The 70,803-nt window shown below is 33.0% G+C and overlaps 7 protein-coding genes and 1 long non-coding RNA gene across 8 annotated transcripts in view; 7 read left to right on the top strand and 1 right to left on the bottom strand.

Annotated features, from left to right (window-relative positions):
• LOC107940979 (uncharacterized) overlaps positions 1-1,418 on the top strand; it is a 2,510-nt gene extending 1,092 nt beyond the window's left edge. The window contains exons 2-6 of the mRNA XM_016874457.2: positions 1-70; positions 166-241; positions 366-712; positions 859-897; positions 1,008-1,418. The exon at positions 1-70 is cut by the window's left edge and continues 19 nt beyond it. Of these exons, the coding sequence (XP_016729946.1) occupies positions 1-70; positions 166-241; positions 366-712; positions 859-897; positions 1,008-1,190 (715 nt within the window). The 3' untranslated portion in view covers positions 1,191-1,418. The remainder of the gene's footprint in view (positions 71-165; positions 242-365; positions 713-858; positions 898-1,007) is intronic.
• A 7,822-nt stretch (positions 1,419-9,240) lies between these two features.
• On the top strand, positions 9,241-11,999 carry LOC107940974 (50S ribosomal protein L19-1, chloroplastic). Its single transcript, XM_016874451.2, has 5 exons — positions 9,241-9,392; positions 9,497-9,874; positions 11,148-11,234; positions 11,318-11,451; positions 11,685-11,999. The coding sequence occupies exons 1-5, from the start codon at positions 9,369-9,371 to the stop codon at positions 11,791-11,793; spliced, it is 732 nt and encodes a 243-aa protein (XP_016729940.1). The 5' UTR covers positions 9,241-9,368; the 3' UTR covers positions 11,794-11,999.
• A 2,132-nt stretch (positions 12,000-14,131) lies between these two features.
• LOC107940977 (vesicle-associated protein 2-1) lies at positions 14,132-17,012 on the top strand. The gene is made up of 7 exons (XM_016874455.2): positions 14,132-14,586; positions 15,688-15,758; positions 15,847-15,928; positions 16,014-16,129; positions 16,214-16,330; positions 16,437-16,505; positions 16,638-17,012. The coding sequence occupies exons 1-7, from the start codon at positions 14,523-14,525 to the stop codon at positions 16,770-16,772; spliced, it is 654 nt and encodes a 217-aa protein (XP_016729944.1). The 5' UTR covers positions 14,132-14,522; the 3' UTR covers positions 16,773-17,012.
• A 437-nt stretch (positions 17,013-17,449) lies between these two features.
• LOC107940982 (bax inhibitor 1) lies at positions 17,450-19,677 on the top strand. The gene is made up of 6 exons (XM_016874460.2): positions 17,450-17,639; positions 17,801-17,944; positions 18,052-18,143; positions 18,855-19,041; positions 19,146-19,301; positions 19,403-19,677. The coding sequence occupies exons 1-6, from the start codon at positions 17,529-17,531 to the stop codon at positions 19,454-19,456; spliced, it is 744 nt and encodes a 247-aa protein (XP_016729949.1). The 5' UTR covers positions 17,450-17,528; the 3' UTR covers positions 19,457-19,677.
• A 14,756-nt stretch (positions 19,678-34,433) lies between these two features.
• LOC107940981 (GATA transcription factor 26) lies at positions 34,434-39,032 on the top strand. Its single transcript, XM_016874459.2, has 8 exons — positions 34,434-35,011; positions 36,312-36,656; positions 36,758-37,190; positions 37,391-37,463; positions 37,564-37,667; positions 37,860-38,046; positions 38,136-38,238; positions 38,329-39,032. The coding sequence occupies exons 1-8, from the start codon at positions 34,972-34,974 to the stop codon at positions 38,628-38,630; spliced, it is 1,587 nt and encodes a 528-aa protein (XP_016729948.1). The 5' UTR covers positions 34,434-34,971; the 3' UTR covers positions 38,631-39,032.
• A 1,782-nt stretch (positions 39,033-40,814) lies between these two features.
• Positions 40,815-43,175, top strand: LOC107940975 (COP9 signalosome complex subunit 8). Its single transcript, XM_016874452.2, has 5 exons — positions 40,815-41,019; positions 41,106-41,185; positions 41,687-41,868; positions 42,101-42,208; positions 42,950-43,175. Exons 1-5 carry the CDS (start codon positions 40,936-40,938, stop codon positions 43,087-43,089), a joined length of 594 nt encoding a protein of 197 aa, XP_016729941.1. The 5' UTR covers positions 40,815-40,935; the 3' UTR covers positions 43,090-43,175.
• Positions 43,176-54,694: 11,519 nt separating this feature from the next.
• LOC121223421 (uncharacterized) lies at positions 54,695-55,779 on the top strand. Its single transcript, XR_005920775.1, has 2 exons — positions 54,695-54,750; positions 55,572-55,779. It is a non-coding gene; the product is annotated as an uncharacterized lncRNA (long non-coding RNA).
• A 6,521-nt stretch (positions 55,780-62,300) lies between these two features.
• Positions 62,301-64,803, bottom strand: LOC107940978 (probable serine/threonine-protein kinase PBL15). Its single transcript, XM_016874456.2, has 5 exons — positions 64,261-64,803; positions 64,038-64,173; positions 63,302-63,444; positions 63,069-63,192; positions 62,301-62,963 (listed from the first exon to the last, which is right to left on the bottom strand). The coding sequence occupies exons 1-5, from the start codon at positions 64,681-64,683 to the stop codon at positions 62,488-62,490; spliced, it is 1,302 nt and encodes a 433-aa protein (XP_016729945.1). The 5' UTR covers positions 64,684-64,803; the 3' UTR covers positions 62,301-62,487.
• Between the last annotated feature and the right edge of the window lie 6,000 nt (positions 64,804-70,803).

Here is a 70,803-nt window from a genome sequence, read left to right as displayed (position 1 = left end):
ACAAGTTATGAGTGCAACTAGAGGCGCAACCAATGCGTTTTCTGGTGTTAGCAAACACGTCAATGATGCTGTAAGTTAAATGCGCGGTTTTATGATCGTCTTTCGTCTTTGATTTTTGTTTGTTTGATCCAATCTGCATTCCTCGTCTTTCTTGTTTTGTTTTAGTTAACGAAATTCGGAGCTAAGAGCATTGAAGCCGGGATTGGATGTGGTGTCGGTTTTGGCCACGGTTTCGGTGTCGGTATGCAATGTCCTCATTGAACCAGCTTTGCTTTCTATCATCTTTTTTCCCGTGCTGCAATACAAATAATGTGCTATGAACTAAAGACATTCGTTTTTTACGGAGAATGTTGTTCCCGGTACAGGACTCTCTGCGAAGCCTGGGATGTTGCATCAAATTCAATGTTGTGTTATAGAAACAATGGCGAAATTGATGATGAAGTTCGGAAAGGCTCCCGGATTACCCTTCATTGGAGGTGCTTTTCCTGCATCGTTTCGAAGTGGTTGGACCACAACGAATGAACCATCCCGAAATCCACTCGGAAACATGAACCAGATAGTGTCAAAGCTAGCAGATTCTACATCCCAAGGGTTGCCTGGACCCGGGATTACGAGCAGAGGTTCAACTTTTGGAACTCGAACAGAAAAAGTTCTCAGTAGTTTTTTGCAAAATCCAGTTTTCAACGATGACGAAACTAGCCAAAATGAACTGGTATGCAAAGCTAGTTTTATGCTTGTGCGTGTAGAATATCGTGTTTACACGACCCGGGAACGAGCGGTTGTGTTTTGTTCCGATTTTGGTTATCAGTGATTGCGGTAGGCAGTTGCGATAATTAACCTGGTTTGGTTGATTTGTAGGCGGCACGGTTGCCAACTGAAAACAACATGCTTCAATTGGTAATGCCCCTTATTTGCTTTGCAACCCGGTTTTGGTTGTTTTATGTTAGTGTTCGTGTTCATGTTCGTTGTCTCGTTCAGAATGTGTTAGAATTCTGCTTTCCATTCAGGTAATGAAACATCAACAAATTATCGAACAACTTATGGAGGAAAATCGGAAGCTTCATCAGATACTTACGGAAGACCTAAACATACCTACTAGCAAGCTCCAAACCGGTTACTTGAGTAAAACGGAATCTCCATGTTCGGATTGCTTCTTTTGCCGAAGGAAACAAAGGAGAAACAGACGATGATTAGTCGTCTCGTGCTTCATTCGAACGTGCACACTCGCCCCCCCACAACCGGCCCGGTTATGACTAATCGGAATTTGATTTTTTTATGTGCCGTTTTCAGTTGCATACCAACAAAACTCAACCATTTTCACCCTAGAAAACACAAGACATGACAAATGTTTGTACAAAAGTATGTTTGTTTTTACTCAAAACAGGTTTTTTTTAAATAAAGGTCATTTTAACAAGAGACATGAATGTCTTTTTTTTTTCTTTGTGTCAAAGACATGAGTGTCTTTTGGCTATTCCCTTACTATCTGAGTTTTTACTGGTCCTTTTCGAGATTTTTAGGTTGTTGGTAAAAGTATCATGGAAATCTTTGCAGTATGATTCAAATTATATTTTGTCACTTTTACTTAAAAATAGGTAAATTAGTTGTTATATGTTAAATCAAAAAGCAAATTAGTTGTTTCTATTAAAATTTTCATCCATTTGTATCATTAAAAACTTGTCGAAATTATCAAATACATGTCACGTGAACCTCATGTTAATGTATAAAGACCAATTTTTAATAGCAAAAATGGATGAAATTTTCAATAGAATGACAAGTTTGTTTTTTTATCTAAAGTACATTGACTAATTTATCTATTTTTTGAGTAGAAGGACAAAATGCAATCTAACTCCTAGTACAGAGACTTTCGTGGTATTTTTGTCTACAAAGATTTGATGAGATATAACTACGTAGGGGTGATATCAGTTTGATTCGGTCAAATTTTTCGAATCATCCATCATAATTCAGTTCAATTCGGCTCGATTTGGTTCTTGATTTTTTTCATATTAATTTTTGTTTTGAATTTTTATACTTATTTTGACAGAAGATACTTTAATTTATGATTTTTAAATATTATATCACAAAATTTCCATGTATTTTTTTTCATAATTAGTTATATTTTTAATTATTTTCACTACTTTAAATATAAAATATTTATTTTTATATTATAAAAATAGAAATTTAGTCCAATCTACCGTTTGAGTCCAAAACAGTTTACCATTTTTTTTTAAACCCTATAATTATGTAATTTGTTGGTGGGGGAAAGCATTCCACGTGACCCATCACTTTCATGCCCAAAAATTGGTTATAATTTGAGTTTTTAGGCCCACACTATACAACAAATCATACATTTCATTTCATTTTTCGTATAAAATTTTCGTGTATTCATATCTTGCTTATATGTTCTTCCATAATATGCTTTTGCAGCCACTAAGATAAAGGACCTTTACCTTTAGTACTCTTTTTTTAACCAATTACCTCCCACAATTCAAAAGAGGGACCCCAAAAGGCAACTTTAGCCCCTTTCTTTCACAAAAAGTTGAACTAATATTCATCTATCATAGTCATTCACACAAGGTCACCTAACCATTTTTTCCCACCCAATATTCATTGGCATCACACATTCACCAACACCACTAATTGCACCCATTGTTCAATTTTTTTTTTCTATCTACCCCCATGCTCCTCTTACATTTAGCAATCAATTGAACTCATTTTTCGTCTCTTCTATCTATCTCATTTTATTCTCATTTTTAGCAAAGATAGAAAGACTTACAATTATGATTTTTTCTAAGATACAATAGTTTTAATTGAATTGATCGTTACAAGCGCTAAATAAAATAACTAACAACTAACTAGTTTAACTAAAGAAAAATATAGAGAGAGTGTATGTATATACTCGAACTTGAGACCTTAAAGATTCTATTGCTTCGACATTATCATTAACATTACACATTTTTCATTTTTTTTATCTATCTCTATGCTCCTCTTACTTTTAACAAAAACCCGAAAGATAATAAGAGTTTTTTTAAAAGTTACAACAGTTTCAATAGAATTGACAATTATAAGTATTGGATTGAATAATTAATAACTAACTGACTAGCTAAAATAAATCTAAGACGAGCCCATCCATTACTTGAACTTGGGACCTCATTACCTCAACTTTAACATTGGCATATAGCACCCATTTTCCGTCTTTTCTATCTACCCTGTGTTCTTGTTACTTTTGGCAAAAAGTAGAACGTAACTCGAATTTTTTTAAGTTACAACAGTTTTAATAGAATTGTTTATTACAACAATTAATTAATTAAAATTACTCGAACTCGAAATCTTAAAAGATTCTGTAATCTCAACCTTCGTTAACCAAATATGTTCTAAATGCATAAACGTGAATATACATTTATTTTTATATATTATTTGGTATACTATTGATACCATTGATGAATTTTCAATGAAATTAAAAGAGTAATATATGACAATTCAACTTTTAACTCAATTTAAGACATAAATTTAAGACTACTTGAACATATTTCTCATTTGATAAAATATATCTTAAAGTGTAGTAAAAGGAATGAATATTAAAAAAATTTAAGAAATAATTAACACTAATTATTAGAGTACGAACAAAAACAAGAATCATAAACTCTCTCTTTATTCAATCATGCAAGTCAAAATGCTACCAAAGAGCTGAAAATCCAATTAAATCTCCCAAATTAAAAAAAAAACTAATAATGAACCACTAGAGAGAGAAAATTGGACACTAAAAAAAATTAATATACAAAATAAATAGCTTAATCTAAAGATTTAAAATTTATAGAGAACATTGATGTGACCTAAACAAAGAGTGCCACAGCTCCAAGCAAACCAAACAAAGACATGCTATATCCACGTGTAGAAACAGCAAAGCTTGGTGTGGACTTAACCGGAGGCATAATCGGCGAGTTGTCGGCGGAGGGACCAGACGGAGAAGGACCCATTGGTGGCGGTGGTGAACTCATTGATGGGGTTGGTGCCATTGAAGAAGGGGTTGGTGTAGGAGCCATTGGTGAAGGAGGTGATGAGCTCATTGATGGGGTCGGTGCCATTGATGGGCTTGGGGTAGTTGGAACCATGGTGGGTGAAGGTGAAGAAGTTGGAGTCATAGCTGGTGTCATAGTGGTGGTGGGTGATGGAGCTCCACCGCTAGACGGTGGCATTGTGGGTGATGCCGATGGGGTCTGAGATGCTGAATTTGATATTAAAGCAATCATTAAAGTTAAAGCAAATGTAAAGTGAAATTGAGCCATTGGATGAGAGAGCTATGATAATGAAAATTTGGAGTGAGGAATAATATATTGCAAGAGATAGTGAAGAGGTTTGATATATAGAGGCCATTGAAGAATCGTTTTGAAAGAGATAAAGTATACGGACATTTCATGCTACTGGATACATTAGCTGACACGTGTCCTAAAGGAATTTTTGTTTTTTGGGTGGTGTTGGTGGAGGTGCACTTGCGGTGAGCCCAGGCATCTAATTTGTTGCATATTTTATTTATTTTTTTATCCAATTTTAACTTAAATTATTTTCGAAAAATATGAATTGATTAAATTATAAAATTTTCACTAAATATTAAAAAATTTAAAAATATATACCTTGATTATAAAAAAAATTGCAAAAATTTTAAATATAAATTTAAAAGAAAGTCAATGATGAAAATAAATTAAAACATAATCGAAAAGTCGAAAATCAATTCAAATCAAGATATATGGATAATTTATCAAATGTAAGTAAAAAAATTATGATTACCCTAAATATCGACCATATCAATTAGAATCAATAATCATAAAAAGTGAAATGATAATTTAATGCAAAAGCTAATTCAACTCAAATTAATTAATTAATTAACTCTACGTATTTTTTCATATAGTGAGAATCGAAATCTCAAAATTCTAAAACTTCAACTTTATAAATATAGTTGAGATCAATGATGTTTGAATCAGATCGGATCAACCAATCAGACTGGTTAAATTGAGAAACAATCAAGATATCGATTTGAAAAATAAGATTGAACAAGTATTAACTGATTGAATAAAAAAATTATCCTTTTAACAATTTTTATTTAAACTTATCAAATTAATTAGACCGAAAAATCGATAACCGAACCTATTCAATCACCTATTCTATTCTAAAAACATGGAGAGCTGATTGTGAAATTGTTTATTCCAAGATGTGGAAGCCATCAAGTGGGTTTTAGTTTTATAGAGTATAATTTATAATGAAATTGTGAACTTAAAGTTGGAATTTAATTTGACATGAGAATATTTGCTTGGTTTTTATTTTTAGTTTTTAAAAAAGAAAAGCCTTGTAAGATACAAGTGTCTTCCATTTAAAGCTTGGATGCTTCAAACCAATCATGGAAAGCATCTACACTTTCTAAAACTATTGTGCAATAGGGGACTACTTCATCACAAACACCTCCACAATGACTGGTTGAGTAATGGTGGTTTTCACCGAACCAGATCGGTTAGCCGAATCAATTAAATTAAGTATCATTCAAAGTAATAATTTTTAAAAAATATTAAATTAATTGAGTCATATTTTTTATAATTATAATTATGATTTTATAAAGATATATGACCACATCCTAAGTTCACTTGGAGAATTTTTTTTTTATTCCGTGAATAATGTTTAGAATAATTAGCTTATTTATATCATCTATTGTAAAAAGTTATGTATCATGAATAAATTATAAATATATTTTTTTCATGTATTGAATAAAAATTCATTAATAAAAAACAAGTGAAATAATGCGGAACAAATCAAACGATTATAGATATAACTAACATATATAAAAATAGATGATTTTTTTAACGATTCGTACAAATATAGGACGAAAATGAATAAAGAAATCTCGACCCATCTCACTCTATTGTCATTTTTATTTATTGTTAAGTGGGGGATGATAATGGCATATAGTTAAATGGTGGGGCATTATAGCAAATTAGGTTAGCACACCAAGCCAACCAGAAAATGAATGGGCAGGGAGGGACCAATTATGTCCACAGTGTGTGTGCGTATTCATGATTTTGTCCCACACAACCAAAAGTTTTGACTGCAGAGTTATTTCACAAGAATCTAAATGAGAAAGAAAGCATCAAGAAATTAAAGAAACGTCTATTGAGAAAAACCACGAGTGTACTACATGAAATGTTAGCATTTATTATTATATTTAAAATGTATATTTTATGTATAATATTATTAAATTATTTAAATTATTTTATTTTTTTATTTTTAACATTATTTTAAAATGAATATTTTAACTTTTTATCGCAATTTTTGACCATAATGTCAAACTAACCCTTATTGCATTAAAATGTTTTGTGGTCAATATTAATAATTGTTGGGTGCACTCTTAAGAAGAGAATTTGGATTGGGATCTTGAAGATGAATGACATTGTTAGGAGGGGCAGTTAAAACTCTCCAAATGAATTAGTGTTCATAAACTATAAAACAAACATGAAAGATATATTTTCTAAATCGAAACCAAGATATCCACCGTCAATAACAATTTAAATAATTTACAAACTAAATAAAAAAACTTAATGTTTCCAACAACAACCTAACTTTCTACAACATATGATCAAGTTTTAATAGTGAAAAGACAGGACTTTTCTTTTAATTTAGGAGTATTTAAATAGGAAATAACTTAAACATCATCCTAAAAGTTTTATAGCATGTTTGGCTCATATGCATGGCAATGTTGCCATTGACGTCATATTCCACGTGACCTCTTCATTTAGAGGTTTGGTTATTGGTAATGCTATTTAGTATAACAACTTATTACAATTTGTTGATAATGTGATACAATAAAGAAAAGGTATATAAAAGAGAGTGGTGGTTGTCATGGAGACCAATTCATTCAGTCATGGTGGAGAACCAAAGGTTATAAGAGACAAGGAGAGTACTAAGGCTGAGAGTTAGAGGTAAGTTGACAAAGTATAAGCTTGATTTTTTTTAAAAAGTCAATCCTCTCTTTATCGTTCTTAGAGGTATTTATTGATGGGCCCCATGTAAGGTGATACTAATGTGTTGGACTTGCTAGCTAGTCATCATTATGGAATGCGTGAGGCATATGTCTTTGAAGAGACGGGGATGTTTGTAATGGAACAGATCTTGTCATTCATTCTCACTTGATGGTACAGAATGGTTACACTTACGTGGTATTTTGTGACCAATGACATCACATTCCTTATGGAAGCCTGAAGGTATAGGTACCAAATGGCTTGTGCTTGTCCAGATGGTTGTGTCAGAAGATAAGACTTATGGATGACTTCCCAATTCGCTGTTAGTTGACTTGCTACTCAAATGTCCTTCCAGCTTGTCACGTGTCCTTATACGAATAAGCATAACACAACTGAATTAAATAATAATAAAAAAGAAGATGAATAGTTATTCAAGGCATCACCCACTGGTTAACAATTCTACACTTCCAAGAATACAACAAAAATTCATGTTTTACTCAATAAAGGCGTCCGCATTTCCTTTTTCTTATTTTCTATCTCCTCAAATCTTATGGTCTCAAAATTTTTATTTTAAAATATTTTTTTATTTTTATTTTTTATGAAATATTATTTATTTAATTTTTATAATATGTATTGAATAATATAATTAAAATACTATTAATAAAATTGAACGGTAAATTTGTCATCTTAAACATATTTCTCAAGTATTCTGTATCAATATTTTTACCAACCAAACACTGAAATATTGTTTCTTATTTATTACATTCCAAGTCTAACTAGCTGAACTAAATAATACCTATACATCTCTATTTCATTCTCATCGAATATATATTTCATTTCAGTTAACCAAATATGTTTCTGTTTATAAGATCAAATTTGATTGACTTTTAAATATCAAGGAGATTTCAAACTTAGCCATTATGAAAATTATTGAAGAGTGATTTATATGGCTATTTATGGGAAATGCGGTTCTAATTGATTGTAACTTATCAAGCTAAATGATTTGTATTAGATTAGTAGATAGAGTAACAAAACACTTATTGTTCAAATAGGAACTATTATTTTGGGTGCACAAATTGTAAGTAAACACAAGTGAGTCATTTGGTTTACACCTAAACTTTCAAGGGGAATGTCTTAGAGGAGAGTGATCTAGTTTAGAGTATGGGTGTGAGGTTGTTACTTCGTCAGTGAGTAAGACACGAATCATATCTTGTACTTGTAGAAGTATAATAGATTCTCTCTAGGCAAGGTTTTGCATACATTGTTGAATTGAATAAACAAGTTTTGGTGCCCATCTCTATTTCTATCTGCAGTAATCACTTAATCCATTTGCAATATGCAATATATATGGATGTATATCTACCTAGAAAAAGTCAACTAACCTTCGAATACTATCATGAGATGCATCACCACCGTCTCCTATGTTGTTTGAAGAAATGTGATCATTATTATCTTTTCCTTGCTTGAGAGTGAGCTTCGACAAAGAGACCTTTTATCACTATATATTCTTGATTTGTACGGTAAAACTCTCAACTATACTCCATAGTGCCTAAATAGATGGCTCAATCCGAGGGGTTAGAGCTAGTCGAAATAGGCCTAGAGTTAATCATCTATTCTTTTCTTTTTTTAAAAAGTAGAAAAGGTGATTTTGGTCAAAGGGTGAACTTAGACAAGTCTTTGATCTTTTCTAGTTCAAATACATTTAGTAGACAGAATGAGCATCTCTTATCCAATTCAAGGGTTAAAGGGAAGACAAATTTAAATAAATATTTAGGTTTCTCGTTGATCATAAATAAATGCGAATTGATGAACTTTCAATGTATGCTAGAAGAGTATCCATAATTAATTGTATGATGAGTAGAATTTTTTTTCTAAAATCCATTATGCAATCTTACCAACGTATGCTATGAGTTGCTTATAACTAAGACTAATGCTATTGTGTTTACTATTAGACAATTATAATTAAAAAAATTAATATTATAATTAATTTGAATTTAACAAAATAAATTTAATAGTTAAAATTAAATTTTAAAATATAAAAAGTAAGTAAATTAAATTTCTAAAAATAAAAGTATTAAGACTAAATTTTAAAATTACAAAAAGTAGAACCACGTATAATATATTCTAATCAAATAATTTTTTTCCTTATCAAATTAAAGAAAGGGAAAAAAAACACTAATTTTTCTTTCATTATTCATTAAAAAAAAGTTGGATATAGCAACTTAGAAAATCAACCCGGGTCAACCCGACCCGACCGGATCAGAACTCTATCTAAAGTGTAGCGTTCCAACCCAGTCACTCGAAAAAAAACAGATAAGGCATACGGTGTGTCTGTCTATCGCAGCCGAGAAGACTCCGTAGTTATACACTATGGCCTCCCAAGTTCTTCCTCAGGTAAAACCCCTTAGCCCTCCCCCCTCCCCCAATCTTCTTTTTTTTTCCCCATTACTAACTTATTTTTACATAATTACAATCAATTTCGATTTATACTTATATAGGCACTGCATATGATTCCAAGAAACCAAGTACAGCCATTTAACCCAGTGAAGAATCGTGGGTTCTCTGCATTTCTGTCTCGTGGCCCTTCTCCATTAACTACTTCCAAGGTTTCGGTTTCTGGGTTTCATTCAAAATTCCCTGTGGGGTCGAGTTTCAGTTGTTTTGCTCGAAGGGGTTTCGTTGTGAGGGCAGAATCTAACCCTGAAGGTGAAGGTGAAGCTGAAGCTGAAGGAAATGAAAATGGTGTTGAAGAACCCGAAATGAAAGCTAAAGCCGAAGCTGAAGTTGAAGGTGAAGGTGAAGGAGAAGATGAGGCTGAAGAAGAGAAACCCAAGGAGCCTAGAAAACCAAGGATTAAGCTTGGTGATATTATGGGGGTAATTTCGTTAAATCTTTTACTTCTTTATGTTGGTAATGTTATTTATTTACTCACTTATATAGGAATTGAGAACTGTCTATATGAACTCGGGGAGGTTAGCTCAAGTTGTAACATGCTCCCATCAATGACTAGTAAGCCATAGGTCATGTATGAATCGTGTTACACCTTGCGCAAACTCTTCAATTTGCGTATGTTTTTGCTTGTGTATGTACTTTGAATCGTCCTTACTTTGCAAACCTGCTAAGGCTTTCAGTAGATAGAGAGACAAAACCCCGACATGTGATAATATCAGACTTGTTGAGTTTTGGAATTGAGGAAGTTGGATAATTTACTAAAGAGAGGACCTTTTCACCCAATTTTTATTAGATGGTTGAGTCATTTGATGACAGAGCTTGACTCTATTAAAGAGAGGACCTTTCACCCAATTGTTGTTAGATGGTTGAGTCATTTGATGAAAGAGCTTAACTTTACTATAGATAGGATCTTTCACCTGATGTACCCCTTGGCTTGTGAACTCGGGCTTTTGGTAGAGTCGAGGTTAGCTCAAGTTGTAACATGCTCACGTGAACTCTTCAATTTGCACATGTTTCTGTCTGCTCAGGCACTCCGAGTCATTCTCACTCTATGAACCTGGTAAGGCTTTCGGTAGAGTAGAGAGACAAAACCCCGGCAAGGGATAATACCAAACTTGTTGAGTGTCTAACCGATGGGAATCGAGGAAGTTGAATAATTTACTAAAGAGAGGACCTTTTCACCCAATTGCTATTAGATGGTTGAGCCATTTGTTGAAAGAGCTTAATTTTACTAAGAGAGGACCTTTTATCCAATTGGTTGATGTAACTTTCGGCCTATGAACTCGGTCTGTTGGTGGAGTCGAGGTTAGCTCAATTTGTATCATGCTCCTAGGAACTCTTTAATTTGTGTATGTTTTTGTCTGTTCAGGCACTCCGAGTGTCTGTCACTTTGTGAACCTCTTAATGTTCTCGCCAGAGTAGAGAGACAAAACCCAAACAAGGGATAATATCGGACTTGTTGAGCCTTGACAAAAAGAAAATTAAAATTTTGGCATTGCGTTTTGTTTTTTTCTTTTTGAGGAATTGAGAAAGTAGAATAATTTGCTAAAGAGAGGACCTTTTCACCCATTTGTTATTAAACGGTTGAGTCATTTGATGAAAGAGCTAAATTTGTTAAACTGGTTTTTTAGTATCTCTTTTGAGCATTTTAATTGTCTGTTTAATTTGATAAACATAATTGCTTGTTTTTGTGAGTAGATATTGAATAAAAGAGCAATTGAAGCATCAGATAAGGAAAGACCAACTCCGGACCTTAGGACCGGTGATATCGTAGAGATCAAATTGGTAAATTCAAGTTTCTCGTTATTCATACTGAATTCTTTTTTATTGTTAGTCTTATGGTTTTCCTTTGTTTGGTCTATTTATAGGAAGTTCCAGAAAATAGACGTAGGCTTTCCGTGTACAAAGGTATAGTCATATCAAAACAAAATGCCGGTATCCACACCACCATTCGAATTCGGAGAATCATTGCAGGCATTGGAGTTGAGATTGTATTCCCTGTGTAAGTATTTCTTTCATATCACTATGCATAATCGCAACAATAACTGTAAGACCATTTCCTTTGTTTAGTTCGAGCATACTACTGGTTCATTTCTTACACCTAATTAACTAACTGATTAACTAACATGTCATCTCAATGATTTATCTTGGTTGATTGACCTTTTATGTTTTAGAACATGTGGAATCTTTGTTTTCGAACTATGTTCTATCGATTTTGTTAATTTGTTATCGTAGTTATTCGCCGAACATAAAGGAAATTAAAGTAGTCAAACACCGGAAAGTCCGGAGGGCGAGGCTGTATTATCTAAGAGATAAGCTTCCAAGGTTGTCGACTTTCAAATGAAAGACACTGCGGATGCCATCATCACTCGGGTTCTTCTTCCCCAAATATTCCAAGGCCAGTTTCTTAGGTGCATACATGTTGTAAGAGCTTTAATTTCTATGATCCACCCCCCCTTTTTTTCCCCTTTTGTTGTAAAATTTGTTGTTTTGATTTGGGGAAAAAACAACTAAATTCAAATATTCAATGCTTTGCTTAATTCATTTCAATCTGCTACTTTGACAATTCAATTTTTTAGCCTTCAAATATTGCTATTGATCCCATGGCAAAACTTCATGTGGGTTAAAATAAAAATTTTATGCAGTTCCTACGTCTATTGATTTCAGAATCAGATCAGATGGACAGGGCAGATTGGTTGGAGCAAGAATCAATTAGGGTATCGATCCAAAATAAAGTTGGATCAAATTGGTTGAATCCACGGTTGGACCAGTTAAATAAAGTTTTTTTTTTACTTTTAATAATTTAATCAATTATTATTTAAAAAATAATTTAATCAATTAAATTGGACAAAAACAGTTAGACCATTGATTGGTTTTGAAAGCCTTACCTATCTCCACAAAACGAGGATCCAATTTACATGATTTAAATCGATCCAATCTTCAATTATTTGTTATTTTAATAGACCGATTTTTATAAATGAGTCAACACACGTTCACTTAATCAACTAAATCATATCTTTTTGATCAACACTAAATATAATAAGTTATAGATCCCGAACAATTACAGGTACAATTGTAACTATTACCATAACACCTCCAACAAAACAAAATTAAATATAAGGAGGTAGCCATAATATGACCTTTCCTTTGAAGCTTTCCCATTTCTTGTTCTTTAAGTACCTTAGGCTGGCCAAAGTTAAAAAATAATCCATCTGAGGAACTTGAACCAAGTACAAAGAAACAAGGTCTTCTTAAAGACATGTTTCTGTCCCTTAAAAGTTTATGTCCATTTTATGTGAAAGTTCAAAAACATAATTTTTAAATTCGAATTCTATGAATAGAAAATACAGTATTAAAAAAATTTTGTTTTCGTTTAAAAATTCAATTTGATTTAACTTCAAATTTAATCGAATTTTATTGTAATTATCGGATATAAGATAGTGATTAATTAAAAAAACTTTAAAAGGTTTTTTTTTTCTTAAGCTAAGATGGGGGATCTTTCAATTGTTAAAGCTTAAAAAGATCCCCTAAAGATTTCTTCAACAAGAAAGTGGAAAAATGCTGCTTTAAGCCCCCATATGATTGTTAGCACAAGCAACCAATGGTGGCAATTGAATTCTTAAAAGCTAATATTCAATTATTATTGTTATTATTATATTAAAATCCCAAGCTTTAGCCTTCTAATATGTTTGGTAAAATTATTATGGACACCCTTTATTAAGAATTAGATTATATTTTACTTCCTTCATTTAAAAAATGAGTAATCTAACTAGATGAAAGAATAAACTAGTCCTTTCTATTAAGAATTACATCCATTTCTATTGTTTAAAACAAGCATAACTAGTAGAATAATCAAACAATTATACATGGGGTACCACGTGTACCTCGTGCTAACGTATAGGGACCAGTTTTTAACAGTGAAAATGATAGAAGAATTAGTTTAATTTTTTATCTAAATTATTAGGTGGGTGGTAGGAGTGTTATAATGATGTTACGCCATGTCCCCATTTTTATCATGCCTCATGGAGTCATAATTGAGGGATAATTAATTTTTTTAATACAAAATAAGTTTTATTTTACTTTATTTTATTTAAAAAAAAAGTCATTTGTACTTTTGCTATTTCATGAATTCATGTTGATATTACCAATCTATCATAGTTTTCATCGATTGTAATGAGCTAATGATTTGTTTATATTAAAACAATATATTAATGAACAATTATGTTTAAAAAAATTGTTTTATTTTTAATTTTAAAAAATGATAAATGTCAATTTATGATTTTCATCCTTGTTAGTCCAAATAATTAACACCATCTATTATTTTAGTTAAATATTGACATGGATATTTTAGAAAAAAATCCATTCCAATAGGGGTGAATCTAGAATTTTGGATTAGAAAGGGTGGAATAAAATAAAAAGAATATTGGGAAAAAGTTAATTATAATTTTTTTGAAGGACTAAAATGAAAATTAACCTTTTGAATAATAAGGATGGCAGAGCCCACGGCTGCCCCCGTTGGATTTTCCTATGCCTTCCAATAGTGTTTTCTTTTTTCTACATTAAAGTGGAAGGTAAGAGGTTTCTTTTTAATTAGTGCCACGTCAATGGGTCCCACTCACAGGCTGTTACACAAGAACCAGGCTCCACACCACATTAAATAAACACGTGTCGACATTTTATTTACTCATATCATCCCCCGGGCAACAACAGACGGTGCACAGTCTCTCCAAACTACCTTCCACCATTTTCATTTTTATTCTCTTCATTAACTCTTGTTCGGAGAAACCTCCGACTTTGGCGGCGATTCAGGCCGACCCAGTTTCCGTTTCCTCCACTTGGTGGTTCCTCATTCGTCCTACTTTGGGTGATTGATATTAACCAAATTGGCAAATTATTTCTCTCTCAAATTTTTTTTTTAAAAGTAGAAACTGTGTTGAAGAGTTGGTTTTTTAAAGGGTTTTCAGGGTTCTGTTTGTTGAATTTTTTTTGTTTTGGGTTTTTGTTTGTGGGTTGTTTTGATTGAAAATTTTCCTAAAAGGGTAAAAGATCTAGTGTTGGTGGTGGGATCCAGTCATGACTGCTGGTGGTGATGTTAATCAGTTGATCTCTATTCAACCCAATGATCTCAAGTTCATTAGTAAGTCCCACTTTATCTATGTTTAAACTTGCATACATGCGTACATGATGTATGTATCTATGTGTCTATGTAAACATGCATGGGAAAGTTCAAAGTTCCATGATTCAGTTCTATTGTTATATGATGAACTAGGGGAAGGGAAAAAAATATAGGTGTAAAGGATTGGTTGTGGTGTTGAATTTCAGGTTCTGATTGGAGGAAGCAATGGAAATGTATGTATGCATGTATGTATGTATGTATGTATGTATGTATGTATGTGAAAGTTCATGATTCAATGCTATGGTTATGTGATGAATTAGGGGAAGGAAAAAAAATATGGGTGCAAAAGATTGGTTTGTGTTGAATTTCAGGTTTTGATTGGGAAGGAAACAATGGAGATGTATGTATGTATATATGTATGTATGTATGTATGGTTCATTGATTAAATGCTATGATTATGTGATGAACTCCGGGAGGGAAAAAGGTAAAAGTACCATAAGGCTATTTTACTAGGAGTTGAATTGCATTTTGCTTCTTAAACAATGGGCAAATTAATCTATGAATATTAAATCAAAAAATAAACTCGTCGTTCTGTTAAAAAATTCATCAATTTTACTCTTAAAAGTTAGTGTCACACCAAGTGTCACTATCTAGTTATTTTGTTAGCCACATCAGTTTTTAACAATACAAATGGATGAAATTTTAACAGAAAGAACCAAATTACTCCCTAATTTAACATATAGGATCTAATTGCCCATTTGTTAAGTAGAATAGGTAAAATGTAATTTGATTCTTAGTACGGGTCCATGATGGTTTTATGAGAAAAAATGGTTTCAAAGGTTGAATTTGACTTTGTTTATTGCTTTTGCTTATGATTTGGATTATTTACTTCATTAGGGTCCCTTGATCTGTTATTGGCAATCATTGGTAATGTTTTATGTATGCTAACTTGAATAATAAGTAAACTGTTGAGAGCTGGACCCTCAAAAAGGTCCAGTATTGTTCCCGAATCCCGATCAAGAGCCTTAATGGATTCATAGAGTAAAAATGCCTCGACTGCCTAAACAGGCAAATGTAAGGTTAACATGTCGTGACTTTTGTTCATGTGATTCATGTTTTCAGTTGAGCTCGACAAACAGAATTTTTGTGATCTTCAAGTTACCAACAACACAGAACATCACGTGGCGTTTAAGGTACATACCCGATTCCGTCGTTGTTGCATGTGTATGTTTATTCTCTCTCTTTTATTTTAATGAGTTCCCAACTTGTTATCAATGTTAGGTTAAAACGACTTCGCCTAAGAAGTACTTTGTTCGACCGAACACCGGTATCGTATTGCCTCATGACTCGTGTGTTATTAGAGGTATTTTTCTTTTGATCCCAAAAACCGTCTTGTTCTTTTTTCGACTCTGTTGGTGTAGGATACTGATTTCATTGACATATATCAGTCACTCTCCAACCAAGACGGGAGTATCCTCACGATATGCAATGCAAGGACAAATTTTTGCTACAAAGTACTATCGTGCCTAGAAACACCAACATGGATGATCTACCGGCAGATACTGTAAGAACTCGTGTGTTTTCATTTACGAAGTTGTTTTAAAACGAATCTGGTTTTTTGGAATGTGATCTATTTCTTTACGTCCAGTTCAATAAGGACGGTACTAAGGAGATACAAGAGTGCAAGCTTAAAGTTATCTATGAAACGAATTCGGACGACGGTGGATTTAAGAGCTTCACATCACAAAGCCCTGATTCGACCAGGGTGAGTTTATTCGGTGATTTGCTCGCTTGTATGGAATGCTTGTTGTCGGATTAAGGATCTTGTTTTATATGTCTTCCCCATGAAATGCTACTTTTTTATGCATTAGGCCTTACAACACCTTAAGGACGAAAGAGACACAGCGGTTCGCCAAACGGTGCAACTGCAACAAGAGCTGGTATGTTTCTGGTTTTTTTCGTTTCAGTTCTCGATTATAAGCTCGAAAGTAGACATGCACACTCGAACAAACACAATTATGGGCTTACGGCTTTGCCAATTCGGTACGTAACGATATTGTTTCCCTCGACAGGATTTTCTGAAGAGGCAAAGAAAACGTAGCAATGGCTCCAGTTTCTCTTTTGTGTTCGCGTCATTAGTGGGATTGATCGGGATAACGGTCGGTTTTCTGTTGAATCTTTCGTTGGCTTCGCCATCGACGGCATGAATATACACTGCCGTTTACCGAGTGTGTAGGAACCAGTAAATTTGTTCAACATTTCACTGTATAATGCTGAATGTTCATGTTGTAATATGTTTGATCTTTCTCCATTGTATGTCTTTGATCAGCTTTATTTCATTCAATTCATAAGTTGGGATGTTACTTAGAGAAAAGTTGTAAATTATACCTAATACAAGTAAATTTGAAAAATTCATGCATGGGATAATAAACTAGTTTTTTCAAAAATATTAATCTATTCATTATCGGTATTAAATTCAAGTATTACTACTTAAATTTGATTTCAAATTAAATAAATTATTTGTATGATGTTGAAATATTGTATATACCAATGCAAATATATTTATAAATTAGTTAAATTACGTTATTAGTCTGTGTAATTTTATAAAATTTAAAATTTAGTCTTTATATTTTTTTAATTTAAAAGATTTTAGTTCAATCGTTATCTTTGTTGGTGATAGCTTAAAAATATGTCAATTTGACAAATTTTGATGGAAAATACTAATAATGCTAATAGTTGGATTGATATTTTAAAATTAGAAAAGTATGAGGAGTCAAATTTTATCATTTTAAGTACAAGGACTAAATATCAAAATTTTCAAAGTACAAGGACTAATAGAAAATTTTAACCTTAAAATTTTTTAAATTAAAATTCTTTTTATTTTTCATTTAGAGGATGAAGTAACACAAATACCAATTTCTTTCAATTTCTCTGTTATTTTCGTCAAAATATTGAAAAAAAAAATGGATTCTTTCTCTTCGTTCTTCGATTATCAATCGAGAACCCATTGGAGTTACTCTACTTTCAAGAATTTCAGCCAGATCTCTCCGCTCGTTCAATCTCATCTCAAAAGGGTATAATCAATCTTCCCCTAAACCCTAATTTCTAACCTGGGGTTTTTGTAGATTCATTTTTTATTTACCTCTTGGATTGAATCTGTGCTTTTAATACAAGTTCATGTGTTTAATTATTCTTTTTTTCTTGATTATCTGAATGTTGTAATTTGAATTTGTAGGTTTACTTGACGCTATGCTGTGCGTTGGTTGCCTCAGCTTTTGGGGCTTATCTTCATATCCTTTGGAACATTGGGGGTTATCTCACAACATTTGCTTGCTTCGGAACCATGATTTGGCTCCTCTCTATCCCTACTTATCAAGAAGTGATAATCTTTACTTTATTTTTGCCTTAAATAATGATGATTGGTTCCTTTTTCATGTTTAGAACTCATCTTTTATTTTTGGTATTGTTTTTGTGTAAAATTTGCAGCAAAAGAGGGTTTCTCTTCTTATGGCATCAGCTGTATTCCAAGGGGCTTCGATCGGTCCTCTGATTGATTTGGCCATCAAGATTGACCCAAGGTATCTCTCCTAGTCCTATAACTGTTAAATGGATAATTTTGTATTATTAATAATGTATCAATGTGGTGAAAATACTTGGATTTTATATCAAGTTAGGATATGTGTTAACCTTTTCTGGCTAATATTTTACTCGCATCAAGTTAGGATAGGTGTAATCGAGCCAAGATGAGCTCAAATGCTGGCAAGCTTGAGCTCGATCGAACATCTATTCTTAAGTTCGAGCTTGGCTTATATAATCAAGCTACTCAAGCTTGAGCTCGATTAAGCTCGTTTATCATTTTTCGAACTCAAGTTGTTTAAGCTCGTACATATCAATCTCTCGCTTGAGTTTGGCTTAATAATATATATTAAGGGCAATAACATAATTTAATAATATAAAATTATTTAAAATATATATTAAAAAGCTTGATGAGGCTTGCGAGCCATTCAAGGTGAGTATTCCTAAGCTCAAATTTAGCTCGACCAATAGCGCAGCTTGGCTTAATAATTATCAAATCGAGTTCGAGTTTGAGTTTTTTCCAAGTCAAATTCGAGTAGCTTGTAAGCACCAATGTCTTATTTACACCTAGGATAGATACATAATATGTTCCTTTTAGCGGGTGACTTTGATTTTTGTTTCTTTCCAATTGATCATAGTTTTCCAAAAAAAAAAAAATGAAATGAAAAAGAGAAAATGGCTTTAGTTATGGGTTTTTCTCTCCGCTATGACAGTGTTTTGGTAGCTGCATTTGTGGGGACAGCATTGGCCTTTGCATGTTTTTCAGGAGCTGCAATGTTAGCAAGGCGAAGAGAATACCTTTACCTCGGTGGCTTGCTTTCATCTGGTGTGTCCATTCTTATGTGGTTGCATTTTGCTTCCTCTGTTTTCGGTGGTTCCACCACCCTCTTTATGTTCGAGGCAAGTGAATATTAATTGGAAACTTTCCCCATTCTTCTTATACTACTTAAAAGCTGCTATTCGCAACAACCAATATTCATCTTCGTGTTTGATTCTTCTCACAGATCTACTTTGGGCTCTTGGTGTTTGTTGGCTACATGGTAGTGGACACACAGGACATAATTGAGAAAGCACATTTGGGTGACCTGGATTATGTGAAGCATGCCCTCACCCTTTTCACTGATTTTGTTGCTCTATTTGTTCGCATCCTGATAATCATGGTGATTCAAGCTAGAATACCTGAAAGTTTTCTTTTTAATTACTTTATTGTGTACTTGTATATCTGTACTAACATCAACTCATCCAAACGTACATGTTTCAGTTGAAAAATTCAGCTGAGAAGAACGAGAAGAAGAAAAAGAGGAGGAATGATTGAACCGTAAAGGCGTAGCCCAGTAAAGTTTGCTCATCAGATATAACCTGCCTTGGAAATATGGAAGTTAGTTGACAATACAAGTTCGTTTTCTTGCTTTTTTTTTTTGTGGTGAATCACTATGTTAATATACCTAAAAGATAGGTGTTAACTGTTACTTCATCTTTATGTTGGTTTTTGTTTTGGAACATTGGTCAAACTAATGACATGTTCATATTTGCTTCTCTCAAGGTTTGCAGTTTCTTGCATCTCCCTATCTGCTTGTGGTATTGTAATTGTGAACTTGATTGCTTAGGTGATAATGGTTCGGTTTCAATGGCAAGGTTGAGGTCTTGGGAACTTTTGAGTTCCCATATTCGAGTCCTATCTTATATAAATGTGTAGGTTCTCTTCTAGATTTATTCAAATCAATTTTCGATTTTCTCTATTTTTCTTCACCCTTTTGTTTATATGGGGCAAATTAATATGCTTTGCAACTTCAGCTGAAAGGGCAATCTTTTCCTTAGTCCTCGGCGGTATAGGGTAGCCTCGGCCCATTTTATTAAGACCATTCACTATACTAAGGTCATAGGCCCCTTCAACAAGTGAAATAATGCTAGAAATATATATGAAAGAAAAGTATTTGGTACCCTATTTGGATTTTGTAACTAGAGTTCAATAGGTGACATATAATGTAATTCAAATCTTTTTCTTATTTAAACTTTTTTAAAGCAATTACAATTAATGATGTTTGAAATCGAACTAGATTGGTTGGATCAGGAACTAATTGGAGTATCGGTTCAAAGAATGGTATTGATCTAGTTGAACTATTTTTTATAATTTTTTTTATGAATGATAATTTTTTTAATTGAACCAATAGAATCGATGAACTGATGATTTGACCAGTTTAACCATCGATTTGATTCTAAAAATATTGGTTATAAGTATAATTACAAATGCACCATAGTGATAAGTATAATATAAAAATACAAATAATATATATCGGATCAACTAAGTCATTAGAATAAACTCAGTGCAAAGCACGATAAAATAAAAATTAGAATATATTTGGACAAGACTAGTACAAAATGAAACTTATCATTGAAGTAATTTTACTTGACTCAAGCTTAACTCGACCTTTACCAACATAAGGTCAAATTTGGTATCAACTCTTATATTGCACCGAGTTCATAACTCCTACCACTTCCTCAAAAAAAAATAAAAATAAAATTTTAAGTTCCATATTTCTATGGAAAAGGTCCATCCTAGGTTGAAAAAATAAGGCCTGTTATTTAAATTTCCATCCTTAGCATGGCTCATAATTTTGCTTGGACAATAACAAAATGTCACACCCAAATTCTAAATTTATCAGTTCTTATCCAAACTCGAAAATTTGATGAAATTTTCTTAAACTTAAACTCGATTATAGTTAATTTTATTATAAAAAGCCAACAACCTAAATTGGAACCCAAAATGATCTCAACTTAAAACAACTCAAACCCAAAACAATTTGGATCAATGAAATGATTAGAACTTGAAGTGACTAGTGTTACGAGGCTAGAACTTTAGTCTCGTAATTTGTATGATCTTAAGTGATTTTTCGCTTCAAATGTGCCTAAGTCGGCCTAACTCTTAAAAAGTGAGAATTTATAATCGAAATTCTCCGAGGAATTGAAAATAAAGCGGAAGTAACTCAAAAACAAAAGAGCAATGAAAAAACAAAAGCCACAAGAAAGCAAAAACACGCAAAGTGTTTGAGTAAATGCTCTCAATAGTATTCAATTACTATAAAAGATTAGAACTGAGTGATTACAAATTACGGGCATGCCTCTTTTTATAGTTGAGTTCCCCCAAATCCAACGGTAGAACTTACTTTATATCAATGATCAAGATTAAAACCAATTTACAATTAAGATTCTTAAGGGATTTACATAAGCCCCTACCATTACAAAGTCAATATCAGGCTACAAATTAAAAGGTAGCCCTAATTTTCCTTAAGTGCTTGGAGTAGATAGAATTCTTCATAAGTTTTACGAATTGGGTCAGTTCAAGTGGGTCAAATGAGTCACATTTAATTAATTAACCTCCATGAGACGCTCTTTTGTGTATTAGTCATTGATTTTGATTCATGGCCCATAACATTAAAACTTAAAATAATTTGAAATCCTAATGATCTAACTAAAAAAATCAAACCTCAAACCTAAAATCCCTTCAATTCAAAATTAACCCCAACTAAATAATCCAAAAATTTTGAAAATGGAATTTACTATTCAATTCAATTTTACTTTTGGTGATCCAACTTTAATGCCTTTTATTTTACTTTTAGAATGTGAATAAAAACATGCCCAATTACTTGATTAGTGCATGATTTTGATGATTTTGATATAAAGCGATATAACTTATTGGGAAAAAAAAGATGAGCCCTAAATTATTCTTCGGTCCCATACTCTTTTTTTTTCTTTACATATAAATTTACAAAATCAGAGCCCACTCTCAATATTTATAGTCGTTATTTTTTTACTTATCCTTTTTTTTTCAACATTTAAATTCATATTTATAGTCTATAAAATTGGTATTTTTTTCAACTTAATCCTTGATTTTTTTTTTGCCCATATTAATTTCTGAACTTGACAATATTTCTCAAGTTTAGGTCCATATGATCATGTGGCACTATGATATTGAGAAAAGTTGTTAAGTTCAAAAACTAATGTAAACAAAAAATAGTTTAAGGACTAAGTTGAGAAGAATTACTAAATTTAAGGATTTGGTGTTGCTTTATTTCTTACATAAACCAAAGCTTCTCTCACTTTGCTTTTAGTCAAAATCATTTAGGGTAGGTTTGGATGGGCAATTGGGTGTGGTTCAGTGTGATGTGATGCGGTGCGTTTAATTTACTTTTTGTCTCACGCTATAGTATGTAATCTCATCGCCACCGCTATTTTTACATAAACCGCAAATAAATGCACCATCCATCTAAACCTACACCACCCATCTAAACCTATCATTAGACTTAATTGGGTTATTGGGTTTGAATTAGTTTCTATTCAATTACTTTTCAGAATTCCATTGACACTTGAATAGAATTGGTGAATTTTATTTCTTTTTTAATTGAACTTTTAATTTATCCTATAAAATTAGGTGGATTCAAAAACCACTAAATTTAGGTAATTTGTTATGCTATCTCATTCTTATTTCAAAGGGACTTTTTAAAGTGAAAGCCAAAAGTAAAACAGAATATGTAAAGATAAAAGTTGAACATATAATAGTCTCTTGATTACACTAATTTTCTATTATAGAAAATCCAATTTTGGAATCCATAGAACCAAAGTAATTATATGGTTAAGGAAAGTTTAAAATAGTAAGATTCTTTCATGAATTGCCAAGCAACATTGACAACACATACCAAATTGAAATATAAGTCATTTTTCTAATTAATTAAAAGATTTTTGGTTCAATGTTTTTATATGTGTATATATAATATTTGCAATTTAAGACTTTAAACCGATATTGTTTCGGTTATATTGATTGGTACGTATTATTTCATTCTTAAATTAATATTAAATAATTTATATTTCTTTCCATAAAAAAATGAATGCACTAAGAAAAAATAGGAAAAAAAATGTAATCAAAATTATTATACATTGTGAGAGCCTAGCAATTTTACTTTATTTCCTTTTTCCTTTTGAACCTTGCTAATATAGTTTGGGTAAAGAATAATAAATTTATCACTACCATTTACATTAAATGAGTATTGTTGACACATTTGATAGTAAGAAAGATTTTGTAGCTGAAACAGTGGTCACAATTTCAGACATTGTTTATGGTCATTGTTTCATTGTCTTACTTGTCTATTTTAATAGTTGACAAATTTTAAAACAAAAGTATTAGGCTATGTAACACCCCAAATCCGGCTCAGAAGTTATGGCCGGATCCGGCATGCCACATCAAAAACGTTAAAAAAAAATTTCCATTCTAAGTCCAGAAAATCGTACTTGATGTTCAAAAGATTAATTCATTAAGGGTTAAGATGAATGGAAGCTGTGCACCAGGTAGAAAACCGGAAAAGAGGTGGTGAGTCCATCGGACTGCTTAAGTACCAAGCTCCCTTCGGATCCAATCCTAGACATGCATACCGCCATTGCCACACCTTAACGTCATGGATATTTCTAGGAAACCGATTTGATTAAGTCATTTTTAGGAAAAGTGATTAATTTTGGAAAATACTTTCATTGCGGAAGCTTTGCTTGTTGTCGTGTTATTTTGAAATCAATTGTTGTTTTTGAAAACGCGCCCTAAAGCTATCCAATTTCAACAGTTAAAATAAGTAATACCTATCTTAGTAATACATATTAAAACCATCAAAAATAATTAAGCGGCCTTATTACATTTAAAAACCCAAAACTTCAAACGTAAATAAAAGGATGTTCAGTTCACCAGAAGAAAATCAAACTTTCAGAATGGGTGGCCACTCCGAATTCCCTCACAGCTCCAAGCCCACTATGGTTGGGGATTACCTGCGTGGATAAAAATAAAAGGGGTGAGTTTAGGGAAACTCAGTGTGTAAATTAACCCAACCATAGCCTATATCAGCTCAAACCACAGAAATAGAATAAGTTGGCCTTAGCCCAGAACAGAATTCAGAATAAAGCCCATAGGCCCATAGCAGAACAGAACAGATATTACATGTTTATGCAGAAACCCAACCAGATCCAACCGTATACACCCCCGTACCAACCTTACACCGTGTGGGGAGACAACTCGACCCACCCAACCGCTACACACCACAGAATTTGCAGCATGGCTGCCAGAACAGATAATGTGACAGAGTCACCAGATACAGATAATCGTGGTAGAGCCACCAGAATAGATATATGTGGCAGAGCCACCAGATCAGATATTTGTGGCAGAGCCACCAGATCAGATATTTGTGGCATAGCCACCAGAACGCTTCCTCCATAATATAACCCATGTCCCCATGCAACAGATATATAATCATGGCATACATCATACAGAACCAGATCGTCATGCTTTTCAGTCAAAATTAACCCTAGGGGTATAACAGTAATTTTCCATACATAGGGGTATTATAGTAATTTAGCTACTTTTAGGGTTTTCATGCATATCCTAACTATTTACGTACTATCAGAACACTTACCGCGCATACTTATCGAATTGGGCCCGTTGGCCCATGAACCCGATCTTTGGCCCATTAAGCCCAAATTATCAAAATGTACGAAATCGTGCGTACTGCAGTTTATTAATTTAGATTACCAAATATACAAACCCAACTATCTTACGAGCATTCACACACTCGCAAATTCCCAAAATACCGACTTTTCGGCATTTCGGCTTTTGCCAATCTAGTCTATGAGAGAGTGTCAGTTACACACCTGTTTGCGACGATATGCTGACGAGATCCACACACGAACCACCTACAATTGAATTACTAACACGTTAATCTAACTATTCAAATATGAACTACGTATTAATCCCTTACAATATTCGACCAACCACACCTACAGATCATAGTAAGCTTATAAGAAAACAATAAGCAACTCATTAACAAATTTTTGTCAATGTTTACCACATAATCATAATTTCACTGCAAGCTGTCTTCTTGAGCAACAGTCACTAAATTATTTATAACTGGAGCTACGAAACTCCAAATCAAGTTCCGTTAATTTTCCCTGAAAATAGACTCATATATCTTCTATCCATAAAATTTTCAGAATTTTTGGTATGGCCAATCAATACCAGATTTTTCTTAAAGTTTCCCATGTTTCACTGTTTGACTAATCTGACCACTCTTCATTACGAATCAAATTTCTCATTGTACAGAATTCAAAATATGTTCTCGTTTATTCCATTTGAAACTAGACTCATTAAGCTTTAATTACACAATTTATGCAGCTTCTAACTCATCTCCCAAAATTTATGGTGATTTTCCAAAGTCACGTTACTGCTGCTGTCCCAAGCAGATTTATCACCAAATCACTCTTTCACACCTAACTTGCATGCTTATTATTTAAACATGTATATCACCAATCAATCATCACATATCTATGATTTTACTTAAGTATAATCTCCATTTCATCATTTTAAAGCACAACATGTTAGCTGATTTTTCCCTTTAGCATCTAAGGCACATGCATGTTCATTTGTTTGGCTCAACTTCACCTATCTTCCATTTTTCATCAAAAGAACATGAAACAACAACCATTTCCTTCATTTTAATTCATGACTAAATGCTCACAACACAACTAAAAATCAAAATATACTTCAAGAGTTAAGGTAGAATCAAGAAGAACTCATGAACCTCAAAATAGAAGCAAGGTACCAAGAACTTACCTTCAATTTTACTTCTCCTAATGACCGAATACTCAAGAGCTTTCTCCTCTCTAACTTTCAACTATGATGAACAAAGATGGACAAAACTTTGTTCTTTTCACCCCTTTTTCTTTTAATAAAACTTCATATTTCATCCATTTAATTCTTTAATACAAAAGACATGAAATTCTTATCATGAAACATTTACCTAACCCACTATCATGAAACATTTACCTAACCCATTATCATGGAACATTTACCTAACCTATTATCAATTTGTATCAATTTGTACCATAAATTATGGATATCAAGTGTACATTTTGTCTACAACAACATGATGGCTGGCCACTTCATGTAAAATGGGAGGTTTGTCATGCAAATCCTCCTATTTTGCACTCCTATTTATTTGACCACTTCAATTTAGCCTATAGCATTTTCAAACATTTTCACATAGGTTCTATTTCATAATTTCACCCCCTTTTTCTTATGGAACAAAAATTAACTAAAATTGTCAGGTTCTATCTTAAGTTTGGGCTTTCTAGAGGCCCACTAACATAATTAAATCTATGCCAACATTCACAGGATTCCCGAAAATTGGGGCGTTACAGGCTATGTATTGTGGAATTATTTGGACGAATTAAAGTCCAAAACGTGAAGGCCAATTGAGTTGAAATTAAAGGCTTGAAGATTGGTTTCTTGCAGATTAAGTCAGGTTACTTGTGGAACAAATTAAGTCACTTTCTATGATTGAAGACTTTAAATTACACCAAGACTCTTATAGAAAGATTATCCTATGATGATTTTTAGCTTTCTTTATAGAAAAGTAATTAGATTATAATTATTTTGTAAACAAAACTTAAGTAGTACATAAACTTAAGTTTTGTCTAGGTTAAATAGTACCGAGAGATTAAGAGAGCACAAATTTGTTCAAGTGAGGAACGTTTTATGTGTGCATTGTTTCTGGAAGTAATTAAGAGATTTTTTTGGATTGCAAAGCTAAGCTTTCAAAGGAGAAGCTTAGTGGGAAAGTGATCTAATCTTTGTAAAACGGTAAGGTTGCTAAATTTGTGAGTGTTAGACTAGTGTGAAGACTTAAATAATTGATTGTATTGTGAGAAAGGTAGTAGATCATTGCTCTGGACAAGTCCCCACAAACATAGATTAAGATCGAATTACATAAACAATCTTAGTGTTTTTTTATTGTTTTCACACTTTTGGCTTTATGGTTGAAATTATGGCCACAGTTCCAAGCACTATTGCAACCACAGTTTCTGTTTTGCAAAGCAAGTACCCCCCTCGTCTCTACAATTTGTATCAAAGCCTCTCACTTAACATAAATAGTGATTACCCTAGTTGATATACTTACTTGCAATAGAAAGATCGTCAGTCTCTCGCCTCCTATGCTTGATGGAGAAAATTATGCCTACTGGAAAGCTAATATGAAAGCTTTCATTAAGTCAACTAATGAACGAACATTGAAAGTTGTTTTAACTGGATGGACTCATCCCCTCGTTGAAATTGAAGTAAAAACTCCCACGTTCAAGGCAACCTGGACCATTGAAGAAGAAATGACTATTAATGTCAACTCCAGAACTCTAGATGCACAGGAGTACATGAGAATTTCTAAATGTATTGAAGCCAATGAGGCCTAGGAAATTCTAGAGACAGGTCATGAATAGACTAATACAGTGAAACAATCTAAGCTTCAGATGCTGACAACTAAATCTGAGGATACAAGAAACAAAGATCATTAGAGAGTTTTATGCAAAACTATGTGTCGTGACTAATCAAACTTTTGCATTAGGAAGTGAGTACTTAAACTCCAAGCTTGTAAGGAAGGTTCTTAGGCCATTACCTAAGAGGTTCAACAACAAAGTGACAACAATTGAGGAGACCATAGATATTGATGCCATTTGGATTGATGAGTTAATTGAATCCCTCTAAACTTTTGAGATTAACATGGAATAGGCCAAGAATGGCAAATCAAAATATGAGAAGAACATTGCCTTTTCAGTGGTAGAAACTGTGCCCACTGAACAAAGCACCGTTATAAAGGATATATAGGACAATTAACTTTGCTTACTTAAGGGTTCAACAAGATGGCCAAAAAACAGTTTGGAAGGAATAAATGCAATGAGTCATCCAAGACTATCCAGAAGGGAAAATTCAAGAACAAAGCTGAATTGAATGAACCTATTAAGAAGAATAAATAATGAATACAAAGTCATGAGTACCATGGTTTCGGGTATATCCAAGCAAAATGTGCTAGCACCTTAAAAAAGAAGAAGGGAAAATCTCTATGTGTGACGTGGAGTGATGAGGAAACCAACTTAGAATCAGAGTCTGATAATGAACAAGTAACTTTTTTGCTTTTACAACGAAGGTGGATGAATTAGATGATTTTGATTGTAAGTTAGTCGAGTGTAATGAAAAAGAGGCATGTGAGGAATTGTTAAAAGCCTACAATCTCTTGTTGGATAAATGGAATCTTCTATGTGAAGTTAACTCAAAGCTTTCAACTGAGAATGATTTTCTGAAGAAAAAAGTCTCCATGCTGGTTGGACAAATAGATGTAAAAATGATGGAGCTTGATAAAAAATAGAAAGCAAAAACTTGAAGAAAAATTAAGGGATGCAAGGCAGACTCTCGAATAATTCAATTGCCGCATTGGTAAATTGAATAGGATGGTAGCAATTGGAAAAATATATTAGAAGAGAGAAGGCCTAGGCTTTATAGATAAAGGGAAGGAAGTTGTAGAAAGCCCTAGAGCATTTGTAAAAGCAGGGAGTAACCACTTTCCTAGATAATGGTCTAAACAGGTAAAAGCTATATGGGATCCCTAGTCTTAAGAATGTACTATATGTTGATAGCCTAAAAGCTAACTTAGTCAGCATTAGTCAACTCTGTGATCAGGGAATGCTTGTGAATTTCAAAAATGTGTGGTAACCTCAAGGTAGAATAAAAAAAAATCATGGAAGCTGCCAAGACTTTTGACAACTTCTATAAAGTCCCTATAATACCCCGAAATTTTTTACAGTAAGATATTATCCTTGATATAGTAAAATAAGAAAATAAAGTGACAAAAAGGAAACTTTGAGTTATGTCAACATTGGGAAGTATATTATGATATATTAATTCAAGAAAGGACTAAATTGTAAAAGAGAGAAAAGTTTTGTTGCATAAGAGTAAATACTCAAAATTTGAGGGGTTAAAGTGTAAATATAAAAGAGTTGAATGACCAATAGTGTAAATATTTTAAGGGAGGAATGATCTAGAAACTAAGGAAAATGGATGAATTAGGACCAAATTGAATAGGTGAAGAACTATGAGGGACTAAATTATAATTTTATCAAATTAAATGATGACTTAATGATGGAATTTTAAAAGATAATAAATGGCAAAATGTTCAATTGAAAGAGAGAGAAATCTAGAAAGTAATAATGATGCTAGAGATATTTTGATATTTTATAATTATTTAATTAGATAAATATTATTTTATTAATATTTTAATAAGATATTTTATTATTTTATTATTATTTTATTAGTATATAAAGAAAGAAAGATGAGGAATTCTCATCCATTTTTCCCATGCAAAACCAACGTGAGAAGAAGAAGAAGAAGAAGAAAAGTTTTCATTTCTTTACGATTTGGTCCTTTTACCAAAAATTCACCATTTTCACCCAAAAATCAAAAGAATTTCCATAGCTACCAAGAGAGAAAAATGTTAAGGAGACTATGGGAAGTTAGAATATCAAGTTGGATTCAAGAAATGGAAGCTGAAGGAGAGAGAAAATTAAGATGAAGATTGAAATCAATAGAACAAGGTAAGAACATCATGATTTCAATATATTTTTAAGTTTGATATAAACTACTACCAGAATAAATATACATAAAATATATGGAAATAATGGAGCATGAAATATTGATATAATGAAATGAATGATATATACTTATGAAGAAACGATAAGATAATGATATGTTTCATGATATGTACATATATGATTATCTTTGATATGTTGATACAAGAAAATTATGTAGGTAAAGACAATTATTAAACTCAAGTGTAACATGTCGAGAAAATAAGTATATCAATGTTGAGTTTATATGAAATATGTACTGGTATACTAACAATGTCTCTGTTTGATGCTTCTACAAGTGCCAAGCTATTGATTGAATGGTAATATATTTATTTATATGATACATTGAATCGGTAAGTATTTAATTGAATTTTTTCTTAGGTGATCTGCAAATTCTAGTAATGCCCCGAAACCCTGTTTCGACGTCGGATACGGGTTCAGGGTGTTACAGTCCCTTTGCCTTCCAAGTGCAAAAAAGGCAAGAGTGTTTGATCTAGAGCTGTGGCATGAGAAGTTGGAATATATTCAATATCAAGGACTACAAAGATTGGTTCGATATGATGCAGTTCGGGGCTTGCCAAAACTAGAAGGAACAATTCGTAAAGTATGTGGAGATTGTCTCAAAGGGAAGCAGCATAGAGAGTCTCACAAACTATTGGCACATATTCAAACCATAGCCCCACTTTTAGTTTTTTCACATAGATCTTTTTAGACCAACGCAAATTAAGAGTATTGGAGGTAATAAATATGTGTTGATATGTGTAGATGATTTCTCTCGTTACACTTGGGTGAGATTCTTGAAGGAAAAATTAGACACCTTTAGAGAATTTAAGAAATCTGCAAAAGCCTCATGATCGAGAAAGAGAGAACCATTGGAGCTATTGTTAGGATTATGAGTGATCATAGCAAGGAGTTTGAAAATCAAGAATTTGTTAAGTTTTTTTATAAGGAAGACATTGCTCATGAATTCTCTATTGCCAAGACTCATCAACAAAATGAAGTGGTAGAAAGGAAAAATAGAATCATACAGGAGATGGCTTGAGTAATGTTGAATAGTAAAGGAATAGCTCACAGGTTTTGTGTTGAAGCAGTTTATACTGTTGCCTATGTCATCAACAAAGTCCACTTAAGACCAAAGACCTGCTCAACTCTATATGAATGGCATGATAAGAAACCTAATGTTAAATATTTTCATATATTTGGCATAAACAATCTTGGTGTTCTTCTTTATTGTTTTCGCACTTTTTGTTTTGTGGTTGAAATTGTGGCCACAGTTCCAAGCATTATTGCAACCACAATTTCTACTTTACAAAGTAAGTACCCATTTGTTTCTACAAGTATGATTCACTCAAATGACAATAATAAATAAACATATGGTCATAAATGACCATTACAAGCAATAGCTTGAAACCATCCTAATATTACTTGGTTGATCATCTAATTTTTAAGGTGCTTTTATTTTGGTCACTTATTATTATTATTTTTTTGCAATTTCGTCATTGTTGTTAAAGAATGCTTTCATTTTAGTTACCAAGTATTAAATCCCTAATGACAATGCTTTCATTTTAGTCACTCAAGCATTAAATCCATAATGACTTTTTTATATGGTGTGTTTAGTTAACCGCCATTAGGATTTAATGTTTTGGCAACTAAAATGAAAGCATTCTCTAATGACAGTGACAAAAATTGCAAGAATAACTTTTAGAGGTGACCAAAATGAAAGCGCACTAAAAATTGAGTGATCAATTGAATAGTTTACCCCTCCTAAATACCAATTTAGTTGGTTGCAACGTTTTAAAAATTGTAAGTTCGAATGTGCTTTAACACGCAATTATTATTTTTAAAATAAAAGGAATTTTCCAAAATCCAATATCTTGAATGGGTTAACCCCATTTTATCAATCAATTCGCTACCTTATTATCTCTTAAAAACATGATTTGTATTTTTTATTGTAGCTTGTAACATCTTTAATTTAATTAATTAAAATTTGAGGAATTTATTGACAATTCATAACAATATAAAAAAGATTTTGCACATTTTATAAGAGAGAAATTACTTACTAGTATCAAATGAAAGGGCATGATGGCCTTGTCCAATTGAAATTTAATGTTCTTAAATCCTTTCATTGGCTCCTACATAGAGTTGGTCCATGAATTCATGGGAGGGTAAAAGGATTTAATATTTTATTATATATAAAGATTGCATTATAAAAAGAGAAAACACCAAAAAAAAATAAAATTGTGGAGACCATGTTCAATCACCCAAAAATCTAGACCACTTTTTTACATTTATTATGTAGAAACTAACATCTTACATTAAAAAAATAAAATAAAAAAGTTAAAAATAAAACATAAAAAACAAGATGAGGAAATTAAGGGATATGGTGCCAATAAACTATAAAATATGTTGCTTCATACATCTAACCTAATCTAGACTTGTTTTTTTCAAATAATTTAGCTAAAAAAACATCACATTTGAGATCCCACCAACTGTCCTTTACTAACTCTCATTTTCTTAAATAAAAAAAAATCTCATTTTTTATGTTATATATTATAAATTAAATATTGTTAATTTTCATCAAAATATTTCTCTCTAATAATTACAAACATACTTATATATATATATATAGACTGTTCTATGTATTTATCAATTAAATTATAAGGCTTATTAAAATTATTATTTTTAAAGGAATAAATTTTAAAATTTAATGTGCAATTTGATACATGAATTTTGATTTGGTGTAGTTATACACTTAAAATTTTGATTGTGCTTCAAACGTATACACAAAACTTTAATTTTGATTCAATCATACATATTTAAAGAAATAAATATATAAATTTATTTTTATATTAGATAAATATAATTATTTATGTATGTAATATATAAATATAAAATAATGCTATATCAAAAACAGTGTTAATAATTTGTAAGAATTGGATCAGATTAAAATTTCATATATAAAATTACACAAAATTAAAATTCATATAAATAATTAACCATTAAAAAAACACTAATTTATAATTTGATTTTATGTATTTTTATACTTTTTAATTAAATTTATTTTGTTTATAAAAATAATTATATTTTGAAATTAAATTAAAATTTAATCAAATTTTAAATTAGGGGAAAAAACATAATTTTAGTTGTTGTAATAATAATGATACCAACTAAATTAAGGTTTAATTGAAAATAATTTTTTTAGATGAATGATAGTTATTTATTAATATAGATAAAAAAATTGAATGGATAGATTTTTTTAGTAAATAATATTTTTAACCTTATTTGATAAATTTATTGTAATTGAATTACAAGAGTAAGGTAAAGTACTAACAATAATGTAATTAGCGCAAATCAAATCCTGACCATACTTGAGACACTAAACACCCTAACCATCAAACCAACACACGGAATAATTGTTTGAAAATTTTTAAAGTGCAAATTTACATCTCTGACTAAAAAGTAATTATATTGAAAACGTATAGACCAAATGTATATTATTAATAGCAAGCCAATAATAGACTGTTAATTAATTTAAAAAAAGCTTTTAATAACAAAAAAAATATTATTAAAAAATTAAAATTAAAATTAAATTGTGTTACAACATATACAAATATAAATAAATAAATAAATAATAAGTGGGTAAGCCATAAAAAGAGCCAGCCAAGCCACTTAAGAACCAACAACAGTTATGACTTTTTTGGGTAAACAGTAAAATGGTCACTAACTATGCTCATATTCCTGTTTTGGTCACTCAACTTTGAAAAAATTTTAATTTAGACATTAAACTTTGTATTTGTTCATTTTTTGGTTGCCCATCCTTAAATTGATAACGAAAAGCCTTTTTTTAACTCATATAATAGCATATTTAGTCCTAAATATTTATATATTCTATCAATTTGATCCTAATTCTAAATAATTCAATAAAAAAGATAATTATATAAATATATATGTAATAAAATAAAAAAATAAAAAGTAAATTAAACATATGGTATCTTTTTAAAACTTCACTTAAACAAAAAGTAAATTTTCACTATCCATATATGTGATGATAATCCTCGAATCAAAAGAATTTTTTTTCAATAGCGCAAAATTGGAGAATTTTTTTTCTTTTCTTTTTAAGGTTTTACAAATTTATAAACATGGAATGCCTCTATTTTGAAAGTTGAAAGCTTGGTTAGGAAGTTTAGGGATCAAATTGATAAAATTTGTAAACATGAAGAATTAAATTTATTGTATTATTTAGAATTAGGATCAAATAGAAAGAATTTATAAGTATTGAGGACTAAATATGTTATTATATAATTTTAATGGTGGATGACTAAAACAGGAACAAATGCAAAGTTTAATGCCTAAATTGAAAAAATTTAAAGTTGGGGTGACTAAAACAGAAATACAGACGTGATTGGGTGACCCTTTTACGTGGACCCACGCATGACTATTTTTAATTTTTCTGGTAATAATTTTTTATAATTTTTATTATATATCAACAAAGCTAAAAAGTCTATTCAACAGCACATTACCAATATATTCTATTATTCTCTCACTATCTTATCATTTTTGAGGTTTTTATATTCATTTCTTTTATTATTAATAAATTAAAGCATCAAATCAATAAAAAAATTAAAAGGTGATCTCATTAAAAAATTTTAATCTTTTATTTATATTTTGAAGATAAAATTAATTTACCTACATTTGTGATAACAAATACAATCATAAATTAAAAAAAAATGCAAAATAAATATTTATTTTTAATCTTTGATATGAAAACTAGAAAGAGAATAAGGGGTTTATATATATATATAATGCACATAAAACACACTTAACATTGCTATCTCTTTTTTCATTTCTTTTCTTTTTCATCCTCTTTTCCCATTTAACCTTCCTCTTTTCATAGCCATTTATTAGATTCCTTTCAATTAGTCCTTTTTTTTTATTATAAATTTTCTCTCCATTGGATTGTATAAATTCAAAGCTGAAATACCCATCTCTAAAATCTTTAATTTCTTCTTGGGTTTTAAATTTTTTGGCTTGTTTTAATTTATATATATATGTATGTATTTGTTTATTGGACTGATAAAAAGGACATACAAGCTTTTTCTGGGTATTTTTCAAAATTTTTTTTTTGGCTTTTGCTTTGTTCTGTAAGCTAATTTAGCTTTCTGGGTTGTTGCAGAAAAGAAAAAAAAAACCTTTAATACCCAGTTGAATATGTTATATAAAGCTTGAAGAAATCAATCAAATTTATACAACAAAAAACTTTTTTTCAATTTTTACTACCAAGTTTTTTTTGGGTCAATAAAGACTTTTTTTTCCTTTTTAATATATATTTTTTCCCTTGAGCAAAAGAGAAAAGATATGGGAAAGCAAGGTCCTTGCTATCACTGTGGAGTTACAAGTGAGTTCTTGTTTCTCCAGTTTAACCTCTTTTTTTTATATAAATCTTTAGAAATGAAAAAAAGAGTGAATTTTGAGTTCTGGGATATATGTAAATGTCTTTTTTGGTGTATGATTTTATATATATGCTTGGATGAATAATTTTATCATTGGAATTTGGAAGGGGGAATTAATTGTATGTAGAAAGATTATATGAACAAAGATAATGAATTTTAGAATATATTATGTTCTTTGTGTTAATTCTGTTTGTATATGAATTTAGGACATTTTTAACTTGGGGTTTTGGTATTGAATTGAATTGTTTCTGTCAATCGCATTTTCTAAGCCTTATATCAATTGGGGTTAGTCTTCTTTGACTGTTGTTCAAATTCCCAGTGTATAAAATGAGTTTGAATTCTCTATTTTGTTGAATTTATATTCAAAATTTGATTGGTATTGGTTTTCCCATTTCTCCATTGATGTTTATAAGCTTTAATATCAAGTCAAACATTAGTTTTCCTTTTATTCAATTGAATGGAATGTTATTTTCTTGCACTATCAATTTTTTTGATCCTTTAGGGCTGCACTTGCCATTGATTTCTTATTCATTTTCTCTTAAATAATGTCAATGTTAAAGAAGAAAAATTTTCACATGTCTGTTCTAAACCTCCAATGGACTCCAATTCTAATTTGAAATAACATTCTTTTGCATTTTGAAGTTAATTGTGTAAAATCTTTAGCCTTTAAGCAGTTCAACCTTGTTGAGGGGGCCGACTCCTTTGGGAGAAGTCTTTGAAGTGTTGTCTACCAGGCAGCTGGTCGAGTCCCCAACAATGGAAGGCATTGTCCCTTTGTGTGTGTGTTGGGGGGGGGGTTTCTCCTGTACTCTGGTAAGAGCCAGTGTGCCCTAAGAGGCTTGGTTCACAGAGCTGGGAGTGCTTCGGTTGGTGGAGATATGAATTGGAAGACTCAGAGGAGAGGTGCTAGTATAGTGTTTAGTATTAATAATGGAGGTCACCTGCGTGTGGGGAGACCTGAACCACTAACCTAAGGCACTTAAGCCACATATTGCAACAGAACTTATTTTGCTGGTCACTGATTGCCATTGGATGTTAAATTGTTTCAAGTAAAAGTGTTAAGGGAAGGGCCAATTGTCCTTGTTTGCCTTGGTGTAGACAAGATCATCAATCCCGAATTTCTTTTAACGAATTGCATCCATCATTATGTTCTAAAATGGAGTTTTCAAATATCAACAAGAGCCATAAGCATATCTATTTGTCGTTGATCATTCTATACTTATTGACAACAATGCAATGTGATAGGTACTCCTCTTTGGCGCAATGGACCTCCTGAGAAACCGGTATTGTGTAATGCATGTGGATCACGGTGGAGGACTAAAGGGACACTTGCAAAATATACCCCACTTCATGCTCGGGCTGAACCTGAGGATCTTAGAGCTTCTAGAGTGAAGAGCATATCTATAAATAAGGACAGAGAAGCAAAAAGAAAGCCAAATCATGATATAGCCATTGTTTCCCCTGATTACAACCTCGGTTTCCGTAAATTTGTGGATGAGGATACTAGTAATAGATCAAGTTCTGGTTCAGCCATTTCTAATTCTGAAAGCTGTGCTCAATTTGGCAGTGCAGATGTTAGTGACTTGACAGGTTTGACACAATGCCATCAGCGTTCCTTCGTTAGTTGCATATTAGCATTATAATGATCTGAAATACTGATATAAGTTGTCTTCTTGTTTATCTTTTTCCAGGGCCTTCTCAATCTAATGTATGGGACTCAATGGTACCTTCTAAGAAAAGAACATGTGTAAATCGTCCAAAGCCGTCACCAGTTGAGAAACTTACGAAAGATTTATGTACTATTTTACATGAACAGCAGTCTTCATATTTCTCTGTATCTTCCGATGATGATTTGCTTCTTGAGAGTGAAACTCCCATGGTTTCTGTCGAGATTGGACATGGAGGCATTCTGATCAAACATCCGAGCTCAATAGCTCGAGAAGAGGAATCAGAAGCTAGCTCCCTCTCTTTTGAAAACAAACAATATTCAATGAACGAGGCTTATTCGCATTCATCAAGCTTCCTTGCGTATAATGATAGCAAGGGCGTCAAATATTTGGGACATGGAATTGAAAAGGCTAAGAACCCTGCTGGACAAGGGATGCAGCATGAGCAACTTAAGAGGTAAATCTTTTACTTTTGTTATGGTATTTATCGATGTCACTCAGAAAGCTTAAGATATAAATGCATTTATCGGAACAATACATTTCTTATAGCAATGCAAAGCATGTAACTTATCTCAAAAGCTCCGAGGAGATATGGCAGAATGGTGCTTTCATGTTGATTAATATGTCTTTTCTTTTTTCCTTTATAACATTTGGCAGAGACAAGGCTCAACATGAAAAATTGCTAATACTGGAAAGTTGTAATTTGCCGCTTTGTAACATAGATTTGAGTGTAAGTCCCCTGATTAAGAAAGGGTTGAGTTACCATGATAATGTACGTGACTGCACATATTCTTTTCTCATTTATGCGATGATTATTTTTTTTGGTGCAGGATATTATCAATTTTGAGGAGTTTGTGAAGCATTTAACAAAAGACGAGCAGCAGCACTTACTGCAGTATCTACCTCCGCTTGACATTGCAAAACTCCCCGAGAGGTACCCTTTTTCATTTCTTTTATCAGGAGAGGGAAAATAACATCTTTCGCTTTCGTGTTTTGTCTGTAATGGGATGCATTTACTGATAATAATACCGTTTTTATTTCGATAGTATCTCATGGGCAGAAACCAGTAATGGTTGAAACATGATGTCGGAATCGGAATCACTGATAATTTTCTTCGTGCCTGCAGCCTCAAAAGCATGTTTGAAAGTCCTCAATTCGAGGATAACTTGTGTTATTTTCAGCAACTGCTTGAGGAAGGGGTCTTTAACATCTCCGTTCCCGGGGTAAATGCTGAAGATTGTAAGACTTTAAAAAGACTTGCATTAATCAATTTGACGAAATCGCACTGGGTGGAAGGCCATCATGGACTTAAGGTTTGAATTGGTTTTCTTTAATGGTGACACCATGACATGAACTTCTTGTCGTGCTCACTAAAGGCCTAAAAACATTTCTTTTGGTGCAGAAATGTAGTAGTGTTGGACGGTCTGTTATTACTAGAGGACCAAGGGTCGTTCCTTCGAATAATTCAGCAACTGTGAAAAGATCACTGGATGGTCAAATTCCAGGTTCAAAACTTTTCTCTGCTGGAATTGCTCAAGTGTTACGGGTTAACAATGGCATTTTGCTTAAGAAAAATTGCGTTTTTCGTTTTCCAGAAGCAAGGACTTTAATGAGTCCGAAACGAGTGATCATGAAAGCCACACACGAAAAAGAACTCATAGACAATGAGAGTTCTTGCTTTAGCCCGAGAAGCCTGTTTGCTTTGCCTCCTGATGGTAGCTCTCCCGTGCTGGATTCGCTCCATTTTGTCGATGAATGTTCAGACCAAGATTTGCTATTGGATGTGCCATCCAATGGCTCGTTCCCACAGGCGGAACTGCTTCGTCCTACTTCGAGTTTCGGGCAACAGGCAAGTACTAGTAGTAACTCACCACACCCACACCTTGTCCATCCCTAGCAATGAATTGTTTAATAACTAGAAACTATAAAAGTTATGCTCCTTTTTGCAAGATTCCGATGAATGGGGTCGACATATTTTGCATGCCGAAAACTGAGGTTTGATGGTTGCTCGTTTCTTTTATCGAACTTACGATGGTAAGGGATGAATTTGGGGTGGGTATTTTTGTATAGGTTGCCAATAGATTTGTAATATAGAGCTCAAAAAAAATGCAGAAAAGGTTGTAATTTTCCAAAGAATTTTGTATGCAAATGTAGTTTTTTTGCATACGAACATAATTTTAATGGTAAGCTAGACCTAAGTTTGCTAAAAGTTTACGATTTAGTAACTCAACTTTAAAAAAAATATAAAATGTTTTTTGAACTATTTAAAAGTTAATTTAAGTCATTAGATTGTTAAGTTTTTTTTAGAGTTATTTAGTGAGTTTCAAGAGATGATTTGATGACTGGTACTATGTCAATATCTATAAACAAGTACCAAAACATACTTTAGATCCAAATTGATCTGACGGTTAGTGTCGGCGATCAAAGAAAAAAACTGTTTGGATTTTGATTTATAGATTTGTGATGTTTAAAATTGTTTAATGAAAGAAAAGCTGAACTATAAAAGAGGAGTGTTTTTAATTGGTGTAGGTGGTACGAATAAAGAATGTCATATTTTAGTGATTTTAATAGTTTAATGGCTTAAATGAAAATTTTCAAATAGTTTAGTGATTTTTTTATATTTTTTTTAAAATCGAGCAATTAAAATGTAAATTTATTAATAGTTTAATAGCTTTAGTTGTAGACTCAATTTTTATGTAGCTTGATTAGTTTCCCTTAGTGGGAAAGAAAAAACTAGAATAAAAAGGGATATTATGCATGATAAGGAATGGCTAATTGACTCAATCCAAAATTAAGTCACTTCAGGTGGTGGATTGAATGTTTGCGAAATTTAGCGAAATTTAAATCATACATTTTGTTATATGCATTTAATAAGTTTAAAAAAAATAAAAATATTAAAAAGTCAAGCAGATAAAAATTCGAATATCTGAACTTGAATTTGTATTCGCATAAAAGAAGAAGAAGCACATTTAGATAATCAATATTTAAAAATTAATATTTATATTTACTTTAAATACATCATAGATAATAATTAAAAAATTTAAATTCAGATATTATTTGAACCTATTATACTTAAATAATAATTAAAAAAGAGTAAGTTGTATGAACACAAATAATTGAATCCACACTATGCATTATTGTTTTTTCCATCATTTACTCATTGATGTAGTTATTCAAAGGAATAGAGGTGAGCCTTATACTTATAATGGGAGTGGGAGATTTTTAAATCTTCAAAAAGGGTATATGAGTCATTTGTTACTATGGCGGAGACAGCGGTGGTATCCATCGGGATGTCGGTCGGATTTCGCCAACCCAAGGTGGAGTCACGGGAATTCGACAGGCCAAAAATATGAACGGTTAGGAAAGCTAGAGTCCTTCAAATTTCTATTTGTTTAATAGATTTCCCGCCCTTTTTTCCTTTTTATGTTGATAACGACCGTTTGATGACATGGCATGACCGGCCTTTGATATAATTTGGTAAAATTCTGGTTTTCATCCCTATATTATACTAAACTTGAAGATTTAATCCCTATACTTTGATATAATAATTATAATTTGGTCTTCCTAGTATTACTAATTTTTTTATATAAAAAAATGAGACTGAATTGATTTTTTAAAATGATAAATTAATCTAAAATAATTATTTTGATAATTATAATTTCATTTTTTTAAATCACATCTTTTTTTTTTTTTACTTTCGAGCTTCTTTTTTCTAAAAAACAATGTATATTAGAAAAAAAATCAACTCAATTAAAGAATACCATTAATAATAGTAGAAAGATAAAATAAAAAATTAATTTCTTAAATAAAATGCAATATAGGGAAAAAACCATAATTTTATTTGTATATTTAAACAATGCCAATTGCAATCGAGTTAAGAGTGAATCGATTCACTTATTAAAATTTTAGATAAAGCAATTAACATATTTTCTAATATTTAAATAATAGTATTATATATATTATTATATATTTAATTTTTTTATTATAAATTATATAATATATAAAAATAAAACAACATAATATATTACAAACGGATTATGTTCTCATTTTCTTTTAAATTTCGATAATTGGATAAAGAATTGGGCCTTTCAACTCCAAATGCGTATTAGTAGATCTTTCGGCCCATCCAATCCATATATATACACGAGGAAAGGATTCAAAAAATAAAAAAAACTTCAGTAATAGCAGCGAAGAAAAGAGAGATGGATTTTAGTGTTCTCAATGAAGCGTTGGCCTCTAAATCCTTCAATAAGATCGCTGATATATGCGATAATCTCATGCTTCAGGTAATTTTTCTGTTTTTGGGTTTCAAAATCTTAGATCGAATTTATAAACTAAAAGCGTTGTTTAAAAAAAATGATGATTGAAACAGGTAGCAGCCGAGGGCGTTCCTTTTCGAGACGAATGGCCTTTCGCAATTCATCTTCTGGGTCACATCTACATCGATGATATGTAAAAACCCTTTTATCTTTCTTTTGTTTGTTTAATTAATGAATTTTAGAATTTTGGGGTTTACATCTTTATATGACTTTAGTTTCTTCAAAAAATGTTAATTTGGAGCTATGGGTTGCGTCAATTCGAGTTTTATAATTTTCGGGTTGTTTTGATTTTGGGTTTTTTTTTGTTTGTTTGTTTGTTTGTTTAGATTAAATCCATTTCGGATTCGTGTTATTTTGGGTTCGAGTCGGTTGGTTTTCAAATAGGATTTGATACTTGGATGGGTATGGTTTTCCGGTAATAGTGTAAAGGTTCTTTGTTGCTTTTATTTAAATGGGTCGAATCATTTCGAGTTTTACAACTTTTGTGTTATTCTGGTCTTGAGTTTGTTTCTTCTTAGGTTAAGTCAGTTTCGAATTTGGATGGTTTTGGGTTTGGGTTATTATGGTTTTCAAGATTGTATGAACTCGGTGTAGGATTTGATACTTGGATGGGATTTGTTTTTTTTTTTTACAGTAATAGTGCAAGGTTTCTCTGGAAATCAATACCTCCTGCAATCAAAGAGAGCCAACCGGAGGTGGTTGCGGCCTGGAAAATAGGTCAAAAGCTGTGGACAAGGGACTATGCTGGTGTCTACGAGGCTATTCGTGGTTTTGATTGGACTCAACAAACACAAGTTCTTGTTGCTGCTTTCTCAGGCAAAGCTTTCTCTATCATAGTCTTCATACTAATTTGATTAATTAGATAGATGCTGAAATAAATACGTTTGTTTGAAAAGACGAACCTATATATGTTAATTTGGACTTTATGGCATGAAATAGGAGCAAAATCATGTAAAATCTTTAACTTTATATTATAGAATGTATTGTTGTGCATTAAAGATTTAGGTAATGTAGCAGTTGATTTGATTATTTTCGGTTCTGTTTTTAGAGCTTTACACTAAGAGGATGTTTGAACTGCTGCAATCTGCTTATTCGACAATAAGCATCGAAGATGCAGCTCAATTTCTTGGAATGAGTGAGGAAGATGCCTCGAATTGTAAGCATGCACATTTATGTTTATGCTGTGAAGTTTCTTATTATTTTACTACTTTTAGATGTATTGCATAAGCTTCTTTTATTCGCCGTATATCTTTGTGGTGTACTATAAACATGTGATATCTGAAGGATGACTTATGATGTAGTTTAGTGCTAAGAATTCCCTGTTGTAGCCTATTGATAGCTTGGCTCAAATTCGAGCATCCATACTACATCCAAATTATCCAAAAAATGAAAGAAAAATAGAGAAGATATTATATTACGAAGTCGACATCTCTAGACTACCTTAGGTACAAGCTCGGTTTTGTTTTTTTTCTTTAAAAGAGAAGTCAACGTCTCTAGGCTTCAAAACTTCTGCCTTTCAAGTGCTCCCCGTACATGCATAATGTATGAAACTCGAGACTCTATTACTACTAATACATTGTCTTTAGTTCTTGGATTTTATGAAACAAGAATGGGTACAAAAAACTAAATTCCCATTGAAAAGCAATAAACTTATACGTTTTACGGGTTACTAATTACAATGTTATGGCTTATGTGTGTAAGTGGGTTATTGGTTTTATCTGCAAAAGCAGATTGTAGATTCTGCAATGTTTCTCCGAGCCTCTGACTCTTTTCAGGGTTGTTTTAGCTTCCATTAGGGTTTAGGGATGCTTGTTACTTAAGGATTACAAGGTTTTCCAAGCCTTGAATAGACTATTTCGAGGTTCGTTTTTAGCTGTTTCTTGGTTGTTACTTGCAGATGTACTCGGACAAGGTTGGACAGTCGATCCTACTTCTCGAATGATAACCGTGATGAAGCAGGCTATCGTGAAGGAGCAGAAGTTAGACCCGGGCAAATTGCAGCGACTAACTGAATACGTCTTCCACCTCGAACATTAAATCATGTCTGTAATTTCTGTGATTTTTTGACTGTCTTGTTGAAAATTTCTTTTAAGCAAAGTTAATGGTTCTAATCATTATGAGTATTTCAAGAGCTTGTTCAAGTTTCATTCATATTTGATGTTTTTTTTAAAGTAAAAAAATCTCTCTAATCTTTCAATTTTGATATTAGCAAATTGGTCTTTAAAAAAAATATCGTAGTAATTTAATATTTATTAATTTTGAGGTAAGGATAATTAATTATTGCATTAATATTTTTCATGTTGAGGATAAATTTGTAAGTTTTATAGAATCAAGATAAAATAAAAAATATATGTAAATATCGAGGGTTAAATTTGTTATTATAGTGATCAAAATTATGCATAGTTGAAATATATTGATAAAGATTAAATTGCTCAAAATTTTTTGAAGAGACTACCTTGCTCAGCTTTGATATTCAGAGGGACTAGAGAAGTTTTTTTTACCTTTTTTTGAACTATTTCAATTAAGGGCGACAATGGAGCGAGAAAGGGGCTAATGTTGTTATATCTACTAATGATTCATGGTTAATACGTTTTGCTCCACCACTCGCCTTGCTCCACTACGAATATATAGCTTTCATGGATGTTGAATATGTCCATCTCCACTTCATCTCTTCTTGTTATGCTATAATTTAATTTTTGTTACCTATTTTTAAATTTTTAAATGCATAACTCTTAAATAGTTTAACCATAAAACATATGTTTTTTTTCTATAATACATTAATATATATTTTTCCTTATTAATAGTTATATATAGGTTAAATTTTGAGAATTGTCCTTGTACTTTTTTATTTGTGTAGATTTAATTCTTTTACTTTTTATTTGCTCAAAATTGATCTGTTTATTTTTCGATTTGTTCATTTTTGGCCTATCGATTAATTTTTCCTGGTAACATTATTAAAAAAATTAAGAGGAGGATAAACTAATGAATTCTCAGGGGAGAATTTATAAGTGAGTGTTTTAGTCTTTAGGCACAAATGTAAGATCTCTATATTTGAGGAGTGATAGAGTGTGATTCATTTGTATTGTGGATTCAATATAATTGAATTTCTCAATGAGTTAAGCTCCGTAGACAAAACGAAATCGAACTACGTAAAAAAACTTTGATGTTCTTTTTGTTTTTGTTTGCATAATTTTTACAGTACCAAGCTGTAATGACCATTGTAGTCAAACACTTTTATTAAGTGTTGTGTTATTTAAAAACAACAACCGTAGGTACCAACCGTCTTTAAGCATAACTATTTTTATCTTAGTCAACTTTGTAACAAAGTATTTAAAACAATATTTGAATCTAATGGGTGTGAGATTATTAGTATTAAATAACAAAATTCATTTGTAGGTTGTAGGTCATAAGTTAGGAAATATTTTTATGGTGCATTTTGATGATTTGAATTCCTTTAATGTTTGTTTCATGATTAGTAATGAAAATGTTTGTTGGTTGTGACATAGATGATTACAACATGCTAGCATGTGTGTCATTTTTAAACTTCTTAAGAAAGATCTTGTTGTTGGCTTATCTAAGATGTCTCTTAAATGTGATGCATATGTTAATATATAGTTTCCAAATAACAACTGAAGTTAGGTGAGATAGCAAATGTCTCTCCTATCTTAACCAATGGTTGAGGGTTTGATTATTACTTTGGGTATAGAACAGCTTTAAAACTCGTGGCCAGCATTTACCCCCTTAATGAGAAAATATTACAATTAATTCACTTTAATCTTTTTGGACCAACTAGGATTATGATTGAGAAGATAAGGCTTTAGAAAAAAAAATATAAATATATATATTTACAAAATGATTCAAAATCAAGTGAGATATTTAATTTTAATTGTAAGAAGTGACCATGAAAAAGAATTTGAAAATATTGGCTTTGATAAATTTTGTAATGAATATAAAATTATTCATAACTTTTCGTGTAACACCCCTAACCCGTATCTGTCACCGGAATAGGGTTATGAGGCATTACCGGACTTATACACTAACATTTATACAAAATCGAGTCATAAATTTGCATTCCAGATCAATTCTTTTCAAATTTCACTATAAAGTCCCTAATATTGACCTACGGGGCTCAATACATTCTTTGGAAGTGGTTCGGAACTAAACTGGCAACTTTGGAAATTTTTCCTTGAAGATAGGGGCACATGCCCGTGTGGCCTGGGACATGGCCGTGTGGCCAGCCCGTGGGGTTCCCATGGCCATGTAGCCATCTCGTGGGCAAATCTGACTTGCAAATTCTTAGGCATCAGAGGAGCACACGGGCCTGGGCACATGCCCATGTGGCTAGGCCGTGTGGTAATCTGATTTTTCACCATTTTTAGGCCATTTTCATATAATTTTGACTCACGACCATGCTTAAAACCCGTGTCCTTCACACGGCCAAGATACACGGCCGTGTCTTTTCCCCGTGTACTATCCTGGCTTCACATTTAAGGATGCAGGGGACACACGGTCTATCAACATGCCCGTGTGCAAGCCGTGTGTCTCACATGGTCTGATCACACGCCCGTGTGACAAGCCGTGTGGACTCAAAATGAACTTTATAGCTCAAGTTACCAACCCTGCAAACCTTTAATAACAAGCAATTTAAATACAACATTTCAACCAGTCCTAAAAATGATTTAAACATATCTAATACACATTTATTATACTAGTATAACAATTCAACATAAGTGTATTATCAACATTAAACAAGAAACTTCAAATTTATACTTAAGAACCATTCAAATTAGTTCAAAATGAACTATGTTATATCATTCACTTTACATCTATGAGTTCGCAATTAACATTCCTCACTAACATCTTTTATAATCAAAATAACATCAAAGAAAACTTAGGTACATGCCATTCCTAAGGATACAATACATCACCAAGTATTTGAGTTCAGGAGTTGGCTTGGATGCTGAGACGTTAGTCACTTTGTACCTAACCTGCTCACGGAAATAAACCGTACTCTGAGTATACACTCAGTGTGTAATATCCCGAATTAAGGCCTAATCGGAATAGTGGTTTCGTGACCACAAATTCGAGATAGAAATAATTATTTTATAATTATTTTGAGGTTTATGATATGATTGCATAATGGTGTGAAAATTTCGTGAAGAAATTTTTGGCATAACGAGTTTAATTTAAAGTTAGGGACTAAATCGAATAAGTTGCAAAACTTGCATTCTAGAAGTTTTTAGTATGAAATTGCTTTGAAATATTAATTAGGAGGTCTTAAATGGTAATTTGACCAATTTTAAGTTCATGGAAAAAATTAGGACATGGAAGGAATTTTTGAAAAGTTTAGTAGTAAGGGCATTTTGGTCATTTGGATATTAAATGAAATAAAAATAGGAAAAATAACCCAAAATGATCATCTTCTCCATATTGTTCTGCCGATTTTTGCTCTCCTCCATAGCTGGGGTTTCTTCAACTTTCAAACTTCATAGTAAGTGATTCCAAGCCCCGTTTTTAATGATTTTTATGTTTTTGAAATCCCGGTAGCTCAATTTGGCTTATGTTAACAATAATTCAACATATGGTTCATATTTGGAAAAATACCCATAGGTGAAATTGGTGTATTTTGGTGTTTTATGATAGAATATGAGGTTTTAAATTTTGTTAGACAACTTGTGCTACTCGGTTTTGAGTAAAAACGAGTAAAAAGACTTAATCGGTAAAAATATTTAGTAGTCATAAATACATGTTAGAGTGAGAATTTGATGTTGCCATAGAAGGGGAAAATGATCAGAATGTCATAAAACATGATAATAATGGATGAAGTTTAATTCCCGAGCCTAGGGGCAAAAGTGTAATTATGCAAAAGTTTAGGAGTAAAATGGTAATTTTGCCAAACTTCGTATTAAGGACTGTTTTAATGAATGTATGTATTAAATAAGATTAATTTGGTATTATAGATCAAGAGAAACGAGATTCAAGTCGTGATTGAGGGAAAAACAAAGTTTACGAGGAATAGGCTCGATTGTTAAAAATTTTGTACCGAGGTAAGTTCATGTGTAAATAAGGTAGCATAATTGTTATTTTTAAGTTATTGATGTTAAATATATGATATGCTGATTTTTATCATGAAATATATGCTTTGTGGTTATTTTCAAATAAAATGCAAATTAAGTGTATTATTTGTTAAATATAAAGTGCTACTGAGTATTGGTTTCGGTATTTTACGGAAGATGGCAAGGATATGTGTTCGAGGAAAATCCCGTTTGAACCTTAGGAATAGATTAGGATACAAGTGACATGTCACTAGGATGGTTGAACATCCGAACTCGTTGAGTTGAGTCCGAGTTCACTTATGGATGTGAAATGTCTGAACTCGTTGAGTTGAGCCCGAGTTCGTGAGATGTAACTAGGCATCCGAACTCGTTGAGTTGAGTCCGAGTTCACTTATGGATGCGAACACCCAAGCTTATTGAGTTGAGTCCGAGTTCACTTATGGGCGGGTTACATGGTAGTATGGATGCGAACGCCCAAGCTTGTTGAGTTGAGTCCGAGTTCACTTATGGGCGGGTTACATGGTAGCTTGGCTACAAATGTGGCACTTATGTGCAAATTATCCATGTATCCGAGTTATATTCCGATGTGTTCAACGGGTAAAATTTCTAGTGAAATGGAAGAACACTTAAGATGTAGGTGACGTATTGGTAAGTATTGTGAAATGGACACTTTGGACAGGTATGTACTTAACCTTCGGGTTGAAAATAGATACAACAATGATAAGGTGGTAAGATGATTAATGATGTTTAGAAATGTGATATATGTTTTGGTGATACCATGCTAAGGTTGTTTGGTATAATTGTATTGTTATGTTACTTGTTATTTGCATATGACTTACTAAGAATTTATGCTTACTCCCTCCTTTTCATTCACTGTAGTTTTGAACAAGCCGGCTTAGGAATCAGGACAGGTCGAAGGTTCGATCACACTATCCGAAAGACTCTTTTTGGTAAACGGCTTGTAAAACTTAAGTATGGCATGTATAGCAATACACCTATTTTGTGTAAATAATTTTGTGATATGGCCATGATTTGGTTGAGAAAATGCTTAATAATGATAAGTCATGGAAAATTCTAAGTTAGATCATGTTTGATGTCATGGAAGTTTAATACGTTATCTAGATCATAAAAACTCATGAAAAGATGAAATTTGCCATAAACAGAATATTGCAGCAACACTGACATGAGTTTGAAAATTTACTAAAAATCATAGAAATTGAATTTGGTGATGGATTAAATATGAAATTGAAGCCGAGTATGTCTAGTTTCATATAAAACAAATGAAACAAGTAAAGGAATTATATGTTATAAGATATTTGAATTTTAGTGAAATAGGGCCAGAGCGATTTCTGGATCCCCTATTCCAACTTTATAAATTTACCATAAATTTTAAAAAAATAATTAGGTGGTGCATTTTATATTCTTGGAATCCTTATTGAGTCTAGTTTCGGAATAAATAAACGTCATAGTCATATAAACTTTTCACAGAGAGAAATATGGTTCGTAGTAAACAGAGGTCAGTCCAGTCAAGTCCTGAAACAGGGGTAACTTTAACTAATAAACTGTATTAATTGGCCCAACCAAAAATTCTATAAAAAAATTAGTAAATAGATATATGAGTCTATATTTAAGGAAAATTTACGGATCTTGATTTTGAGTTTTTTAACTCGAGATATGATTTTTCTTGTAAATGTGACGCAGGTAGCTAGAAAGCTGTGAATGTAGAAATAAATGATTCGAAGTTCTTAATTCGATAAATTATGTTCGGTAACACCTCAAGCTCGACTCCGGTGATGGTCTCGGGCGTGGGGGCGTTACATTTAGTGGTATCAGAGTAGGTTTAGTCGGTTCTCGGACTACGTGTTGTATGTACGGATTTTGCTATACATGCCATATGTATAAATTGTGATAGTGTGACGACTTTTGACCTATTAAATGATTTTTTTTATAGTAAATGGATCCCGATCCAACTGCGACTGATGATGTAGAGAGTAATGCACCAGCTCTGACTGAAGGGGCAGTGCCAACTGAAAATCCACCTCCTACTGTTGGTCAAAGAGGAGGAGAAGGGGCTCGGGAAGCCTTTCTCCAAATGTGAATGCTTGGTATACTGAGTTCGTTCGTACGAACCCAAATGCACAACCTCCCCCACCTCCCCCAATTCCTCAACCTATACCTCCGGTGCCTCAGGGTGTGGATATGATAAAATTTCACAGAACTCCGGTTGATAGAATTCGTAAACAAGGGGCCGAAGAATTTAGGGCAAAGATTGATGACGATGCCGAGAAAGCAGAGTTCTGGCTTGAAAATTCTATCCGGGTATTTGATGAATTATCTTGTACACTTGAAGAATGTTTGAAATGTGCTATATCTTTGTTGAGGGATTCAACTTATAATTGGTGGAAGACTTTGATTTCGGTGGTACCGAAAGAGATGGTAACCTGAGAATTCTTTCGAGAAGAGTTTCGAAAGAAATATATTAGTGAAAGATTTATTGATCAGAAACGTAAAGAGTTTCTTGAGCCGAAGCAAGGTAATATGACAGTCACAGAATATGAAAGAGAGTTTGTTCGATTGAGTAAGTATGCCAGAGAATATGTTCCTACAGAGGCCAAGATGTGCCGACAATTTGAAGACGGGCTCAACGAAGACATCAAGGTATTTGTTGGGATCCTTGAACTAAAAGAAATGGTGGTACTTGTCAATCGAGCTTGCAAGGCTGAAGAACTACTTAAGGAAAAGAAAAAAGTAGAATCTGAGACACGAAATTGAAAGAAAAGACCAATGAGTAATGCACCCTCACAACAACCCGGAAAGTCAAGAAATATGAATCCTCGTTCCCAAGTTTCAGCTGGGCAATCATATGGGAATTCTAAGAAGCAAAATGTGGGTCCTAAGTCCCAGACTACTTCGGCAGCCAGTGTAGGGAACTCGAGATTTGTTAAACCCGAGTGCCAGCGGTGTGGTAGAAATCATTATGGTTCGTGCAGAGCAAATGAATGTTTTCGATGTGGTTCTCCGAATCATTTTATTAGAGACTGCCCAGAGAGAGCTGAGAAAGAAAAATTTCAGTATACAAAAGCAAGTGGTGCGGATTCGAGGGGAAGGTATCCAAGAAAAGCTGGGAATGAAGCAAGCAGTAAGAATGTAGCCAGAGATGCAGCAGTTCGATCTGAAGGTAGGGCTCCGGCTAGAACTTATGCTATTAAAGCGCGTGAAGATGCTTCATCACCCGATGTGATTACTGGTATATTTTCTCTTTATGATGTTAATGTTAATGCTTTGATTGATCCCAGTTCTACTCATTCATATGTATGCATGAAACTGGTGTCTAGTATGAATATACCTATTGAGAATACAAAATTAATGATTAGAGTGTCGAATCCACTAGGCAAATGTGTGATAGTTGATAAAGTATGCAAGAAATGCCCTTTAATGATTCGAGGTCATTACTTTCCGGCCGACTTGATGTTGTTTCTGTTTGATGAATTTGATATTATTTTGGGTATGGATTGGTTGACATTGCATGATGCTATAGTAAATTGCAAAGAAAAGGTTATAGAATTAAAGTGTGAAAATGGTGAAACTCTGCGGGTTGAATCAAATAAATCAGAGGCATTTTTTAGTGTGATTTCTTCAATGTCGGCTCAAAGATATTTGAGAAAGGGTTATGAAGCTTATTTGGCATATGTAATTAATACAAAAGAAGTTGAAAAGAAAGTTGAATCAGTGCCGGTTGTGTGTGAATTTGCAGACGTATTTCAAGAAGAATTGTCGGGTTTGCCTCCAGTCAGGGAAGTAGAATTTGGTATTGATTTGATACCGGGAACAGTTCCGATCTCGATTGCTCCATATAGAATGGAACTAGCACAGTTGAAAGAATTAAAGTCGCAGATGCAAGAGTTGACTGATAAAGGTTTTGTGAGACCAAGTTTTTCACCTTAGGGTGCTCCCGTGTTATTTGTGAAAAAGAAGGATGGTTCTATGAGATTGTGTGTTGACTATCAGCAATTAAATAGGGTGACAATCAAGAACAAGTATCCGTTGCCAAGAATTGATGATTTATTTGATCAGCTAAAAGGAGCGACATGGTTTTCAAAGGTTAACTTGAGATCTGGATACTATCAGCTGCGAGTAAAAGAGTTGGATGTGCCTAAAACTGCTTTTAGAACAAGGTATGGTCATTATGAATTTTTAGTTATGCCATTCGGGTTGACAAACGCTCCTGCTGTGTTTATGGATTTGATGAATCGCATATTTCGGCCATACTTGGACAAATTTGTTGTGGTGTTTATTGATGATATTTTAATTTATTCAAAAGATGAGACAGAGCATGCTGAGCATTTGAGGATAGTTTTGCAAACTCTGAGAAATAAGCAGCTATATGCTAAGTTTAGTAAAAGTGAATTTTGGCTCCGAGAAGTTGGATTTTTGGGTCATATTGTTTCAGGTGATGGTATACGGGTTGATCCTAGTAAAATTTCAGCCATTGTTGATTGGAAACCACCGAAAAATGTAACCGAAGTTAGAAGTTTCTTGGGGCTAGCTGGGTGTTATCGGCGGTTTGTAAATGGATTTTCTATAATTGCTGCTTTTATGACTAGACTACTCCGAAAGAATGTTAAATTTGAATGGACGGAAGAATGTCAACAGAGTTTTGAAAAATTGAAAAAGTTATTAACAGAGGCACCAGTGTTAGTACAACCCGAATCAGGTAAAGAATTTGTGGTGTATAGTGATGCTTCTCTAAATGGTTTGAGGTGTGTACTCATGCAAGAAGGAAAAGTGGTGGCTTATGCTTCGAGGCAGTTAAAACCTCATGAGAGGAATTATTCTACTCACGATTTGGAATTGGCTGCGGTGGTGTTTGTTTTGAAGATTTGGCGACATTATTTGTATGGTGAAAAGTGTCGGGTATATACCGACCACAAAATTCTTAAGTACTTGATGTCACAAAAAGACTTGAATTTGAGACAACGAAGATGGTTGGAGTTGTTGAAATATTACGAGCTTGTTATTGACTACCATCCGGGAAAATCGAATGTGGTTGCCGATGCTTTAAGCAGAAAGTTGTTATTTGTTTTGAGAGCTATGAATACTCAGTTAAAGATATCAGGTGATGGTTCGATTCTAGCAGAGATAAGAGCAAGACCGATGTTTTTACAAGAGATTTCTGAAGCTCAGAAAAATGATGAAGATTTGCTAGCCAAGAGAAAACAGTGCGAAGCTGATATGGGATCAGATTTCAGAATCGGTTCTGATGGTTGTTTGATGTTTAAAAATCGGATTTGTGTACCGAAAAATGATGAGTTGATTCAAAGGATTTTGTATGAAGCACATAATGGATGTTTGGCGGTTCATCTGGGCAGTACGAAAATGTATAATGACTTGAAGAAAATGTACTAGTGGAGTGGAATGAAAAGAGATATTTCCGAGTTTGTATCAAAGTGCTTAGTTTGTCAACAAGTGAAAGCTGAACACCAAGTACCTTCGGGATTACTCCAGCCTATTATGGTTACTGAATGGAAATGGGATCGAATTACCATGGATTTTATATCAGGGTTGCTGTTAACTCCGGGGAAGAAAAATTCCATCTGGGTAATAGTTGACAGACTGACTAAATCGGCTCATTTTATTCCGGTACGTACGGATTATTCTCTTAATAAGTTGGCTAAATTGTATATCCGTGAGATTGTTAGACTTCATGGAATACCTTTGTCAATCATTTCGGATAGAGATCTGAGATTTACTTCACGGTTTTGGAAAAATTTGCAAGAGGCATTAGGTACAAAGTTAAATTTCAGCACTGCCTTTCATCCACAAACTGATGGACAATCAGAGAGAGTAATTCAGATTCTTGAAGACATGCTTAGATGTTGCGTATTGGAATTTCAAGGTAGTTGGGAAAGGTACTTACCGTTGGTAGAATTTGCTTATAATAATAGTTATCAGACGAGTTTGAAGATGGCACCTTATGAAGCATTGTATGGTCGTAAATGTCGGATGCCATTGTATTAGACTGAACTTAGGGAAAATCAGATTTATGGAGTTGATCTAATAAAAGAAACCGAAGAAAAGGTGAAAGTGATTCGAGATTGTTTGAAAGCTGCTTCAGATAGACAGAAATCTTATGCGGATTTGAAACGAAGGGAAATCGAGTTTCAAGTTGGTGATAAGGTATTTTTAAAAGTGTCTCCATGGAAGAAAGTCCTTAGATTTGGCCGGAAAGGCAAGTTAAGTCCGCGTTTTATTAGACCATATGAAATAATTGAAAAAGTTGGACCGGTAGCATATCGGCTAGCATTACCACCTGAATTAGAAAAGATCCATGATGTGTTCCACGTATCTATGTTACGTCGGTATCGTTCGGATCCTTCACGTATAATTTTACCAACAGAAATTGAACTACGACCGGATATGACTTATGAAGAAGAACCGATTAAGATTTTAGCTCAAGAGGTCAAGAAACTAAGAAATAAAAGTGTCGCTCTCGTGAAAGTTTTGTGGCAAAAGCACGGGGTAGAAGAGACTACATGGGAACCTGAAGAAACTATGAGAAACCAATACCCACACTTGTTTACCGGTAAGATTTTCAAGGACGAAAATCCTTAAATGGGGGGAGAGTTGTAATATCCCGAATTAAGGCCTAATCGAAATACTAGTTTCGTGACCACAAATCTGAGATAGAAATAATTATTTTATAATTATTTTGAGGTTTATGATATGATTGCATAATTTTGTGAAAATTTCGTGAAGAAATTTTTGGCATAACGAGTTTAATTTAAAGTTAGGGACTAAATCGAATAAATTGCAAAACTTGCATTCTAGAAGTTTTTAGTATGAAATTGCCTTGAAATATTAATTAGGAGGTCTTAAATGGTAATTTGACCAATTTTAAGTTCATAGAAAAAATTAGGACATGGAAGGAATTTTTGGAAAGTTTAGTAGTAAGGGTATTTTGGTCATTTGGATATTAAATGAAATAAAAATAGGAAAAATAACCCAAAATGATCATCTTCTCCATATTGTTCTTCTGATTTTTGCTCTCCTCCATAGCTGGGGTTTCTTCAACTTTCAAACTTCATAGTAAGTGATTTCAAGCCCCGTTTTTAATGATTTTTATGTTTTTGAAATCCCGGTAGCTCGATTTGGCTTATGTTAACAATAATTCAACCTATGGTTCATATTTGGAAAAATACCCATAGGTGAAATTGGTGTATTTTGGTGTTTTATGACAGAATATGAGGTTTTAAATTTTGTTAGACAACTTGTGCTACTCGGTTTTGAGTAAAAACGAGTAAAAAGGCTTAATCGGTAAAAATATTTAGTAGTCATAAATACATGTTAGAGTGAGAATTTGATGTTTCCATAGAAGGAAAAAATTATCAGAATGTCATAAAACATGATAATAAGGGATGAAGTTTAATTCCCGAGCCTAGGGGCAAAAGTGTAATTATGCAAAAGTTTAGGGGCAAAATGGTAATTTTGCCAAAGTTCGTATTAAGGACTGTTTTAATGAATGTATGTATTAAATAAGATTAATTTGGTATTATAGATCAAGAGAAACGAGATTCAAGTCGTGATCGAGGGAAAAACAAAGTTTACGAGGAATAGGCTCGATTGTTAAAAATTTTGTACCGAGGTAAGTTCATGTGTAAATAAGGTAGCATAATTGTTATTTTTAATTTATTGATGTTAAATATATGATATGTTGATTTTTATCATGAAATATATGCTTTGTGGTTATTTTCGAATAAAATGCAAATTAAGTGTATTATTTGTTAAATATAAAGTGCTACCGAGTATTGGTTTCGGTATTTTACGGAAGATGGCAAGGATATGTGTTCGAGGAAAATCCCTTTTGAACCTTAGGAATAGATTAGGATACAAGTGACATGTCACTAGGATGGTTGAACATCCGAACTCGTTGAGTTGAGTCCGAGTTCACTTATGGATGTGAAATGTCCGAACTCGTTGAGTTGAGTCCGAGTTCATGAGATGTAACTAGGCATCCGAACTCGTTGAGTTAAGTCCGAGTTCACTTATGGATGTGAACGCCCAAGCTCGTTGAGTTGAGTCCGAGTTCACTTATGGGCGGGTTACATGGTAGCTTGGCTACAAATGTGGCACTTATGTGCAAATTATCCATGTATCCGAGTTATATTCCGATGTGTTCAACGGGTAAAATTTCTAGTGAAATGGAAGAACACTTAAGATGCAGGTGACGTATTGGTAAGTATTGTGAAATGGACACTTTGGACAGGTATGTACTTAACCTTCGGGTTGAAAATAGATACAACAACGATAAGGTGGTAAGATGATTAATGATGTTTAGAAATGTGATATATGTTTTGGTGATACCATGCTAAGGTTGTTTGGTATAATTGTATTGTTATGTTACTTGTTATTTGCATATGACTTACTAAGCATTTATGCTTACTCCCTCATTTTCATTCACTGTAGTTTTGAACAAGCCGGCTTAGGAATCGGGACAGGTCGAAGGTTCGATCACACTATCCTAAAGACTCTTTTTGGTAAACGGCTTGTAAAACTTAAGTATGGCATGTATAGCAATACACCTATTTTGTGTAAATAATTTTGTGATATGGCCATGATTTGGTTGAGAAAATGCTTAATAATGATAAGTCATGGAAAATGCTAAGTTAGATCATGTTTAATGTCATGGAAGTTTAATACGTTATCTAGATCATAAAAACTCATGAAAAGATGAAATTTGCCATAAACAGAATATTACAGCAACACCGACATGAGTTTGAAAATTTACTAAAAATCATAGAAATTGAATTTGGTGATGGATTAAATATGACATTGAAGCCTAGTATGTCTAGTCTCATATAAAACAAATGAAACAAGTAAAGGAATTATATGTTATAAGATATTTGAATTTTAGTGAAATAGGGCCAGAGCGATTTCTGGATCCCCTGTTCCAACTTTAGAAATTTACCATAAATTGTAAAAAAATAATTAGGTGGTGTATTTTATATTCTTGGAATCCTTATTGAGTCTAGTTTCTGAATAAGTAAACTTCATAGTAATATAAACTTTTCACAGAGAGAAATATGGTTCGTAGTAAACAGACGTCAGTCCAGTGAAGTCCTGAAATAGGGGTAACTTTAACTAATAAACTGTATTAATTGGCCCAACAAAAAATTCTAGAAAAAAATTAGTAAATAGATATATGAGTATAGATTTAAGGAAAATTTACAGATCTTGATTTTGAGTTTTGTAACTCAAGATATGATTTTTCTTGTAACTGTGACGCAGGTAGCTAGAAAGCTGTGAATGTAGAAATAAATGATTCGAAGTTCTTAATTCGATAAATTATGTTCGGTAACACCTCAAGCTCGACTCCAGCGACGGTCTCGGGCGTGGGGGCGTTACACAATGGTATTTCTATAAACCAATACATGCATAACCATAAATTCTAAAAATAAGAATTTCATAAGTTTTCATTCAATTATCCTTATATCACAGTAACACTTATCAATAAAATCATATTCAATAAGAAAACACAGTTTCAATCAGTATCTTTCAGTATTCAGTACAATAGTTTTCCCCTATTAACATAACTCGGACATGGATGGATATGCGGATCCAACCCACACACCGGGATAATATACAGTATTTCATCGGTCAGAGCCAGAATACACCGTAATGATAACAGTAACAGTAACAGTAACAGTAGCGGTACACAGAGTACCTCATCGAGACGAATTCGGAACAGTAACAGTAACATTAACAGTAAGGCGACACTTATATTGTCTCATCGACACAAAGTCGGAATATTCCTGAACACTTCCAATCCTATGGCATGCCAGTTATATCCGACTAGCCCGATACCGTTAATAGGGTATTCAATTCACTTTCAATTCATCATAAAAAATCAATATACATTTCAATTCAAATATTCATAAATCAACACCATACTACAATATCAATACTTACCTTAATTTCAATAGCCATACATAATATCAATAATATGTATCAAAATAACTATTAAGTTTGGTTATAGAAATACAAACTGTAATTCTCGAGTTTATTCGTTATCTTCGCTCACTTTCTCTTTTCCCTTCTTTGATAACGTTTCTGGTGCTACGTTAGCTATGGAAAATTAACATTTAAAATCATCAATACATATCATTTAATAACACACTCTTCTATTTTCCATGTAACTTTTACAAAAATTCCAATTTAGTCCTTCCACTATAACCATTCTTTTTCTTCAAATAAATCCTATATTTTCATTTAATACCTACTTTAAACAAGTTTCAACTCTTCATATACAATATAAAACATCAATTCTACAATTTAGACAATTTAGTCCCTACTATAGCAAAACTTATATCTCTTTTTATAATTCAATCCTTCTCCCATTTCTAATTTGAATTTCTATCACTTTATAACATAATTCATCTATTTAACATTTAAAAATCCACTAACTTTCTAAATTTCAACTTAATTCAAGTAGAGCTTTGGTCTAGGATTCCAAAAACATCAAAATTACAAGCAAAAAGGGACTAAATTGACTTACCAATTAAGCCTCAAACCTCAAAACCCTATTTTTCTTTTTCTTTTTCTTTCTTTCTTTCTTTCCCTCAATTTTCGTTACTTCTCTATTGTGTTTCTTACTTTTGTTTCTTTATTCTTTTTATTATTTCTTTTATTTATTTTACTTTATATTATTATATTATATTTTTTAATTATAATTATTATTTCTTAAATAATAAGCAAATACATATATATAGATATATTTGTACCTATTAAAATAATACACATGTATTTATACTTACCACACACTTGTCACATAAGGCTTATTTGCTAATTTAGTCCCTTCAATTTTCTTTAGTCCATAATTAAACTTTTACCCTATATTCAATCTAGTCCTTTCACTAAAGCCTTAATTCAAGCTAATTCACTTAACCAAAGTCTAATTAACTACACTATTAGCTTCGTAAATATTTCTAATAAATATTTACGAATTCATTTTGTGGAAATTATGACCCGAAAATTTAAATTTTTGATACCCGTAAATTTTGGGTCGTTACATTTCGGCACCTAGAACTCCTTAACAAAATGAAGTTATTGAGAGGAAAAATAAGATCTTAGAGGAAATGACTGGAATCATACTTTTGTGAAAATGATTTGTCAATATATTTTTGGCTACATTATAATTAGAGCTATGGTTAAGCCAATTTTAAAGAAAGCTTCATTTAAACATTTTAAAGGTAGAAAGCGTAACATTAGCTGCTTTCATCTTTTTTATTGCAAATGTTTTTTTTAAATAATGGAAAATATACTTTGGGAAAATTTCATGCCAAGAGGTATTTTTCTTGGATATTTTACAATTTCTAGAGCCTATAGAGTTTTTAATAAAAGAACATTAGTGGTTGAGGAGTCTATACTTGTTAGTTTTGACAAATCTAGTTCTCCTTCTAGAAAAGAGTCTTTTGATATTGATGATGTAAAATTTTATCAAGATGATCTAAGTGAAGCATCATAACAATAGTAAGCACAAGATGAGTTGGTTCAAGAGCCTAAGCAAGATGATCTTCATGAACCAAGTCAAGTGGAGAAGGAATCTAGCCACCTAAGGGAGCTCTCATATGTCAAAGATGACCACATCACTGGTGATCCATCTAAAGGGAGCTATCGATGTGGTTACATGTGTATTTTCTCTATTTTTTTTGTTTCAATTCATGCATTAATTTATTTAGGGTTTGCTTATTCATATGTCTATATTAGTACGATTAAAGATGGAGTATTCTAGTAGAGTTGTTAGAGATAATAGATTTCTACTTCTAGTCTTTTGGGGACAAAATGCGGTAGTCAATAGAGTTTGTAAGTAATGTCCTTTTGAGATCCAATGAGTTGTCTTTTTGGCTAATCTTATGGTAATGTCATTTCATGAGTTTGACATTATTTTGGGTATGAGTTGGTTATTGAAATATAGTTTGGTGGTTAATTATTATTAAGTAGGAAGCTCTAATACCAATTGTTAACCTGAAACAATTGCTAAGTAACAAACAAAGTATGAGCAGAAGTGATTGAGAAAATGGGCACTTTTGCAAGAACTGTGACAAGGGACAACAAAGTTGTTTATGAAGTTCAATTTTCCTACATTTGCGGAGCCTATCTCAGTGAAGAATCCACAATTTTTAAACAATTACAACCAGTAAACCAAATTCTAACACTCCCACGTTTGGAATCCTCACTCTTGTACCTTGAAGACTAGATCTCTCACTATTAAATTCTCCTATTAAGAACTTAGTTTGTAAAACCACAATACATGTTTTACAATCAAATGCACTGCTACAAATAATTTTACTCATTTCAAACAGATAAGTGCTCTTAAAATTTAGTACATCAACCTATACAGGTCTTTTAATTATATAAGAAATTTAAGACTTGCTAACATAATAAAGATCAGTCATGATCCTTCCTAAATAGTACCTAAAATAGCTGAAATATAATATAATATAATATAATATAATATAATATAATATAATATAATATAATATAATATAATATAATATAATATAATATAATATAAACAACCAATGTAATATGGACTATTGGCAGATAAGACTTCAATGTTTCAATTAGAACTTCGTTCTAACTTCCTCAAACTAAGCGATTTGATTTACTCGATCCGATTCAGTCCAATCCAATCTGATCTTTTAAATAAGTTTCTACAAATGATTTACTCTTCATTGATTGGCTTGATACAATCCAAAATCTCATCTTAGCCTAAAGATACGATTTAATAAATAGTCAATCTTCTAAATATGACAAGTTTTTTTATCGTGGTGGTGAAAAAAGTGAGCACTTCTTCAAGTACATTACAACAACTTCAAATATTTCAACAAACTTGTATTTTATTCTCATATATTAGGTGAAATAATTGGAAAAAAAATGACTTTAAAGATTATTTTTGGTAAGTTTTTACGGATTGGACTTTCAACTTATATTGCTTCAGTATGTTGATCATATCTTGAGCTAAAGGACTCTGATTTGAGCCCATAATATACTATTTCTAAGGGAATCAAAAGATCTAGGTGGATTCATTTCACGACTCAGAATTAAAACATCAAGAAGGTGCCCAATAGTGTCCTAGAAATTTGCAATGTAAATCTACCAAAAGCCTAGAAAAACTCATTTAATTTATTAAAGGCACTTTTTTTTCTCTCTTACGCAATTTTTCCCTATAAAAACATAGTTTTAGGTTTAGAATTAAAGATAGTCACGTAGAGCTACCTTAATATTATTTCATTTTTGTGTTTTATTTTCGCTAAGTTGCTAAACTCTTTTTCTAGTCAAAGGAATTTTGACGTTTTGATTCTAAAAGTATGTGAGATCTAATTTATACTCCATCTTTTCTTTTTCTTTGGTATTTGGATATCTTTCATTTTAATTTTAAATATTCAAGTTTATTGAATATAGAGTCTGTCTTCGGTTGCTTGTAATATTTGATTTGTTAAATAGAATTTAATTGTTTAACTAGTTCTAATACTTGTGATGAATGACATGGTTGTACATGTTGAAGCATGCAATTCTTGTTATATGCATATGTGATATGGTCTTAGTGAACCTTTGTATGTTTATTGGCTAGAATCGGGTCTCTTTCATTCTTCAAGCTATTGGTAAATTGAATCCTAAGCATTCGTTATAAGGTTATTTATCAATGAAGGAAATAATTAATGATGTTTGTCTTGATTATTGAGAAGGTAAAAAGAGATTGGTTTCTAAGCATTAATCAGGAACTATAACCAATTTATCACAGAATATTATAAATTATATCTGCATCAATGATCAAATCCATGAATAAAAAATGAGATTTTACCTTTGACTAGGCTTTCTTTGTATTTATTTTCTTAAATTTTAATTGTGATATTCCTTTTGACATTTTTAATTTAAATTTTCAAGTTGAAAAGATTAGTCAACTTGCAACGAATTTTTTGATGGGATCCAGGAATTTATGGGCTTAGATGTCTACATAGTCTTGGAAGAGTTATCTTTTAGCTTTGAAATACACTTTGAATCACTCGATTTCGAGTTCGGGAACTCAAGTTATGACCGTCTTAGTGAAACCTACGCGAGCAGAATTTCTGGACGGGAGTTTTATGTCATCAAGAAAGCTTAGTTTAAAACTATTTGTTTAGATTAACTAGAATTTCAATATACTTGAGAGTTTTATTTAGATGTAAGCTAGCCTATATAAAGGCCTCTTCATTATACACAATTCAATCAATTCATTAATTATTCATTTTGAGTTAATAAAATTCTCTTTGAGTTTTTTTTAAAGAATTTCTCTTGAGTTTTCTTTTAGAAGAGTTTTAATAATCTTTTCAAATTTTGAAAATCATCTTCAAGTTTTTTCTAACCAAGTTTTCTTTTTTTGGAGGAGAAATTAGAGTCGTTTGAAGGGGGTTGTGGATTCATTTTGTTTCCAAGACTCCTTAGGACTTCTATACGTCACTTTCCTTCTTCTTCATCTATCTTCTTTATTTTATTTTGTTCTTATTTAATTATTCAACTTTTGGATTTACTTAATTACTTTTTCTATCTTAATTATCTATTTTAATTGCTTCCTTTAATTTTTTTTAGATCTAACTTGGATTTGTTTGCGTTTCAAGTTGTCTCAAAATTCAAGTTTCTTTCTGATCATTTATAGCCCTAAGTCAAATTCTCGACTTTGACAAACTTATATGCAACGTTTTTTAACCTATTAACACTTGTCCAAGTTGTGGATTTGACTTAAAGCTCTAGATGATCGAAAAGAAACTTGAATTTTGAGACAAACTGAAGCGCAAACAAATCAAAATCAGATCTAAACAAAATTAAAGGAACAATTAAAATAGAAAAATAATTAAATAAATTCAAAATTTGAATAATTAAAAAGGGACAGAATAAAATAAAAAAATAAATGAAAAGAGGTGTATAAAAATCCTAAAAAATCTTAAAAATAAGATAAACCTATGTGTTTATGTGCTCACGGAATCGATATTGAGTTATTAAAATAATATCCTAATTACGCATTTATAACTATGTTGGTGGTATACCAATAACATGGAGTGACGATGACTCAATTAGTGAAAAAACTGGTAATGATGAACACCTGCCTAACTATGTTGCCTTTACGTGTCAAGTGGCAACTTACTTCGACAACTGCAGTTCCTTTAATTTTTTTTGTTTTGAAAACTTGTATACATGATATATAGCAGCTCGTCCCCATTGTTCAAATATTTACAAAGCACAGCTGCATTACTTTTTGAAACTTGCTTATATATACTTACAATCATAAATACATTAAAGATTACAAAAGAAATATATAATATATATTATGGTTGACCTGAATGAATCATACAACCTTCCTTGGAGTTGGAACAGCTGGATTGGGTTTTTTATTCTGAACACCAACTGAACTTGATCTACTTTGTGCTCTAAAATTAGGAGCAGAACTAGGAAGTCCAGTCTTTTTAGTAGAGTTTGAGGAGACAGGCCATTGCCCACAAGAGATTGCCATGTCCTTGTACTCTAGTAAGGATTCAAGTGTTTGAATAACGACTGTCATCTTCGGCCTGTCTTTTGGGTTCAAACTAATGCATTGTAAAGCTAGAAGAGACATCTGTTTTGCTCCTCTCACTGAATACTGGCCGCCAAGTCTTGGATCCATAATATAGCGCAGCCTTCGACTACTATTTAAGTAAGGTTTAGCCCAATCAACTAGGTTTTGCTCATTCTTACACCGCGATTTGTCCACTGCTCTTTTTCCTGTAAGCATCTCTAATAATACTACTCCGAAACTGTAAACATCACTCTTTGTGGTCAAGTGACCTGAATGTATATCAATCATAACAATAGTGTCATGTCATGGTCAGTTTCTATTCATCTCAGATGCCATCAATCATAACACATATGGATAGATAGATAGATCCTAACCTGTTGATACGTATTCTGGGGCAGCATAACCATAGGTACCCATAACGCGAGTTGTGACATGCGTGTTTGAGCCCTCAGGTCCTATCTTGGCAAGTCCAAAATCCGATAGTTTAGCTGTAAAATCCTGATAAAGCAAAATTAATCAAGAAATGGTCTTACATAAATATAGATTTTTAAAGCTAATTAAGCTTGCCATATATATATGTTTGCAAACAGTAAACACACGTACGTACAGAATGAAGCAAGATATTGGAAGTTTTGAAGTCACGATATATGACAGGATTCTCAGCCCCATGCAAGAATGCAAGCCCTTTCGCAGCTCCAATGGCTATATTTAATCTGGTTCCCCATGGTAGTGATGTTGAGATCCCCGGCCCTGTTATCAAGTTAATTTTTTTTTTAAATTATAACTATTAAATTGGGAATATTTAATCTGTTTATCGGGCTTCAGTTTTTACAACATGAGGATTATATATACTATATTATGGTAATGGGTGAAAATTTGTTTATGTAAGAAATATATTTTTTAAAAATTGATATAAAAATTAAACGAGGTTTTAGTTGAAATTGTAAAGTTAAATGTTTAAAATTGATTGTTTTATGTGTTTAAATCTTATTATAATCAAGACTGAGTTGATGCTTGGTTCACTCATGATTTCAACTCATTTAGGATTTAAATATAAATATAGATGGCAGATATAGATGATGTATAATTAAGTACGAGACAGATTAAGTAAAAATTTTAAAAATTTTAGGGGTTTAATTAAAATTTTAAAAAATTTAAAGACTTAATAAGAAATTAATTTAAATTTTTTGAAAGAATTAATAAGAATTTTTAAAAATCTAATTAATTTTTTTAAAACTTCTAAAAGGCTCAGTAAAAATTTTCCAAAATTTTGTCAGCAAAGCTTTATAATCTTAAACTTTAAACCCTGAATACTACCGAGTTTAATTGTCGGAAATACTTGCTTTTGAATAAATGATTCTCCAAACTTCCTCTGGCCATGAACTCATAGACAAGGAGACGTTGTTCGTCTTCACAACAATACCCAATCAATTTCACTAGGTGTGGGTGCCGTAGTTGCCCCAACAATATCACTTCAGCCTGCAACACACCCATATATATATATATAATGATTAAGAAAGATTCCACAGTGATTCAAGGAGTCCATGTAGGTGTAAATAAGCTTACAAGCCATTCACGGTGTCCTTGTAGACCTTCAATGTCCAAAAGCTTGACAGCAACAGCTTGAGGTTTCAACCCTTGCCTTAAATTCTCATCCACGTAACCTTTATGCACAGTCCCAAACCCACCTTCTCCTAGCATATAATTGGCAGAAAAATTCTGGGTTATAGCCCGTAGCTCACTTAGTTGAAAATCATACAAATCGGGACCGAAAGATTGTGCAAGATCCTCGTTGATACGTATCGACGATGAACGGCTAAGATCGGAAAATGACAATCGTCGAAACGATGGTAACGGAGCAATGTTCTTTGAGAAATCGGATTTGGATGTCCTACAACGGCTGAAATTGCCCAAAATTGTTTGGTTATCAGCTGAACAACAATTTGAAGTAAATGGTCTCCAAGGCTTTGAGGATTCGGTGGTAGCCATGGTTACTATTTAGCAAATACACAAATTAAGAAGAATATATGTATATATAAGAGAAGAAGATGATATATTAAATATGTGATAATGGATTGGCTGGCTAGTGGCTATTTATGATAAAAAACTACATATCATATATAAAGATAGTTAAATAATAATATGATTTGGCCAGTATCTTTGAAGTTATGTATATATATATATTATATAATAGTCTACCATAAAAGGCTAGACAGACGCAAATTTTTGTTCTAACTGCTCTAACAACTACTCTGCTAAATGGAACAACTTAATTTCTTTTTCTTTTGAGTGAGTATAATATCTATATCTAAACCAGAAAGTTCAGCATATGACGTAATGGTTTCTCATTTTATCTCTTACTTGTATGATCAGAGGTTTGATATCCCTTCATGGGAATAAAACACAAAATTAAATGTTAATCTTTTCGAATAGCAGGGATTAATTACTGTGGGGAGTAGTAAATATCCTAATTTAAAAAAAAAATTATATATAAATCACATATGTTTTTATCAATCATTGATAACTTAGGTTTTCTCTCTTTATATATAATTGAAATCTTTTAACTTATAATATATGATTGTCAGAATTTGATTAGACTAACCAATCAGACCAAGAATTGATTAATATATTAATCTAAACAGAAGATTGAATCAGTTTTTGAGAGAATCGCTCAAAACCCGTAGAACTAGGTGAATTAAACCGGTGTTTCCTGAGGTGAGGATGTAAAGTTGGAGTAGTTGGGGTTTGAGAATATAATGATGTATGCATGATATTCCTAATCTTAGAAACTAAGCAGCCAGCTACTTCAATATTTCATTTCTCAAACACATTAAAATATTCACAGAGCGTGTTGAAATATGTGCTATCTTATTTCCATTTACTGCTTATTATTATAATTTTAATACTCATCTTTATCATAATCAAGTGGTTGGTTGTATAAATTAAAATTTTCCTTGGTTAATTGTGAGTCACGAGACTCGTATATATTACCCAACTGAAGCAATAAAGTTTACTTGAAGTGGGTATTTATTTTTCCAAGAGCATATAATATTTGATTTTGTTTAGGGATGATAGCATATATAATACCTGTATTCTTTTTAAGGTTGGAATCAAGATTCGTATTGTTGCTTTAAAATTTGGATTCAAATCTATAAAATTCTTTAAAATTTGAATATGATAATAAGTACCCGATGGTAAAGATAAAGTTCGGTTCAGGCGAAAAACTGGATGATAAAGAGTGAAAGAAGAAGAGAAATGATTTCTAGTGAATCCTTTTTCTCTTGTGTGCCTAGATTTATATAATGGGATATTCTTTGTTTTATAGTTGTTAAGAAATGGCTTAAAATTGGTAGTGGATTGTTGTTGTTGGTAGTGGGTTGTTGGTGGTAGTGGATTAGTGGATGGTTGTTGGTGTCCATTTTCAACCACAAATCTTTGCCAAAGTTTTGGACAATTATGTCCTTGAACTCTCTTATAAATAGAGAGGTTCATTAGCCATATTTATCATCCCAAACCAAGAGAGAGCAAAGCTTGTTCTTTGAAAGCTAGGATTTTAGCTTTCGGGTTTTCTATAGGGGTTGAGAGTTGTGAGGTTCTCGGGTTGTGTCTTGAGTGTAAAACACTTGTAATCTTCATCTTGTTATAGTGAAATTTCTTTTCGCCTCTGCCCGTGGACGTAGGCATTAAAGCCGAACCACGTAAATCCTTGTGTTCACTTTATTTTTCGTTCCGGTCAATTTACTTGTAGTCATATCGGAGTTCTCGAATCGATCCTATCCGCAACAAATTGGTATCAGAGCGTAGTTGAAGGAGTGATAATATTTTCTGAATTGCCCTGTGACTGCAGCTTTGTCTGATCTTTCACATCAGGAAGAAAATATTATCATTCATTCAAAGGTTCCAAATTATGGCTACAAGTGTTTCATCGACTAAGTATGATGTCGAGAAATTTACCGGGAAAAATAGTTTCAGTTTATGGCGCATCAAGATGCGGGCAGTGCTGGTTCAACAAGGATTGCTAAAAGCATTGTCTGGTAAAGATAAATTACCAAGCACGCTTTCGGAAGAGCAAAAGGATGACATGCTAGAAAGAGCACATAGTGCTATTCTGCTATGTCTAGGAGATGAAGTGCTACGAGAAGTAGCGGATGAGAAAACCGCGTCCGGTTTGTGGCTCCGGTTAGAGAGCAAGTACATGACGAAGTCATTGACGAACCGGCTCTACCTCAAGCAAAGACTCTATGCCCTGAAGATGGAGGAAGGTACACCTGTTTCCCAGCACCTGGATAAATTCAATTCCATTATCATGGATTTGAATAATATCGATAACAAAATCGATGATGAGGACCAAGCAATAATTGTTTTGTGTTCTTTGCCTCCCTCGTATGAGAATTTTGTTGATACAATGATGTACGGTCGTGATGACCTGACTCTAGAGGAGGTGAAAAATGCCTTAAGTTCCAGTGAGTTGAGGAAGAAAATCACTGGTAAGGTGGTCGAAAACAATGAAGGCGAAGGCTTGGTTGCTCGAGGAAGATCCAAGGCAAAGGGTGGAAGTTCAAGTAAAAGCCATCCTAGATCGCAGTCCAAGAAGAGAATACAGTGCTACTACTGTAAGAAGTACGGGCACATGAAGGTAGATTGTCCGAAAAGGAAGGAGAAATCAGAATCACAGGAGCAACAAAATGATCGTGCGAATGTAGCTGATGCAGATTCTTCAAGTGATGCCGAGATCGTTCTTGCAGTATCCGACTCTTACGCTGGTGGGAGATGGATTCTTGATACGGGAGCTACATTTCATATAAGTACTTCGAAAGATGCATTCTCAACATACGAGAAGCATTCTGGTTCAGTACTAATGGGAAATGACCACGCATGTCAAGTCATGGGGATTGGCACAGTTCGTATAAAGATGTTTGACGGTATTGTTAGAACTCTAACTGATGTTCGGCACATTCCAGAAATGAAGAAAAATTTGATCTCTTTGAGTACGTTGGACAAGAAAGGCTTTCGGTACTCTGCTGAAGGTGGAGTTCTCAAGGTATTCTCGGGTGCTTTGACTGTGATACGTGGTAATTTGGAGCGGGGCCTTTACTTCCTCGATGGTTCCTCGGTTACAGGTGTTGCGGGAGTGTCATCATCAGATGATCTAGATTCTGACACCACGAAGTTATGGCATATGCGGCTCGGGCATATGAGCGAGAGAGGCTTATCGGTGCTAAGCAAACGAGGATTATTGTCTGGGCAGTGTACAGGAAAGTTGAATTTCTGTGAGCACTGCGTCTTCGGTAAGCAGACTCGGGTAAAGTTCAGCACTGGGATTCACAAGACAAAAGGCACAGTGGATTACTTCCATTCTGACCTTTGGGGGCCTTCTCCGACAATTTCTAAAGGTGGTTACAGATATCTGCTTACCTTTATCGATGATTACTCGAGAAAGGTTTGGGTGTATTTTCTGAAGAGCAAGTATGAGGTTCTCATCAACTTCAAGCAATTTAAAGCTTTGATCGAAAATCAAACAGGAAAGAAGATCAAGCGATTCCGGACGGATAATGGCTTGGAGTTTTGCTCAGGTGAATTCAATGAGTTCTGCAAAAATGAAGGAATAGTGAGACACCGCACTGTTCGTCGAACACCACAACAAAATGGAGTTGCAGAACGCATGAATAGAACTCTCTTGGAGCGAGCTCGTTGCATGCGATCAAATGCTGGGCTCGGTGAAGAATTTTGGGCTGAAGCTGTTAATACTGCTTGTTATTTGGTTAACAGATCTCCGTCAACAGCTATTGAGCTGAAGACTCCTGAGGAAGTATGGTCTGGTTCTCCTGCTGATTACTCTGGTTTAAGAGTGTTTGGCTGCCCTGCGTATGCTCATGTAAATGAGGGAAAACTCAAACCGAGGGCGAAGAAATGCATATTTCTTGGATACGGCCAAGGGGTGAAAGGATACAGGTTGTGGTGTCCTGATCCGGTTTCGTCCAAGTTCATCATCAGCAGAGATGTGACTTTTGATGAGTCATCCATGCTTCGATCCACCACAAATTCCCGGGAAAAGGAGGTGTCAGATAGAATGGGAGATCACGGTGTTGAGAAGCAGGTGGAGTGTCAGGTGGACGCTCCAATTCCTACGGAAGGTACTTCAGTCCAGGATGATCAAGTTGAGGTGCAAGATTCCGATGAAGATGAGTCACCTCAAGAAAAACCATATAGCATTGCCACTGGAAGAACGAAGAGACAAATCAAACCAAATCCGCGTTACGCTAATCTGGTGTCTTTCGCGCTCAGTGTGGCGGAGTCCATTGGTATAGAACCTTCCAGTTATAATGAGGCTGTCACGTGTGATGAGTCGGCACAGTGGGCAATTGCTATGAGTGAGGAGATAGAATCTCTTCACAAGAACCATACTTGGGAGTTGGTTAAGCCGCCAAGTAACCAGAAGATAGTTGGTTGCAAATGGGTCTTCAAGAAAAAGGAAGGCATCCTAGGGGTTGAAGCAACTAGATTCAAGGCACGATTGGTTGCTAAAGGCTTCACTCAGAAAGAGGGGATTGACTACAATGAAGTTTTCTCCCCAGTCGTAAAGCATTCTTCCATTCGTGTATTACTTGCCATGGTGGCCAAGTCTGATCTAGAACTTGAGCAGCTTGACGTAAAAACGGCGTTCTTGCATGGTGAGCTCGAGGAAACAATCTACATGCGTCAACCAGAGGGTTTTACAGTTCCTGGTAAAGAAGACCATGTCTGTCTATTAAAGAAGTCTTTATATGGATTGAAACAATCCCCAAGGCAGTGGTACAAGCGGTTTGATAGCTTCATGATTCAGCATGGTTACACAAGATGTGACTATGATGCTTGTGTCTATCATCGGAAGCTCTCAGATGGTTCGCACATTTATTTGTTGCTGTATGTTGATGACATGTTAATTGCTTCCAAAAACATGTCGGAAATCAACAAGTTAAAGTCGCAGTTGAGTGGTGAGTTCGAGATGAAGGATCTGGGTGCTGCCAAGAAAATTTTGGGCATGGATATTCACAGAGATCGCAAGGCGGGCAAGCTTCGTGTGTCGCAGAAGAACTACATTGAAAAGGTTCTTCAACGCTTCGGCATGGATAAAGCGAAAACTGTGAGTACTCCGTTGGCACCACATTTCAAACTCTCTGCAGAGTTGTCACCACAATCTGATGAAGAAAAGCAGCAAATGTCTCACATTCCATACTCGAGTGCAGTTGGAAGCGTGATGTATGCAATGGTCTGCACTCGTCCAGACATTTCACATGCAGTTAGTGTGGTCAGCAGATACATGAGTTGTCCTGGCAAGGAACACTGGCAGGCCGTGAAATGGATTCTCAGGTACTTGAGAGGTTCTGCAGATTTATGCTTGGTATATGATCAGAGTGACTGCACTAGCAGTGTCACGGGCTATGTGGACTCTGATTATGCTGGAGATCTGGACAAAAGAAGATCTCTGACGGGTTATGTTTTCACTTATTCTGGAGGAGCCATTAGTTGGAAAGCTGTGTTACAGTCTACCGTAGCCTTATCTACGACTGAAGCGGAATATATGGCGTTAGCAGAAGCAGTGAAAGAAGCATTGTGGATGAAAGGTCTAGTAAGCAGTTTGGGTTTACAACAGGATTTCACTGTTGTATTTTGCGATAGCCAGAGTGCCATACATCTGACTAAAAATCAGATGTTTCATGAACGGACCAAACACATTGATGTCAGATATCATTTTGTTCGGGAACATGTTACGCAAGGTGACATTGTTATCAGCAAGGTTGCTACCGAGAAGAATCCTGCAGATATGTTAACTAAGGTGATCCCTGCATATAAGTTCAAGCATTGCTTGGACTTGATAGGTATTCGGGATTGATTAGCGCCAGAGAGGCGTTTGGAAGAGGTGATCCAGTTCGAGGAATTCACTATGATGTTCAGCTTGGTAAATTTCAAGCCAAGGTGGAGATTTGTTAAGAAATGGCTTAAAATTGGTAGTGGATTGTTGTTGTTGGTAGTGGGTTGTTGGTGGTAGTGGATTAGTGGATGGTTGTTGGTGTCCATTTTCAACCACAAATCTTTGCCAAAGTTTTGGACAATTATGTCCTTGAACTC

This window comes from Gossypium hirsutum, chromosome A03, assembly GCF_007990345.1.
Source record: "Gossypium hirsutum isolate 1008001.06 chromosome A03, Gossypium_hirsutum_v2.1, whole genome shotgun sequence".
NCBI classification, from domain to species: Eukaryota; Viridiplantae; Streptophyta; class Magnoliopsida; order Malvales; family Malvaceae; genus Gossypium; species Gossypium hirsutum.
This window is presented reverse-complemented; position numbering and strand designations above follow the sequence as displayed.

Bases quoted from the DNA above. Each gene is read 5' to 3' on its own strand.
- LOC107940981 (XM_016874459.2), top strand. From the start codon at position 34,972: ATGGGAAAGCAAGGTCCTTGCTATCACTGTGGAGTTACAA. The intron at 36,657-36,757 runs GTTTGACACAAT...ATCTTTTTCCAG, and splicing joins AGATGTTAGTGACTTGACAG to GGCCTTCTCAATCTAATGTA. The intron at 38,239-38,328 runs GTTCAAAACTTT...TTCGTTTTCCAG, and splicing joins ACTGGATGGTCAAATTCCAG to AAGCAAGGACTTTAATGAGT.
- LOC107940977 (XM_016874455.2), top strand. From the start codon at position 14,523: ATGACTGCTGGTGGTGATGTTAATCAGTTGATCTCTATTCAACCCAAT. The intron at 15,759-15,846 runs GTACATACCCGA...TATCAATGTTAG, and splicing joins AACATCACGTGGCGTTTAAG to GTTAAAACGACTTCGCCTAA. The intron at 15,929-16,013 runs GTATTTTTCTTT...GACATATATCAG, and splicing joins TGACTCGTGTGTTATTAGAG to TCACTCTCCAACCAAGACGG.
- LOC107940978 (XM_016874456.2), bottom strand. From the start codon at position 64,683: ATGGCTACCACCGAATCCTCAAAGCCTTGGAGACCATTTACTTCAAAT. The intron at 64,174-64,260 runs GTAAGCTTATTT...GGTGTGTTGCAG, and splicing joins AAGGACACCGTGAATGGCTT to GCTGAAGTGATATTGTTGGG. The intron at 63,445-64,037 runs GCAAGTATTTCC...ACTTGATAACAG, and splicing joins GGAGAATCATTTATTCAAAA to GGCCGGGGATCTCAACATCA.
- LOC107940974 (XM_016874451.2), top strand. From the start codon at position 9,369: ATGGCCTCCCAAGTTCTTCCTCAG. The intron at 9,393-9,496 runs GTAAAACCCCTT...ATACTTATATAG, and splicing joins CCTCCCAAGTTCTTCCTCAG to GCACTGCATATGATTCCAAG. The intron at 11,235-11,317 runs GTAAATTCAAGT...GTCTATTTATAG, and splicing joins ATATCGTAGAGATCAAATTG to GAAGTTCCAGAAAATAGACG.
- LOC107940975 (XM_016874452.2), top strand. From the start codon at position 40,936: ATGGATTTTAGTGTTCTCAATGAAGCGTTGGCCTCTAAATCCTTCAAT. The intron at 41,186-41,686 runs GTAAAAACCCTT...TTTTTTTTACAG, and splicing joins CACATCTACATCGATGATAT to TAATAGTGCAAGGTTTCTCT. The intron at 42,209-42,949 runs GTAAGCATGCAC...TGTTACTTGCAG, and splicing joins TGAGGAAGATGCCTCGAATT to ATGTACTCGGACAAGGTTGG.
- LOC107940982 (XM_016874460.2), top strand. From the start codon at position 17,529: ATGGATTCTTTCTCTTCGTTCTTCGATTATCAATCGAGAACCCATTGG. The intron at 18,144-18,854 runs GTATCTCTCCTA...CCGCTATGACAG, and splicing joins GCCATCAAGATTGACCCAAG to TGTTTTGGTAGCTGCATTTG. The intron at 19,302-19,402 runs GTGATTCAAGCT...TACATGTTTCAG, and splicing joins TTCGCATCCTGATAATCATG to TTGAAAAATTCAGCTGAGAA.